Consider the following 72,089-nt stretch of genomic DNA (forward strand, 5'->3'; position numbering starts at 1 on the left):
TGCTCAATCAAAAGTATGGTTTAACTCTGTTAGCTGAATGCTCAGATCAGAAAGAAGTTTCACAGAATGCTTCTGTGTAGTTTATATTTGAATATATTACTTTTTCCACTACTACGCTCTTAGCGCTCCAAATGTCCAGTTGCATTTTCTACAGAAAGACTGTTCAGATCTGCTCAATCAAAAGTATTGTTTAACTCTTTTAGCTGAATGCACAGATCAGAATGAAGTTTCACCGAATGATTCTGTGTAGTTTATATTTGAAGACATTCCTTTTTCCACTATTACCCTCTTAGCGCTCCGAATCTCCACTTGCATTTTCTACAAAAAGAGTGTTTCATAACTGCTCAATCAAAAATATGTTTTATCTCTTTTAACTGAATTTACAGATCAGAAATAAGTTTCACAGAATGCATCTGTGTAGTTTTTATTTGAAGATATTCTTTTTCCCAATGTAGGCCTCTTAGCGCTTAGCATGTCCATTTGCAGTTTCTACATAAAGAGTGTTTCAGCACGGCTCAATCAAAAGTAAGGTTCAACTCTGTTAGTTGAATGCACAGAACAGAAAGAATTTTCACAGAATGCTACTGTGTAGTTTATATTTGAATATATTCCTTTTTCCACTATTACCCTCTTAGCGCTCCGAATGTCCACTTGCATTTTCTACAGAAAGAGTGTTCAGAACTGCGCAATCAAAAGTATGGTTTAACTCTGTTTGCTTAATGAACATATCAGAAATAAGTTTCACACAATGCTTCTGTGTAGTTTTTATTTGAAGATATTATTTTTCCCAATAGAGGCCTCTTAGCGCTCAGAATGTCCAATTGCAGTTTCTACAGAAAGAGTGTTTCAGAAAGGCTCAATCAAAAGTAAGGTTCAATTCTGTTAGTTGAATGCACAGAACAGAAAGAAGTTTCATACAATGCTTCTGTGTAGTTTATATTTGAACATATTCTTTTTTCCACTATTACCCACTTAGCGCTACGAATGTCCAGTTGCATTTTCTACAGAGTGTTTCAAAACTGCTCAATCAAAAGTATGGTTTAACTCTGTTAGCTGAATGCTCATATCAGAAAGAAGTTTCACAGAATGCTTCTGTGTAGTTTATATTTGAATATATTCCTTTTTCCACTACTACTCTCTTAGCGCTCCAAATGTCCAGTTGCATTTTCTACAGAAAGAGTGTTCAGATCTGCTCAATCAAAAGTATGGTTTAACTCTGTTAGCTGAATGCACACATCAGAAAGAAGTTTCACAGAATGATTCTGTGTAGTTTATATTTGGAGACATTCCTTTTTCCACTATTACCCTCTTGGCGCTCCGAATCTCCACTTGTATTTTCTACAGAAAGAGTGTTTCAGAACGGCTCAATCAAAACTAAGGTTCAACTCTTTTAGTTGAACAAACAGAACAGAAAGAAGTTTCACACAATTCTTCTGTGTAGTTTTTATTTGTAGACATTCTTTTTCCCAATATAGGCCTCTTTGCGCTCAGAATGTCCAATTGCAGTTTCTACAGAAAGAGTGTTTCAGAACGGCTCAATCAAATGTAAGGTTCAACTTTCTTAGATGAATGCACAGAACAGAAAGAAGTTTCACAGAATGCTTCTGTGTGGTATTTAGTTGAAGATACTACTTTTTGGACTATTACCCACTTAGCGCTCCGAATATCCACTGGCAGTTTCTACACAAAGAGTGTTTCAGAACTGCTCCTTCAAAAGTAAGGCTCAACTCTGTTAGTTGAATGCGGAGAACAGAAAGGGGTTTCAGAGAATGCTTCTGTGTAGTTTTTAATTGGAGATATTCCTTTTTCCTCTATTACAATCTTAGCGCTCCGAATGTCCACTTGCATTTTCTACAAAAAGAGTGTTTCACAACTGCTCAATCAAAAATATGGTTTAGCTCTGTTAACTGAATATACAGATCAGAAATAAGTTTCACAGAATGCATCTGTGTAGTTTTTATTTGAAGATATTCTTTTTCCCAATGTAGGCCTCTTAGCGCTTAGAATGTCCAATTGCAGTTTCTACAGAAAGAGTGTTTCAGAATGGCTCAATCAAAAGTAAGGTTCAACACTGTTAGTTGAATGCACAGAAGAGAAAGAAGTTTCACAGAATGCTACTGTGTAGTTTATATTTGAATATATCACTTTTTCCACTATTACCCTCTTAGCGCTCCGAATGTCCACTTGCATTTTCTACAGAAAGAGTGTTCTGAACTGCGCAATCAAAAGTATGGTTTAACTCTGTTAGCTGAATGCACATATCAGAAATAAGTTTCAAACAATGCTTCTGTGTAATTTTTATTTGAAGATATTATTTTTCCCAATATAGGCCTCTTAGCGCTCAGAATGTCCAATTGCAGTTTCTACAGAAAGAGTGTTTCAGAACGGCTCAATCAAATATAAGGTTCAACTCTCTTAGTTGAATGCACAGAACAGAAAGAGGTTTCACTGAATGCTTCTGTGTAGTATTTAGTTGAAGATACTCCTTTTTGGACTATTACACACTTAGCGCTCCGAATATCCACTGGCAGTTTCTACACAAAGAGTGTTTCAGAACTGCTCCTTCAAAAGTAAGGCTCAACTCTGTTAGTTGAATTCGGAGAACAGAAAGGGGTTTCAGAGAATGCTTCTGTGTAGTTTTTAATTGGAGATATCCCTTTTTCCTCTATTACAATCTTAGTGCTCCGAATGTCCACTTGCATTTTCTACAAAAAGATTGTTTCATAACTGCTCAATCAAAAATATGGTTTAGCTCTGTTAACTGAATTTACAGATCAGAAATAAGTTTCACAGAATGCATCTGTGTAGTTTTTATTTGAAGATATTCTTTTTCCCAGTGTAAGCCTCTTAGCGCATAGAATGTCCAATTGCAGTTTCTACAAAAAGAATGTTTCAGAACGGCTCAATCAAAAGTAAGGTTCAACTCTGTTAGTTGAATGCACAGAACAGAAAGAAGTTTCACAGAATGCTACTGTGTAGTTTATATTTGAATATATTCCTTTTTCCACTATTACCCTCTTAGCGCTCCGAATGTCCACTAGCATTTTCTACAGAAAGAGTGTTCGGAACTGCGCAATCAAAAGCATGGTTTAACTCTGTTAGCTAAATCCACACATCAGAAATAAGTTTCACACAATGCTTCTGTGTAGTTTTTATTTGAAGATATTTTTTTTCCCAATATAGGCCTCTTAGCGCTCAGAATGTCCAATTGCAGTTTCTACAGAAAGAGTGTTCCAGAACGGCTCAATCAGAAGTAAGGTTCAACTCTGTTAGCTGAATGCACAGAACAGAAGGATGTTTCATACAATGCTTCTGTGTAGTTTATATTTGAACATATTCTTTTTTCCACTATTACCCACTTAGCGCTACGAATGTCCAGTTGCATTTTCTACAGACAGAGTGTTTCAAAACTGCTCAATCAAAAGTATGGTTTAACTCTGTTAGCTGAATGCTCAGATCAGAAAGAAGTTTCACAGAATGCTTCTGTGTAGTTTATATTTGAATATATTCCTTTTTCCACTACTACCCTCTTAGCGCTCCAAATGTCCAGTTGCATTTTCTACAGAAAGAGTGTTCAGATCTGCTCTATCAAAAGTATGGTTTAACTCTGTTAGCTGAATGCACAGATCAGAAAGAAGTTTCACAGAATGATTCTGTGTAGTTTATATTTGAAGACATTCCTTTTTCCACTATTACCCTCTTAGCGCTCCGAATCTCCACTTGCATTTTCTACAGAAAGAGTGTTTCAGAACGGCTCAATCAAAACTAAGGTTCAAATCTTTTAGTTGAATGAACAGAACAGAAAGAAGTTTCACAGAATGCTTCTGTGTAGTTTTTATTTGTAGATATTCTTTTTCCCAATATAGGCCTCTTAGCGCTCAGAATGTCCAATTGCAGTTTCTACAGAAAGAGTGTTTCAGAACGGCTCAATCAAAAGTAAGGTTCAACCCTGGTAGTTGAATGCACAGAACAGAAGGAAGTTTCACAGAATGCTTCTGTGTAGTTTATATTTGAATATATTCCTTTTTCCACTATTACCCTCTTAGCGCTCCGAATGTCCACTTGCATTTTCTACAGAAAGAGTGTTCTGAACTGCGCAATCAAAAGTATGGTTTAACTCTGTTAGCTGAATGCACATATCAGAAATAAGTTTCAAACAATGCTTCTGTGTAGTTTTTATTTGAAGATATTATTTTTCCCAATATAGGCCTCTTAGCGCTCAGAATGTCCAATTGCAGTTTCTACAGAAAGAGTGTTTCAGAACGGCTCAATCAAATGTAAGGTTCAACTTTCTTAGTTGAATGCACAGAACAGAAAGAAGTTTCACAGAATGCTTCTGTGTGGTATTTAGTTGAAGATACTACTTTTTGTACTATTACCCACTTAGCGCTCCAAATATCCACTGGCAGTTTCTACACAAAGATTGTTTCAGAACTGCTCCTTCAAAAGTAAGGCTCAACTCTGTTAGTTGAATGCGGAGAACAGAAAGGGGTTTCAGAGAATGCTTCTGTGTAGTTTTTAATTGGAGATATTCCTTTTTCCTCTATTACAATCTTAGCGCTCCGAATGTCCACTTGCATTTTCTACAAAAAGAGTGTTTCACAACTGCTCAATCAAAAATATGGTTTAGCTCTGTTAACTGAATTTACAGATCAGAAATAAGTTTCACAGAATGCATCTGTGTAGTTTTTATTTGAAGATATTCTTTTTCCCAATGTAGGCCTCTTAGTGCTTAGAATGTCCAATTGCAGTTTCTACAGAAAGAGTGTTTCAGAACGGCTCAATCAAAAGTAAGGTTCAACACTGTTAGTTGAATGCACAGAAGAGAAAGAAGTTTCACAGAATGCTACTGTGTAGTTTATATTTGAATATATCCCTTTTTCCACTATTACCCTCTTAGCGCTCCGAATGTCCACTTGCATTTTCTACAGAAAGAGTGTTCTGAACTGCGCAATCCAAAGTATGGTTTAACTCTGTTAGCTGAATGCACATATCAGAAATAAGTTTCAAACAATGCTTCTGTGTAATTTTTATTTGAAGATATTATTTTTCCCAATATAGGCCTCTTAGCGCTCAGAATATCCAATTGCAGTTTCTACAGAAAGAGTGTTTCAGAACGGCTGAATCAAATGTAAGGTTCAACTCTCTTAGTTGAATGCACAGAACAGAAAGAAGTTTCACTGAATGCCTCTGTGTAGTATTTAGTTGAAGATACTCCTTTTTGGACTATTAAACACTTAGCGCTCCAAATATCCACTGGCAGATTCTACACAAAGAGTGTTTCAGAACTGCTCCTTCAAAAGTAAGGCTCAACTCTGTTAGTTGAATGCGGAGAACAGAAAGGGGTTTCAGAGAATGCTTCTGTGTAGTTTTTAAGTGGAGATATCCCTTTTTCCTCTATTACAATCTTAGTGCTCCGAATGTCCACTTGCATTTTCTACAAAAAGATGGTTTCATAACTGCTCAATCAAAAATATGGTTTAGCTCTGTTTACTGAATTTACAGATCAGAAATAAGTTTCACAGAATGCATCTGTGTAGTTTTTATTTGAAGATATTCTTTTTCCCAATGTAGGCCTCTTAGCGCTCAGAATGTCCAATTGCAGTTTCTACAGAAAGAGTGTTTCAGAAAGGCTCAATCAAAAGTAAGGTTCAACTCTGTTAGTTGAATGCACAGAACAGAAAGAAGTTTCATACAATGCTTCTGTGTAGTTTATATTTGAACATATTCTTTTTTCCACTATTACCCACTTAGCGCTACGAATGTCCAGTTGCATTTTCTACAGAGTGTTTCAAAACTGCTCAATCAAAAGTATGGTTTAACTCTGTTAGCTGAATGCTCAGATCAGAAAGAAGTTTCACAGAATGCTTCTGTGTAGTTTATATTTGAATATATTCCTTTTTCCACTACTACTCTCTTAGCGCTCCAAATGTCCAGTTGCATTTTCTACAGAAAGAGTGTTCAGATCTGCTCAATCAAAAGTATGGTTTAACTCTGTTAGCTGAATGCACACATCAGAAAGAAGTTTCACAGAATGATTCTGTGTAGTTTATATTTGGAGACATTCCTTTTTCCACTATTACCCTCTTGGCGCTCCGAATCTCCACTTGTATTTTCTACAGAAAGAGTGTTTCAGAACGGCTCAATCAAAACTAAGGTTCAACTCTTTTAGTTGAACAAACAGAACAGAAAGAAGTTTCACACAATTCTTCTGTGTAGTTTTTATTTGTAGACATTCTTTTTCCCAATATAGGCCTCTTTGCGCTCAGAATGTCCAATTGCAGTTTCTACAGAAAGAGTGTTTCAGAACGGCTCAATCAAATGTAAGGTTCAACTTTCTTAGATGAATGCACAGAACAGAAAGAAGTTTCACAGAATGCTTCTGTGTGGTATTTAGTTGAAGATACTACTTTTTGGACTATTACCCACTTAGCGCTCCGAATATCCACTGGCAGTATCTACACAAAGAGTGTTTCAGAACTGCTCCTTCAAAAGTAAGGCTCAACTCTGTTAGTTGAATGCGGAGAACAGAAAGGGGTTTCAGAGAATGCTTCTGTGTAGTTTTTAATTGGAGATATTCCTTTTTCCTCTATTACAATCTTAGCGCTCCGAATGTCCACTTGCATTTTCTACAAAAAGAGTGTTTCACAACTGCTCAATCAAAAATATGGTTTAGCTCTGTTAACTGAATATACAGATCAGAAATAAGTTTCACAGAATGCATCTGTGTAGTTTTTATTTGAAGATATTCTTTTTCCCAATGTAGGCCTCTTAGCGCTTAGAATGTCCAATTGCAGTTTCTACAGAAAGAGTGTTTCAGAACGGCTCAATCAAAAGTAAGGTTCAACACTGTTAGTTGAATGCACAGAAGAGAAAGAAGTTTCACAGAATGCTACTGTGTAGTTTATATTTGAATATATCACTTTTTCCACTATTACCCTCTTAGCGCTCCGAATGTCCACTTGCATTTTCTACAGAAAGAGTGTTCTGAACTGCGCAATCAAAAGTATGGTTTAACTCTGTTAGCTGAATGCACATATCAGAAATAAGTTTCAAACAATGCTTCTGTGTAATTTTTATTTGAAGATATTATTTTTCCCAATATAGGTCTCTTAGCGCTCAGAATGTCCAATTGCAGTTTCTACAGAAAGAGTGTTTCAGAACGGCTCAATCAAATATAAGGTTCAACTCTCTTAGTTGAATGCACAGAACAGAAAGAGGTTTCACTGAATGCTTCTGTGTAGTATTTAGTTGAAGATACTCCTTTTTGGACTATTACACACTTAGCGCTCCGAATATCCACTGGCAGTTTCTACACAAAGAGTGTTTCAGAACTGCTCCTTGAAAAGTAAGGCTCAACTCTGTTAGTTGAATTCGGAGAACAGAAAGGGGTTTCAGAGAATGCTTCTGTGTAGTTTTTAATTGGAGATATCCCTTTTTCCTCTATTACAATCTTAGTGCTCCGAATGTCCACTTGCATTTTCTACAAAAAGATTGTTTCATAACTGCTCAATCAAAAATATGGTTTAGCTCTGTTAACTGAATTTACAGATCAGAAATAAGTTTCACAGAATGCATCTGTGTAGTTTTTATTTGAAGATATTCTTTTTCCCAGTGTAAGCCTCTTAGCGCATAGAATGTCCAATTGCAGTTTCTACATAAAGAATGTTTCAGAACGGCTCAATCAAAAGTAAGGTTCAATTCTGTTAGTTGAATGCACAGAACAGAAAGAAGTTTCACAGAATGCTACTGTGTAGTTTATATTTGAATATATTCCTTTTTCCACTATTACCCTCTTAGCGCTCCGAATGTCCACTAGCATTTTCTACAGAAAGAGTGTTCGGAACTGCGCAATCAAAAGCATGGTTTAACTCTGTTAGCTAAATCCACACATCAGAAATAAGTTTCACACAATGCTTCTGTGTAGTTTTTATTTGAAGATATTTTTTTTCCCAATATAGGCCTCTTAGCGCTCAGAATGTCCAATTGCAGTTTCTACAGAAAGAGTGTTCCAGAACGGCTCAATCAGAAGTAAGGTTCAACTCTGTTAGCTGAATGCACAGAACAGAAGGATGTTTCATACAATGCTTCTGTGTAGTTTATATTTGAACATATTCTTTTTTCCACTATTACCCACTTAGCGCTACGAATGTCCAGTTGCATTTTCTACAGACAGAGTGTTTCAAAACTGCTCAATCAAAGGTATGGTTTAACTCTGTTAGCTGAATGCTCAGATCAGAAAGAAGTTTCACAGAATGCTTCTGTGTAGTTTATATTTGAATATATTCCTTTTTCCACTACTACCCTCTTAGCGCTCCAAATGTCCAGTTGCATTTTCTACAGAAAGAGTGTTCAGATCTGCTCTATCAAAAGTATGGTTTAACTCTGTTAGCTGAATGCACAGATCAGAAAGAAGTTTCACAGAATGATTCTGTGTAGTTTATATTTGAAGACATTCCTTTTTCCACTATTACCTTCTTAGCGCTCCGAATCTCCACTTGCATTTTCTACAGAAAGAGTGTTTCAGAACGGCTCAATCAAAACTAAGGTTCAAATCTTTTAGTTGAATGAACAGAACAGAAAGAAGTTTCACAGAATGCTTCTGTGTAGTTTTTATTTGTAGATATTCTTTTTCCCAATAAAGGCCTCTTAGCGCTCAGAATGTCCAATTGCAGTTTCTACAGAAAGAGTGTTTCAGAACGGCTCAATCAAAAGTAAGGTTCAACCCTGGTAGTTGAATGCACAGAACAGAAGGAAGTTTCACAGAATGCTTCTGTGTAGTTTATATTTGAATATATTCCTTTTTCCACTATTACCCTCTTAGCGCTCCGAATGTCCACTTGCATTTTCTACAGAAAGAGTGTTCTGAACTGCGCAATCAAAAGTATGGTTTAACTCTGTTAGCTGAATGCACATATCAGAAATAAGTTTCAAACAATGCTTCTGTGTAGTTTTTATTTGAAGATATTATTTTTCCCAATATAGGCCTCTTAGCGCTCAGAATGTCCAATTGCAGTTTCTACAGAAAGAGTGTTTCAGAACGGCTCAATCAAATGTAAGGTTCAACTTTCTTAGTTGAATGCACAGAACAGAAAGAAGTTTCACAGAATGCTTCTGTGTGGTATTTAGTTGAAGATACTACTTTTTGTACTATTACCCACTTAGCGCTCCGAATATCCACTGGCAGTTTCTACACAAAGATTGTTTCAGAACTGCTCCTTCAAAAGTAAGGCTCAACTCTGTTAGTTGAATGCGGAGAACAGAAAGGGGTTTCAGAGAATGCTTCTGTGTAGTTTTTAATTGGAGATATTCCTTTTTCCTCTATTACAATCTTAGCGCTCCGAATGTCCACTTGCATTTTCTACAAAAAGAGTGTTTCACAACTGCTCAATCAAAAATATGGTTTAGCTCTGTTAACTGAATTTACAGATCAGAAATAAGTTTCACAGAATGCATCTGTGTAGTTTTTATTTGAAGATATTCTTTTTCCCAATGTAGGCCTCTTAGTGCTTAGAATGTCCAATTGCAGTTTCTACAGAAAGAGTGTTTCAGAACGGCTCAATCAAAAGTAAGGTTCAACACTGTTAGTTGAATGCACAGAAGAGAAAGAAGTTTCACAGAATGCTACTGTGTAGTTTATATTTGAATATATCCCTTTTCCCACTATTACCCTCTTAGCGCTCCGAATGTCCACTTGCATTTTCTACAGAAAGAGTGTTCTGAACTGCGCAATCCAAAGTATGGTTTAACTCTGTTAGCTGAATGCACATATCAGAAATAAGTTTCAAACAATGCTTCTGTGTAATTTTTATTTGAAGATATTATTTTTCCCAATATAGGCCTCTTAGCGCTCAGAATATCCAATTGCAGTTTCTACAGAAAGAGTGTTTCAGAACGGCTGAATCAAATGTAAGGTTCAACTCTCTTAGTTGAATGCACAGAACAGAAAGAAGTTTCACTGAATGCCTCTGTGTAGTATTTAGTTGAAGATACTCCTTTTTGGACTATTAAACACTTAGCGCTCCAAATATCCACTGGCAGATTCTACACAAAGAGTGTTTCAGAACTGCTCCTTCAAAAGTAAGGCTCAACTCTGTTAGTTGAATGCGGAGAACAGAAAGGGGTTTCAGAGAATGCTTCTGTGTAGTTTTTAAGTGGAGATATCCCTTTTTCCTCTATTACAATCTTAGTGCTCCGAATGTCCACTTGCATTTTCTACAAAAAGATGGTTTCATAACTGCTCAATCAAAAATATGGTTTAGCTCTGTTTACTGAATTTACAGATCAGAAATAAGTTTCACAGAATGCATCTGTGTAGTTTTTATTTGAAGATATTCTTTTTCCCAATGTAGGCCTCTTAGCGCTTAGAATGTCCAATTGCAGTTTCTACAGAAAGAGTGTTTCAGAACGGCTCAATCAAAAGTAAGGTTCAACTCTTTTAGTTGAATGCACAGAACAGAAAGAAGTTTCACAGAATGCTACTGTGTAGTTTATATTTGAATATATCCCTTTTTCCACAATTACCCTCTTAGCGCTCCGAATGTCCACTTGCATTTTCTACAGAAAGAGTGTTCTGAACTGCGCAATCAAAAGTATGGTTTAACTCTGTTAGCTGAATGCACATATCAGAAATAAGTTTCAAACAATGCTTCTGTGTAGTTTTTATTTGAAGATATTATTTTTCTCAATATAGGCCTCTTAGCGCTCAGAATGTCCAATTGCAGTTTCTACAGAAAGAGTGTTTCAGAACGGCTCAATCAAATGTAAGGTTCAACTTTCTTAGATGAATGCACAGAACAGAAAGAAGTTTCACAGAATGCTTCTGTGTGGTATTTAGTTGAAGATACTACTTTTTGGACTATTACCCACTTAGCGCTCCGAATATCCACTGGCAGTTTCTACACAAAGAGTGTTTCAGAAATGCTCCTTCAAAAGTAAGGCTCAACTCTGTTAGTTGAATGCGGAGAACAGAAAGTGGTTTCAGAGAATGCTTCTGTGTAGTTTTTAATTGGAGATATTCCTTTTTCCTCTATTACAATCTTAGCGCTCCGAATGTCCACTTGCATTTTCTACAAAAAGTGTGTTTCACAACTGCTCAATCAAAAATATGGTTTAGCTCTGTTAACTGAATATACAGATCAGAAATAAGTTTCACAGAATGCATCTGTGTAGTTTTTATTTGAAGATATTCTTTTTCCCAGTGTAAGCCTCTTAGCGCTTAGAATGTCCAATTGCAGTTTCTACAAAAAGAATGTTTCAGAACGGCTCAATCAAAAGTAAGGTTCAACTCTGTTAGTTGAATGCACAGAACAGAAAGAAGTTTCACAGAATGCTACTGTGTAGTTTATATTTGAATATATTCCTTTTTCCACTATTACCCTCTTAGCGCTCCGAATGTCCACTAGCATTTTCTACAGAAAGAGTGTTCGGAACTGCGCAATCAAAAGCATGGTTTAACTCTGTTAGCTAAATCCACACATCAGAAATAAGTTTCACACAATGCTTCTGTGTAGTTTTTATTTGAAGATATTTTTTTTCCCAATATAGGCCTCTTAGCGCTCAGAATGTCCAATTGCAGTTTCTACAGAAAGAGTGTTCCAGAACGGCTCAATCAGAAGTAAGGTTCAACTCTGTTAGCTGAATGCACAGAACAGAAGGATGTTTCATACAATGCTTCTGTGTAGTTTATATTTGAACATATTCTTTTTTCCACTATTACCCACTTAGCGCTACGAATGTCCAGTTGCATTTTCTACAGACAGAGTGTTTCAAAACTGCTCAATCAAAAGTATGGTTTAACTCTGTTAGCTGAATGCTCAGATCAGAAAGAAGTTTCACAGAATGCTTCTGTGTAGTTTATATTTGAATATATTCCTTTTTCCACTACTACCCTCTTAGCGCTCCAAATGTCCAGTTGCATTTTCTACAGAAAGAGTGTTCAGATCTGCTCTATCAAAAGTATGGTTTAACTCTGTTAGCTGAATGCACAGATCAGAAAGAAGTTTCACAGAATGATTCTGTGTAGTTTATATTTGGAGACATTCCTTTTTCCACTATTACCCTCTTAGCGCTCCGAATCTACACTTGCATTTTCTACAGAAAGAGTGTTTCAGAACGGCTCAATCAAAACTAAGGTTCAAATCTTTTAGTTGAATGAACAGAACAGAAAGAAGTTTCACAGAATGCTTCAGTGTAGTTTTTATTTGTAGATATTCTTTTTCCCAATATAGGCCTCTTAGCGCTCAGAATGTCCAATTGCAGTTTCTACAGAAAGAGTGTTTCAGAACGGCTCAATCAAAAGTAAGGTTCAACCCTGGTAGTTGAATGCACAGAACAGAAGGAAGTTTCACAGAATGCTTCTGTGTAGTTTATATTTGAATATATTCCTTTTTCCACTATTACCCTCTTAGCGCTCCGAATGTCCACTTGCATTTTCTACAGAAAGAGTGTTCTGAACTGCGCAATCAAAAGTATGGTTTAACTCTGTTAGCTGAATGCACATATCAGAAATAAGTTTCAAACAATGCTTCTGTGTAATTTTTATTTGAAGATATTATTTTTCCCAATATAGGCCTCTTAGCGCTCAGAATGTCCAATTGCAGTTTCTACAGAAAGAGTGTTTCAGAACGGCTCAATCAAATGTAAGGTTCAACTTTCTTAGTTGAATGCACAGAACAGAAAGAAGTTTCACAGAATGCTTCTGTGTGGTATTTAGTTGAAGATACTACTTTTTGTACTATTACCCACTTAGCGCTCCGAATATCCACTGGCAGTTTCTACACAAAGATTGTTTCAGAACTGCTCCTTCAAAAGTAAGGCTCAACTCTGTTAGTTGAATGCGGAGAACAGAAAGGGGTTTCAGAGAATGCTTCTGTGTAGTTTTTAATTGGAGATATTCCTTTTTCCTCTATTACAATCTTAGCGCTCCGAATGTCCACTTGCATTTTCTACAAAAAGAGTGTTTCACAACTGCTCAATCAAAAATATGGTTTAGCTCTGTTAACTGAATTTACAGATCAGAAATAAGTTTCACAGAATGCATCTGTGTAGTTTTTATTTGAAGATATTCTTTTTCCCAATGTAGGCCTCTTAGTGCTTAGAATGTCCAATTGCAGTTTCTACAGAAAGAGTGTTTCAGAACGGCTCAATCAAAAGTAAGGTTCAACACTGTTAGTTGAATGCACAGAAGAGAAAGAAGTTTCACAGAATGCTACTGTGTAGTTTATATTTGAATATATCCCTTTTTCCACTATTACCCTCTTAGCGCTCCGAATGTCCACTTGCATTTTCTACAGAAAGAGTGTTCTGAACTGCGCAATCCAAAGTATGGTTTAACTCTGTTAGCTGAATGCACATATCAGAAATAAGTTTCAAACAATGCTTCTGTGTAATTTTTATTTGAAGATATTATTTTTCCCAATATAGGCCTCTTAGCGCTCAGAATATCCAATTGCAGTTTCTACAGAAAGAGTGTTTCAGAACGGCTGAATCAAATGTAAGGTTCAACCCTCTTAGTTGAATGCACAGAACAGAAAGAAGTTTCACTGAATGCCTCTGTGTAGTATTTAGTTGAAGATACTCCTTTTTGGACTATTACACACTTAGCGCTCCAAATATCCACAGGCAGATTCTACACAAAGAGTGTTTCAGAACTGCTCCTTCAAAAGTAAGGCTCAACTCTGTTAGTTGAATGCGGAGAACAGAAAGGGGTTTCAGAGAATGCTTCTGTGTAGTTTTTAAGTGGAGATATCCCTTTTTCCTCTATTACAATCTTAGTGCTCCGAATGTCCACTTGCATTTTCTACAAAAAGATTGTTTCATAACTGCTCAATCAAAAATATGGTTTAGCTCTGTTTACTGAATTTACAGATCAGAAATAAGTTTCACAGAATGCATCTGTGTAGTTTTTATTTGAAGATATTCTTTTTCCCAATGTAGGCCTCTTAGCGCTTAGAATGTCCAATTGCAGTTTCTACAGAAAGAGTGTTTCAGAACGGCTCAATCAAAAGTAAGGTTCAACCCTTTTAGTTGAATGCACAGAACAGAAAGAAGTTTCACAGAATGCTACTGTGTAGTTTATATTTGAATATATCCCTTTTTCCACAATTACCCTCTTAGCGCTCCGAATGTCCACTTGCATTTTCTACAGAAAGAGTGTTCAGAACTGCGCAATCAAAAGTATGGTTTAACTCTGTTAGCTGAATGCTCAGATCAGAAAGAAGTTTCACAGAATGCTTCTGTGTTGTTTATATTTGAATATATTCCTTTTTCCACTACTACCCTCTTAGCGCTCCAAATGTCCAGTTGCATTTTCTACAGAAAGAGTGTTCAGATCTGCTCAATCAAAAGTATGGTTTAACTCTGTTAGCTGAATGCACAGATCAGAAAGTACTTTCACAGAATGATTCTGTGTAGTTTATATTTGAAGACATTCCTTTTTCCACTATTACCCTCTTAGCGCTCCGAATCTCCACTTGCATTTTCTACAGAAAGAGTGTTTCAGAACGGCTCAATCAAAACAAAGGTTCAACACTTTTAGTTGAATGAACAGAACAGAAAGAAGTTTCACAGAATGCTTCTGTGTAGTTTTTATTTGTAGATATTCTTTTTCCCAATATAGGCCTCTTAGCGCTCAGAATGTCCAATTGCAGTTTCTACAGAAAGAGTGTTTCAGAACGGCTCAATCAAAAGTAAGGTTCAACCCCGGTATTTGAATGCACAGAACAGAAAGACGTTTCACAGAATGCTTCTGTGTAGTTTATATTTGTATATATTCCATTTCCAATATTACCCTCTTAGCGCTCCGAATGTCCACTTGCATTTTCTACAAAAGAGTGTTCTGAACTGCGCAATCAAAAGTATGGTTTAACTCTGTTTGCTGAATGCACATATCAGAAATAAGTTTCAAACAATGCTTCTGTGTAGTTTTTATTTGAAGATATTATTTTTCCCAATATAGGCCTCTTCGCGCTCAGAATGTCCAATTGCAGTTTCTACAGAAAGAGTGTTTCAGAACGGCTCAATCAAATGTAAGGTTCAACTCTCTTAGTTGAATGCACAGAACAGAAAGAAGTTTCACAGAATGCTTCTGTGTAGTGTTTAGTTGAAGATACTCCTTTTTGGACTATTACCCACTTAGCGCTCCGAATATCCACTGGCAGTTTCTACAAAAACAGTGTTTCAGAACTGCTCCTTCAAAAGTAAGGTTCAACTCTGTTAGTTGAATGCGGAGAACATAGGGGGTTTCAGAGAATGCTTCTGTGTAGTTTTTAATTGGAGATATTCCTTTTTCCTCTATTACAATCTTAGCGCTCCGACTGTCCACTTGCATTTTCAACAAAAAGAGTATTTCATAACTGCCCAATCAAAAATATGGTTAAGCTCTGTTAACTGAATTTACAGATCATAAATAAGTTTCACAGAATGCATCTGTTTAGTTTTTATTTGAAGATATTCTTATTCCCAATGTAGGCCTCTTAGCGCTTAGAATGTCCAATTGCAGTTTCTACAAAAAGAGTGTTTCAGAATGGCTCAATCAAAAGTAAGGTTCAACTCTGTTAGTTGAATGCACAGAACAGAAAGTAGTTTCACAGAATGCTACTGTGTAGGTTATATTTGAATATATTCCTTTTTCCACTATTACCCTCTTAGCGCTCCGAATGTCCACTTGCATTTTCTACAGAAATAGTGTTCGGAACTGCGCCATCAAAAGTATGGTTTAACTCTGTTAGCTGAATGCACATATCAGAAATAAGTTTCACACAATGCTTCTGTGTAGTTTTTATTTGAAGATATTATTTTTCCCAATATAGGCCTCTTAGCGCTCAGAATGTCCAATTGCAGTTTCTACAGAAAGAGTGTTTCAGAACGGCTCAATCAAAAGTAAGGTTCAACTCTTTTAGTTGAATGAACAGAACAGTATGAAGTTTCACAGAATGCTTCTGTGTAGTTTTTATTTGTAGATATTCTTTTTCCCTATATAGGCCTCTTAGCGCTCAGAATGTCCAATTGCAGTTTCTACAGAAAGAGTGTTTCAGAACGGCTCAATCAAAAGTCAGGTTCAACTCTGTTAGTTGAATGCACAGAACAGAAAGAAGTTTCATACAATGCTTCTGTGTAGTTTATATTTGAACATATTCTTTTTTCCACTATTACCCACTTATCGCTACGAATGTCCAGTTGCATTTTCTACAGACAGAGTGTTTCAAAACTGCTCAATCAAAAGTATGGTTTAACTCTGTTAGCTTAATGCTCAGATCAGAAAGAATTTTCACAGAATGCTTCTGTGTAGTTTATATTTGAATATATTACTTTTTCCACTACTACCCTCTTAGCTCTCCAAATGTCCAGTTGCATTTTCTATAGAAAGAGTGTTCAGATCTGCTCAATCAAAAGTATGGTTTAACTCTGTTAGCTGAATGCACAGCTCAGAAATAAGTATCACAGAATGCTTCTGTTTAGTTTTTATTTGTAGATATTCTTTTTCCCAATATAGGCCTCTTAGCGCTCAGAATGTCCAATTGCAGTTTCTACAGAAAGAGTGTTTCAGAACGGCTCAATCAAAACTAAGGTACAACTCTTTTTGTTGAATGAACAGAACAGAAAGAAGTTTCACAGAATGCTTCTGTGTACTTTTTATTTGTAGATATTCATTTTCCCAATATAGGCCTCTTAGCGCTCAGAATGTCCATTTGCAGTTTCTACAGAAAGAGTGTTTCAGAACGGCTCAATCATAAGTAAGGTTCAACCCTGGAAATTGAATGCATAGAACAGAAAGATGTTTCACAGAATGCTTCTGTGTAGTTTATATTTGAATATATTCCTTTTTCCACTATTACCCTCTTAGCGCTCCGAATGTCCACTTGCATTTTCTACAGAAAGATTGTTCTGAACTGCGCAATCAAAAGTATGGTTTAACTCTGTTAGCTGAATGCACATATCAGAAATAAGTTTCAAACAATGCTTCTGTGTAGTTTTTATTTGAAGATATTATTTTTCCCAATATAGGCCTCTTAGCGCTCAGAATGTCCAATTGCAGTTTCTACAGAAAGAGTGTTTCAGAACGGCTCAATCAAATGTAAGGTTCAACTCTCTTAGTTGAATGCACAGAACAGAAAGAAGTTTCACAGAATGCTTCTGTGTAGTATTTAGTTGAAAATACTCCTTTTTGGACTATTACCCACTTAGCGTTCCGAATATCCACTGGCAGTTTCTACACAAAGAGTGTTTCAGAACTGCTCCTTCAAAAGTAAGGCTCAACTCTGTTAGTTGAATGCGGAGAACAGAAAGGGGTTTCAAGAATGCTTCTGTGTAGTTTTTAATTGGAGATATTCCTTTTTCCTCTATTACAATCTTAGCGCTCCGAATGTCCACTTGCATTTTCTACAAAAAGAGTGCTTCATAACTGCACAATCAAAAATATGGTTTAGCTCTTTTAACTGAATTTACAGATCAGAAATAAGTTTCACAGAATGCATCTGTGTAGTTTTTTTTTGAAGATATTCTTTTTCCCAATGTAGTCCTCTTAGCCCTTAGAATTTAAAATTGCAGTTTCTACAGAAAGAGTGTTTAAGTACGGCTCAATCAAAAGTAAGGTTCAACTCTGTTAGTTGAATGCACAGAACAGAAAGAAGTTTCACAGAATTCTACTGTGTAGTTTATATTTGAATATATTCCTTTTTCCACTATTACCCTCTTAGCGCTCCGAATGTCAACTTGCATTTTCTACAGAAAGAGTGTTCGGAACTGCGCAATCAAAAGTATGGTTTAACTCTGTTAAGTGAATGCACATATCAGAAATAAGTCTCACACAATGCTTCTGTGTAGTTTTTATTTGAAGATATTATTTTTCCCAATATAGGCCTCTTAGCGCTCAGAATGTCCAATTGCATTTTCTACAGAAAGAGTGTTTCAGAAAGGCTCAATCAAAAGTAAGGTTCAACTCTGTTAGTTGAATGCACAGAACAGAAAGAAGTTTCATACAATGGTTCTGTGTAGTTTATATTTGAACATATTCTTTTTTCCACTATTACCCACTTAGCGCTACGAATGTCCAGTTGCATTTTCTACAGACAGAGTGTTTCAAAACTGCTCAATCAAAAGTATGGTTTAACTCTGTTAGCTGAATGCTCAGATCAGAAAGAAGTTTCACAGAATGCTTCTGTGTAGTTTATATTTGAATATATTCCTTTTCCACTACTACCCTCTTAGCGCTCCAAATATCCAGTTGCATTTTCTACAGAAAGAGTGTTCAGATCTGCTCAATCAAAAGTATGGTTTAACTCTGTTAGCTGAATGCACAGATCAGAAATAAGTTTCACCGAATGATTCTGTGTAGTTTATATTTGAAGACATTACTTTTTCCACTATTACCCTCTTAGCGCTCCGAATCTCCACTTGCATTTTCTACAGAAAGAGTATTTCAGAACGGCTCAATCAAAACTAAGGTTCAACTCTTTTAGTTGAATGAACAGAACAAAAAGAAGTTTCACAGAATGCTTCTGTGTAGTTTTTATTTGTAGATATTCTCTTTCCCAATATAGGCCTCTTAGCGCTCAGAATGTCCAATTGCAGTTTCTACAGAAAGAGTGTTTCAGAACGGCTCAATCAAAACTAAGGTTCAACTCTTTTAGTTGAATGAACAGAACAGAAAGAAGTTTCACAGAATGCTACTGTGTAGTTTATATTTGAATATATTCCTTTTTCCAATCTTACCCTCATAGAGCTTCGAATGTCCACTTGCATTTTCCACAGAAAGAGTGTTCTGAACTGCGCAATCAAAAGTATGGTTTCACTCTGTTAGCTGAATGCACATATCAGAAATAAGTTTAAAACAATGCTTCTGTGTAGTTTTTATTTGAAGATATTATTTTTCCCAATATAGGCCTCTTAGCACTCAGAATGTCCAATTCCAGTTTCTACAGAAAGAGTGTTTCAGAACGGCTCAATGAAATGTAAGGTTCAACTCTCTTAGTTGAATGCACAGAACAGAAAAAAGTTTCACAGAATGCTTCTGTGTAGTATTTAGTTGAAGATACTCCTTTTTGGACTATTACCCACTTAGCGGTCCGAATATCCACTGGCAGTTTCTACACAAAGAGTGTTTCAGAACTGCTCCTTCGAAAGTAAGGCTCAACTCACTTAGTTGAATGCGGAGGACAGAAAGGGGTTTCAGAGAATGCTTCTGTGTAGTTTTTAATTGGAGATATTCCTTTTTCCTCTATTACAATCTTAGCGCTCCGAATGTCCACTTGCATTTTCTACAAAAAGGGTGTTTCACAACTGCTCAATCAAAAATATGGTTTAGCTCTGTTAACTGAATTTACAGATCAGAAATAAGTTTCACAGAATGCATCTGTGTAGTTTTTATTTGAAGATATTCTTTTCCCCAATGTTGGCCTCTTAGCGCTTAGAATGTCCAATTGCAGTTTCTACAAAAAGAGTGTTTCAGAACGGCTCAATCAAAAGTAAGGTTCAACTCTGTTAGTTGAATGCACAGAACAGAAAGAAGTTTCACAGAATGCTACTGTGTAGTTTATATTTGAATATATTCCTTTTTCCACTATTACCCTCTTAGCGCTCCGAATGTCCACTTGCATTTTCTACAGAAAGAATGTTCGGAACTGCGCAATCAAAAGTATGGTTTAACTCTGTTAGCTGAATGCACACATCAGAAATAAGTTTCACACAATGCTTCTGTGTAGTTTTTTTTTGAAGATATTTTTTTTCCCAATATAGGCCTCTTGGCGCTCAGAATGTCCAATTGCAGTTTCTACAGAAAGAGTGTTCCCGAACGGCTCAATCAAAAGTAAGGTTCAACTCTGGTAGCTGAATGCACAGATCAGAAAGATGTTTTATACAATGCTTCTGTGTAGTTTATATTTGAACATATTCTTTTTTCCACTATTACCCACTTAGCGCTACGAATGTCCATTTGCATTTTCTACAGACAGAGTGTTTCAAAACTGCTCAATCAAAAGTATGGTTTAACTCTGTTAGCTGAATGCTCAGATCAGAAAGAAGTTTCACAGAATGCTTCTGTGTAGTTTATATTTGAATATATTCCTTTTTCCACTACTACCCTCTTAGCGCTCCAAATGTCCAGTTGCATTTTCTACAGAAAGAGTGTTCAGATCTGCTCTATCAAAAGTATGGTTTAACTGTGTTAGCTGAATGCACAGATCAGAAAGAAGTTTCACAGAATGATTCTGTGTAGTTTATATTTGAAGACATTCCTTTTTCCACTATTACCCTCTTAGCGCTCCGAATCTCCATTGCATTTTCTACAGAAAGAGTGTTTCAGAACGGCTCAATCAAAACTAAGGTTCAAATCTTTTAGATGAATGAACAGAACAGAAAAAGTTTCACAGAATGCTTCTGTGTAGTTTTTATTTGTAGATATTCTTTTTCCCAATATAGGCCTCTTAGCGCTCAGAATGTCCAATTGCAGTTTCTACAGAAAGAGTGTTTCAGAACGGCTCAATCAAAAGTAAGGTTCAACCCTGGTAGTTGAATGCACAGAACAGAAGTAAGTTTCACAGAATGCTTCTGTGTAGTTTATATTTGAATATATTCCTTTTTCCACTATTACCCTCTTAGCGCTCCGAATGTCCACTTGCATTTTCTACAGAAACAGTGTTCTGAACTGCGCAATCAAAAGTATGGTTTAACTCTGTTAGCTGAATGCACATATCAGAAATAAGTTTCAAACAATGCTTCTGTGTAGTTTTTATTTGAAGATATTATTTTTCCCAATATAGGCCTCTTAGCGCTCAGAATGTCCAATTGCAGTTTCTACAGAAAGAGTGTTTCAGAACGGCTCAATCAAATATAAGGTTCAACTTTCTTAGTTGAATGCACAGAACAGAAAGAAGTTTCACAGAATGCTTCTGTGTAGTATTTAGTTGAAGATACTACTTTTTGTACTATTACCCACTTAGCGCTCCGAATATCCACTGGCAGTTTCTACACAAAGATTGTTTCAGAACTGCTCCTTCAAAAGTAAGGCTCAACTCTGTTAGTTGAATGCGGAGAACAGAAAGGGGTTTCAGAGAATGCTTCTGTGTAGTTTTTAATTGGAGATATTCCTTTTTCCTCTATTACAATTTTAGCGCTCCGAATGTCCACTTGCATTTTCTACAAAAAGAGTGTTTCACAACTGCTCAATCAAAAATATGGTTTAGCTCTGTTAACTGAATTTACAGATCAGAAATAAGTTTCACAGAACGCATCTGTGTAGTTTTTATTTGAAGATATTCTTTTTCCCAATGTAGGCCTCTTAGCGCTTAGAATGTCCAATTGCAGTTTCTACAGAAAGAGTGTTTCAGAACGGCTTAATCAAAAGTAAGGTTCAACACTGTTAGTTGAATGCACAGAAGAGAAAGAAGTTTCACAGAATGCTACTGTGTAGTTTATATTTGAATATATCCCTTTTTCCACTACTACCCTCTTAGCGCTCCGAATGTCCACTTGCATTTTCTACAGAAAGAGTGTTCTGAACTGCGCAATCAAAAGTATGGTTTAACTCTGTTAGCTGAATGCACATATCAGAAATAAGTTTCAAACAATGCTTCTGTGTAATTTTTATTTGAAGATATTATTTTTCCCAATATAGGCCTCTTAGCGCTCAGAATGTCCAATTGCAGTTTCTACAGAAAGAGTGTTTCAGAACGGCTCAATCAAATATAAGGTTCAACTCTCTTAGTTGAATGCACAGAACAGAAAGAGGTTTCACTGAATGCTTCTGTGTAGTATTTAGTTGAAGATACTTCTTTTTGGACTATTAAACACTTAGCGCTCCGAATATCCACTGGCAGTTTCTACACAAAGAGTGTTTCAGAACTGCTCCTTCGAAAGTAAGGCTCAACTCTCTTAGTTGAATGCGGAGAACAGAAAGGGGTTTCAGAGAATGCTTCTGTGTAGTTTTTAATTGGAGATATTCTTTTTTCCTCTATTACAATCTTAGCGCTCCGAATGTCCACTTGCATTTTCTACAAAAAGAGTGTTTCATAACTGCTCAATCAAAAATATGGTTTAGCTCTGTTATCTGAATTTACAGATCAGAAATAAGTTTCACAGAATGCATCTGTGTAGTTTTTATTTCAAGATATTATTTTTCCCAATGTAGGCCTCTTAGCGCTTAGAATGTCCAATTGCAGTTTCTACAGAAAGAGTGTTTCAGAACGGCTCAATCAAAAGTAAGGTTCAACTCTTTCAGTTGAATGCACAGAACAGAAAGAAGTTTCATACAATGCTTCTGTGTAGTTTATATTTGAACATATTCTTTTTTCCAATATTACCCTCTTAGCGCTCCGAATGTCCACTTGCATTTTCTACAGAAAGAGTGTTCTGAACTGCGCAATCAAAAGTACGGTTTAACTCTGTTAGCTGAATGCACATATCAGAAATAAGTTTCAAACAATGCTTCTGTGTAATTTTTATTTGAAGATATTATTTTTCCCAATATAGGCCTCTTAGCGCTCAGAATGTCCAATTGCAGTTTCTACACAAAGAGTGTTTCAGAACGGCTGAATCAAATGTAAGGTTCAACTCTCTTAGTTGAATGCACAGAACAGAAAGAAGTTTCACTGAATGCTTCTGTGTAGTATTTAGTTGAAGATACTCCTTTTTGGACTATTACACACTTAGCGCTCCGAATATCCACTAGCAGTCTCTACACAAAGAGTGTTTCAGAACTGCTCCTTCAAAAGTAAGGCTCAACTCTGTTATTTGAATGCGGAGAACTGAGGGGGTTTCAGAGAATGCTTCTGTGTAGTTTTCAATTGGAGATATTCCTTTTTCCTCTATTACAATCTTAGCGCTCCGAATGTCCACTTGCATTTTCAACAAAAAGAGTATTTCATAACTGCTCAATTAAAAATATGATTTAGCTCTGTTAACTGAATTTACAGATCAGAAATAAGTTTCACAGAATGCATCTGTGTAGTTTTTATTTGAAGATATTCTTTTTCCCAGTGTAGGCCTCTTAGCGTTTAGAATGTCCAATTGCAGTTTCTACAGAAAGAGTGTTTCAGAACGGCTCAATCAAATATACGGTTCAACTCTCTTAGTTGAATGCACAGAACAGAAAGAGGTTTCACTGAATGCTTCTGTGTAGTATTTAGTTGAAGATACTTCTTTTTGGACTATTAAACACTTAGCGCTCCGAATATCCACTGGCAGTTTCTACACAAAGAGTGTTTCAGAACTGCTCCTTCGAAAGTAAGGCTCAACTCTCTTAGTTGAATGCGGAGAACAGAAAGGGGTTTCAGAGAATGCTTCTGTGTAGTTTTTAATTGGAGATATTCTTTTTTCCTCTATTACAATCTTAGCGCTCCGAATGTCCACTTGCATTTTCTACAAAAAGAGTGTTTCATAACTGCTCAATCAAAAATATGGTTTAGCTCTGTTATCTGAATTTACAGATCAGAAATAAGTTTCACAGAATGCATCTGTGTAGTTTTTATTTGAAGATATTATTTTTCCCAATGTAGGCCTCTTAGCGCTTAGAATGTCCAATTGCAGTTTCTACAGAAAGAGTGTTTCAGAACGGCTCAATCAAAAGTAAGGTTCAACTCTTTCAGTTGAATGCACAGAACAGAAAGAAGTTTCATACAATGCTTCTGTGTAGTTTATATTTGAACATATTCTTTTTTCCAATATTACCCTCTTAGCGCTCCGAATGTCCACTTGCATTTTCTACAGAAAGAGTGTTCTGAACTGCGCAATCAAAAGTACGGTTTAACTCTGTTAGCTGAATGCACATATCAGAAATAAGTTTCAAACAATGCTTCTGTGTAATTTTTATTTGAAGATATTATTTTTCCCAATATAGGCCTCTTAGCGCTCAGAATGTCCAATTGCAGTTTCTACACAAAGAGTGTTTCAGAACGGCTGAATCAAATGTAAGGTTCAACTCTCTTAGTTGAATGCACAGAACAGAAAGAAGTTTCACTGAATGCTTCTGTGTAGTATTTAGTTGAAGATACTCCTTTTTGGACTATTACACACTTAGCGCTCCGAATATCCACTAGCAGTCTCTACACAAAGAGTGTTTCAGAACTGCTCCTTCAAAAGTAAGGCTCAACTCTGTTATTTGAATGCGGAGAACTGAGGGGGTTTCAGAGAATGCTTCTGTGTAGTTTTTAATTGGAGATATTCCTTTTTCCTCTATTACAATCTTAGCGCTCCGAATGTCCACTTGCATTTTCAACAAAAAGAGTATTTCATAACTGCTCAATTAAAAATATGATTTAGCTCTGTTAACTGAATTTACAGATCAGAAATAAGTTTCACAGAATGCATCTGTGTAGTTTTTATTTGAAGATATTCTTTTTCCCAGTGTAGGCCTCTTAGCGTTTAGAATGTCCAATTGCAGTTTCTACAAAAAGAGTGTTTCAGAACGGCTCAATCAAAAGTAAGGTTCAACTCTGTTAGTTGAATGCACAGAACAGAAAGAAGTTTCACAGAATGCTACTGTGTAGTTTATATTTGAATATATTCCTTTTTCCACTATTACCCTCTTAGTGCTCCAAATGTCCACTTGCATTTTCTACAGAAAGAATGTTCGGAACTGCGCAATCAAAAGTATGGTTTAACTCTGTTAGCTGAATGCAAACATCAGAAATAAGTTTCACACAATGCTTCTGTGTAGTTTTTATTTGAAGATATTTTTTTTCCCAATATAGGCCTCTTGGCGCTCAGAATGTCCAATTGCAGTTTCTACAGAAAGAGTGTTCCCGAACGGCTCAATCAAAAGTAAGGTTCAACTCTGTTAGCTGAATGCACAGAACAGAAAGATGTTTCATACAATGCTTCTGTGTAGTTTATATTTGAACATATTCTTTTTTCCACTATTACCCACTTAGCGCTACGAATGTCCAGTTGCATTTTCTACAGACAGAGTGTTTCAAAACTGCTCAATCAAAAGTATGGTTTAACTCTGTTAGCTGAATGCTCAGATCAGAAAGAAGTTTCACAGAATGCTTCTGTGTAGTTTATATTTGAATATATTCCTTTTTCCACTACTACCCTCTTAGCGCTCCAAATGTCCAGTTGCATTTTCTACAGAAAGAGTGTTCAGATCTGCTCTATCAAAAGTATGGTTTAATTCTGTTAGTTGAATGCACAGATCAGAAAGAAGTTTCACAGAATGATTCTGTGTAGTTTATATTTGAAGACATTCCTTTTTCCACTATTACCCTCTTAGCGCTCCGAATCTCCACTTGCATTTTCTACAGAAAGAGTGTTTCAGAACGGCTCAATCAAAACTAAGGTTCAAATCTTTTAGATGAATGAACAGAACAGAAAGAAGTTTCACAGAATGCTTCTGTGTAGTTTTTATTTGTAGATATTCTTTTTCCCAATATATGCCTCTTAGCGCTCAGAATGTCCAATTGCAGTTTCTACAGAAAGAGTGTTTCAGAGCGGCTCAATCAAAAGTAAGGTTCAACCCTGGTAGTTGAATGCACAGAACAGAAGGAAGTTTCACAGAATGCTTCTGTGTAGTTTATATTTGAATATATTCCTTTTTCCACTATTACCCTCTTAGCGCTCCGAATGTCCACTTGCATTTTCTACAGAAAGAGTGTTCTGAACTGCGCAATCAAAAGTATGGTTTAACTCTGTTAGCTGAATGCACATATCAGAAATAAGTTTCAAACAATGCTTCTGTGTAGTTTTTATTTGAAGACATTATTTTTCCCAATATAGGCCTCTTAGCACTCAGAATGTCCAATTCCAGTTTCTACAGAAAGAGTGTTTCGGAACGGCTCAATGAAATGTAAGGTTCAACTCTCTTAGTTGAATGCACTGAACAGAAAGAAGTTTCACAGAATGCTTCTGTGTAGTATTTAGTTGAAGATACTCCTTTTTGGACTATTACCCACTTAGCGCTCCGAATATCCACTGGCAGTTTCTACACAAAGAGTGTTTCAGAACTGCTCCTTCGAAAGTAAGGCTCAACTCTCTTAGTTGAATGCGGAGAACAGAAAGGGGTTTCAGAGAATGCTTCTGTGTAGTTTTTAATTGGAGATATTCCTTTTTCCTCTATTACAATCTTAGCGCTCCGAATGTCCACTTGCATTTTCTACAAAAAGAGTGTTTCATAACTGCTCAATCAAAAATATGGTTTAGCTCTGTTATCTGAATTTACAGATCAGAAATAAGTTTCACAGAATGCATCTGTGTAGTTTTTATTTGAAGATATTATTTTTCCCAATGTAGGCCTCTTAGCGCTTAGAATGTCCAATTGCAGTTTCTACAGAAAGAGTGTTTCAGAACGGCTCAATCAAAAGTAAGGTTCAACTCTTTTAGTTCAATGCACAGAACAGAAAGAAGTTTCATACAATGCTTCTGTTTAGTTTATATTTGAACATATTCTTTTTTCCAATATTACCCACTTAGCGCTACGAATGACCAGTTGCATTTTCTACAGACAGAGTGTTTCAAAACTGCTCAATCAAAAGTATGGTTTAACTCTGTTAGCTGAATGCTCAGATTAGAAAGAAGTTTCACAGAATGCTTCTGTGTAGTTTATATTTGAATATATTCCTTTTTCCACTACTACCCTCTTAGCGCTCCAAATGTCCAGTTGCATTTTCTACAGAAAGAATGTTGAGATCTGCTGAATCAAAAGTATGGTTTAACTCTGTTAGCTTAATGCACAGATCAGAAAGAAGATTCACAGAATCATTCTGTGCAGTTTATATTTGAAGACATTCCATTTTCCACTATTACCCTCTTAGCGCTCCTAATCTCCACTTGCATTTTCTTCAGAAAGAGTGTTTCAGAACGGCTCAATCAAATCTAAGTTTCAAATCTGTTAGTTGAATGCACAGAACAGAATGTAGTTTCACAGATTGCTTCTGTGTAGTTTGTATTTGAAGATATTCCTTTTTCCACTGTTTCCCTCTTAGAGCTCAGAATGTCCACTTGCATTTTCTACAGAAAGTGTGTTCAGAACTGCTCTATCAAAAGTATGATTTAACTCTGTTAGGTGAATGCACAGATCAGAAATAAGTTTCACAGAATTCTTCTGTGTAGTTTATATATGAAGATATTCCATTTTCCACTATTACCCACTTAGCTCTCTGAATGTCCAGTTGCATTTTCTACAGAAAGAGTGTTTCATAACTGCTCAATCAAAAATATGTTTTATCTCTGTTAACTGAATTTACAGATCAGAAATAAGTTTCACAGAATGCATCTGTGTAGTTTTTATTTGAAGATATTCTTTTTCCCAATGTAGGCCTCTTAGCGCTTAGCATGTCCAATTGCATTTTCTACAGAAAGAGTGTTCAGAACGGCTCAATCAAAACTAAGGTTCAAATCTTTTAGATGAATGAACAGAACAGAAAGAAGTTTCACAGAATGCTTCTGTGTAGTTTTTATTTGTAGATATTCTTTTTCCCAATATAGGCCTCTTAGCGCTCAGAATGTCCAATTGCAGTTTCTACAGAAAGAGTGTTTCAGAACGGCTCAATCAAAAGTAAGGTTCAACCCTGGTAGTTGAATGCACAGAACAGAAGGACGTTTCACAGAATGCTTCTGTGTAGTTTATATTTGAATATATTCCTTTTTCCACTATTACCCTCTTAGCGCTCCGAATGTCCACTTGCATTTTCTACAGAAAGAGTGTTCTGAACTGCGCAATCAAAAGTATGGTTTTACTCTGGTAGCAGAATGCACATATCAGAAATAAGTTTCAAACAATGCTTCTGTGTAGTTTTTATTTGAAGATATTATTTTTCCCAATATAGGCCTCTTAGCGCTCAGAATGTCCAATAGCAGTTTCTACAGAAAGAGTGTTTCAGAACGGCTCAATCAAATGTAAGGTTCAACTTTCTTAGTTGAATGCGCAGAACAGAAAGAAGTTTCACAGAATGCTTCTGTGTAGTATTTAGTTGAAGATACTACTTTTTGGACTATTACCCACTTAGCGCTCCGAATATCCACTGGCAGTTTCTACACAAAGAGTGTTTCAGAACTGCTCCTTCAAAAGTAAGGCTCAACTCTGTTAGTTGAATGCGGAGAACAGAAAGGGGTTTCAGAGAATGCTTCTGTGTAGTTTTTAATTGGAGATATTCCTTTTTCCTCTATTACAATCTTAGCGCTCCGAATGTCCACTTGCATTTTCTACAAAAAGAGTGTTTCACAACTGCACAATCAAAAATATGGTTTAGCTCTGCTAACTGAATTTACAGATCAGAAATAAGTTTCACAGAATGCATCTGTGTAGTTTTTATTTGAAGATATTCTTTTTCCCAATGTAGGCCTCTTAGCGCTTAGAATGTCCAATTGCAGTTTCTACAGAAAGAGTGTTTCAGAACGGCTCAATCAAAAGTAAGGTTCAACACTGTTAGTTGAATGCACAGAAGAGAAAGAAGTTTCACAGAATGCTACTGTGTAGTTTATATTTGAATATATCCCTTTTTCCACTATTACCCTCTTAGCGCTCCGAATGTCCACTTGCATTTTCTACAGAAAGAGTGTTCTGAACTGCGCAATCAAAAGTATGGTTTAACTCTGTTAGCTGAATGCACATATCAGAAATAAGTTTCAAACAATGCTTCTGTGTAATTTTTATTTGAAGATATTATTTTTCCCAATATAGGCCTCTTAGCGCTCAGAATGTCCAATTGCAGTTTCTACAGAAAGAGTGTTTCAGAACGGCTCAATCAAATATAAGGTTCAACTCTCTTAGTTGAATGCACAGAACAGAAAGAAGTTTCACTGAATGCTTCTGTGTAGTATTTAGTTGAAGATACTCCTTTTTGGACTATTACACACTTAGCGCTCCGAATATCCACTGGCAGTTTCTACACAAAGAGTGTTTCAGAACTGCTCCTTCAAAAGTAAGGCTCAACTCTGTTAGTTGAATTCGGAGAACAGAAAGGGGTTTCAGAGAATGCTTCTGTGTAGTTTTTAATTGGAGATATCCCTTTTTCCTCTATTACAATCTTAGTGCTCCGAATGTCCACTTGCATTTTCTACAAAAAGATTGTTTCATAACTGCTCAATCAAAAATATGGTTTAGCTCTGTTTTCTGAATTTACAGATCAGAAATAAGTTTCACAGAATGCATCTGTGTAGTTTTTATTTGAAGATATTCTTTTTCCCAGTGTAGGCCTCTTAGCGCTTAGAATGTCCAATTGCAGTTACTACAAAAAGAATGTTTCAGAACGGCTCAATCAAAAGTAAGGTTCAACTCTGTTAGTTGAATGCACAGAACAGAAAGAACTTTCACAGAATGCTACTGTGTAGTTTATATTTGAATATATTCCTTTTTCCACTATTACCCTCTTAGCGCTCCGAATGTCCACTTGCATTTTCTACAGAAAGAGTGTTCGGAACTGCGCAATCAAAAGTATGTTTTAACTCTGTTAGCTGAATGCACACATCAGAAATAAGTTTCACACAATGCTTCTGTGTAGTTTTTAATTGAAGATACTATTTTTCCCAATATAGGCCTCTTAGCGCTCAGAATGTCCAATTGCAGTTTCTACAGAAAGAGTGTTCCAGAACGGCTCAATCAAAAGTAAGGTTCAACTCTGTTAGCTGAATGCACAGAACAGAAAGATGTTTCATACAATGCTTCTGTGTAGTTTATATTTGAACATATTCTTTTTTCCACTATTACCCAATTAGCGCTACGAATGTCCAGTTGCATTTTCTACAGACAGAGTGTTTCAAACCTGCTCAATCAAAAGTATGGTTTAACTCTGTTAGCTGAATGCTCAGATCAGAAAGAAGTTTCACAGAATGCTTCTGTGTAGTTTATATTTGAATATATTCCTTTTTCCACTACTACCCTCTTAGCGCTCCAAATGTCCAGTTGCATTTTCTACAGAAAGAGTGTTCAGATCTGCTCTATCAAAAGTATGGTTTAACTCTGTTAGCTGAATGCACAGATGAGAAAGAAGTTTCACAGAATGATTCTTTGTAGTTTATATTTGAAGACATTCCTTTTTCCACTATTACCCTCTTAGCGCTCCGAATCTCCACTTGCATTTTCTACAGAAAGAGTGTTTCAGAACGGCTCAATCAAAACTAAGGTTCAAATCTTTTAGTTGAATGAACAGAACAGAAAGAAGTTTCACAGAATGCTTCTGTGTAGTTTTTATTTGTAGATATTCTTTTTCCCAATATAGGCCTCTTAGCGCTCAGAATGTCCAATTGCAGTTCCTACAGAAAGAGTGTTTCAGAACGGCTCAATCAAAAGTTAGGTTCAACCCTGGTAGTTGAATGCACAGAACAGAAGGAAGTTTCACAGAATGCTTCTGTGTAGTTTATATTTGAATATATTCCTTTTTCCACTATTACCCTCTTAGCGCTCCGAATGTCCACTTGCATTTTCTACAGAAAGAGTGTTCTGAACTGCGCAATCAAAAGTATGGTTTAACTCTGGTAGCAGAATGCACATATCAGAAATAAGTTTCAAACAATGCTTCTGTGTAGTTTTAATTTGAAGATATTATTTTTCCCAATATAGGCCTCTTAGCGCTCAGAATGTCCAATAGCACTTTCTACAGAAAGAGTGTTTCAGAACGGCTCAATCAAATGTAAGGTTCAACTTTCTTAGTTGAATGCACAGAACAGAAAGAAGTTTCACAGAATGCTTCTGTGTAGTATTTAGTTGAAGATACTACTTTTTGGACTATTACCCACTTAGCGCTCCGAATATCCACTGGCAGTTTCTACACAAAGAGTGTTTCAGAACTGCTCCTTCAAAAGTAAGTCTCAACACTGTTAGTTGAATGCGGAGAACAGAAAGGGGTTTCAGAGAATGCTTCTGTGTAGTTTTTAATTGGAGATATTCCTTTTTCCTCTATTACAATCTTAGCGCTCCGAATGTCCACTTGCATTTTCTACAAAAAGAGTGTTTCACAACTGCTCAATCAAAAATATGGTTTAGCTCTGTTAACTGAATTTACAGATCAGAAATAAGTTTCACAGAATGCATCTGTGTAGTTTTTATTTGAAGATATTATTTTTCCCAATGTAGGCCTCTTAGCGCTTAGAATGTCCAATTGCAGTTTCTACAGAAAGAGTGTTTCAGAACGGCTCAATCAAAAGTAAGGTTCAACTCTGTTAGTTGAATGCACAGAACAGAAAGAAGTTTCATACAATGCTTCTGTGTAGTTTATATTTGAACATATTCTTTTTTCCAATATTACCCACTTAGCGCTACGAATGACCAGTTGCATTTTCTACAGACAGAGTGTTTCAAAACTGCTCAATCAAAAGTATGGTTTAACTCTGTTAGCTGAATGCTCAGATCAGAAAGAAGTTTCACAGAATGCTTCTGTGTAGTTTATATTTGAATATATTCCTTTTTCCACTACTACTCTCTTAGCGCTCCAAATGTCCAGTTGCATTTTCTACAGAAAGAGTGTTCAGATCTGCTCAATCAAAAGTATGGTTTAACTCTGTTAGCTTAATGCACAGATCAGAAAGAAGTTTCACAGAATCATTCTGTGCAGTTTATATTTGAAGACATTCCATTTTCCACTATTACCCTCTTAGCGCTCCGAATCTCCACTTGCATTTTCTACAGAAAGAGTGTTTCAGAACGGCTCAATCAAATCTAAGTTTCAAATCTGTTAGTTGAATGCACAGAACAGAATGTAGTTTCACAGATTGCTTCTGTGTAGTTTGTATTTGAACATATTCCTTTTTCCACTGTTACCCTCTTAGAGCTCAGAATGTCCACTTGCATTTTCTACAGAAAGTGTGTTGAGAACTGCTCTATCAAAAGTATGATTTAACTCTGTTAGGTGAATGCACAGATCAGAAATAAGTTTCACAGAATTCTTCTGTGTAGTTTATATATGAAGATATTCCATTTTCCACTATTACCCACTTAGCTCTCTGAATGTCCAGTTGCATTTTCTACAGAAAGAGTGTTTCAGAACTGCTCAATCAAAAGTATGGTTTAGCTCTGTTAGCTGAATGCACAGATCAGAAAGATGTTTCACAGAATGCTGCTGTGTAGTGTTTATATGGAGATATTATTTTTACCAATATAGGCCTCTTAGCTCACAGAATGTCCAATTGCAGTTTCTACAGAAAGAGTGTTTCAGAAAGGCTCAATCAAAAGTAAGGTTCAACTCTGTTAGTTGAATGAACAGAACAGAAAGAAGTTTCAGAGAATGATTCTGTGTAGTTTATATTTGAAGATATTCCTTTTTCCACTATTACCTTCTAAGCGCTCCGAATGTCCACTTGCATTTTCTACAGAAAGAGTGTTTCCGAACTGCTCAATCAAAAGTATGGTTTAACTCTGTTAGCTGAATGCACAGATCAGTACGAAGTTTCACAGAATGTTTCTCTGTAGTTTTCATTTGAAGATAGTCCTTTCTCATATATAGGCCTCTTAGCGCTCCGAATATCCAATTGCAGTTTTTACAGAAAGAGTGTTTCAGAACGGCTCAATGAAAAGTAGGGTTCAACTCTTTTAGTTGAATTCACAGAACAGAAAGAAGTTTCACAGAATGCTTCTGTGTAGTATTTATTTGAAGGTATTCCTTTTTCCACTATTAACCTCTTAGCGCTCCAAATGTCCAGTTGCATTTTCTACAGAAGGAGTGTTCAGAACTGCTCAAACATAAGTGTGGTTTAACCCTGTTAGGTGAATGCACAGATCAGAAAGAAGTTTCACAGAATTCTTCTGTGTAGTTTATATTTGAAGATATTCCATTTTTCACTATTACCCACTTAGCGCTCTGAATCTCCAGTTGCATTATCTACAGAAAGATTGTTTCAGAACTGCTCAATCAAAAGAATGGTTTAACTGTGTTAGCTGAATTCACAGAACAGAAAGAAGTTTCACAGAATGCTGCGGTGTAATGTTTATATGAAGATATTCTTTTTACCAATATAGGCCTCTTAGCGCTCAGAATGTCCAATTGCAGTTTCTACAGAAAGGGTGTTTCAGAAAAGCTCAATCAAAAGTAAGGTTCAACTATGTTAGTTGAATGCACAGAACAAAAAGAAGTTTCACAGAATGCTTCTGTGTAGTTTATATTTGAATATATTTCTTTTTCCAATACTACCCTCTTAGCGCTCCAAATGTCCAGTTGCATTTTCTACTGAAAGAGTGTTCAGAACTGCTCAATCAAATGTATGATTTAACTCTCTTAGCTGAATGCACAGATTAGAAAGAAGTTGCACAGAATGCTTCTGTGTAGTTTTTATTTGAAGATATTCTTTTTCCCAATATAGGCCTCTAGCGCTCAGATTGTCCAATTGCAGTTTCTACACAAAGAGTGTTTCAGAACTGCTCCTTCAAAAGTAGGGCTCAACTCTGTTATTTGAATGCACAGAACAGAAAGTAGTTTCACAGAATGCTTCTCTGTAACTCATATTTGACGATATTACTTTTTCCAGTATTACCCACTTAGAGCTCCGAATGTCCACTTGCATTTTCTACAGAAAGAGTGTTCAGAACTGCTCAATCAAAAGTATGGTTTAACTCTGTTAGTTGAATGCACAGATCAGAAAGAAGTTTCACAGAATTCTTCTGTGTAGTTTTTATTTGAAGATATTCCTTTTTCCAATATAGGTCTCTTAGCGCTCAGAATGTCCAATTGCAGTATCTGCAGAAAGAGAGTTTCAGAACTGCTCAATCAAAAGTAAGGTTCAATACTGTTAGTTGAATGCACGGAACAGAAAGAAGTTTCAGAGAATGCTTCTGTGTAGTTTATATTTGAAGATATTCCTTTTTTCACTATTACCCTCTTAGCGCTCCGAATCACCACTTGCATTTTCTACAGAAAGAGTGTTTCAGAACGGCTCAATCAAAAGTAAGGTTCAACTCTTTTAGTTGAATGAACAGAACAGAAAGAAGTTTCACAGAATGCTTCTGTGTAGTATTTAGTTATAGATATTCCTTTTTCAACTATTACCCTCTTAGCGTTCCGAATGTCCACTGGCAGTTTCTACACAATGAGTGTTTCAGAACAGCTCCTTCAAAGTAAGGCTCAAATCTGTTAGTTGAATGCAGAGAACAGAAAAGAGTTTCAGAGAATGCTTCTGTGTAGTTTTAATTTGGGGATATTCCTTTTTCCACTAATACAATCTTAGCGCTCCGAATGTCCACTTGCATTTTCTACAGAAAGAGTGTCTCATAAATTCTCAATCAAAAGTATCGTTTAACTCTGTTAGCTGAATGCACAGATCAGAAATAAGTTTCACAGAATGCTTCTGAGTAGTTTTTATTTGGAGATATTCTTTTTCCCAATATAGGCCACTTAGCGCTCAGAATGTCCAATTGCAGTTTCTACAGAATGAGTGTTTCAGAAGGCTCAATCAAAAGTAAGGTTCAACTCTGTTAGTTGAATGCACAGAACAGAAAGAAGTTTCACAGAATGCTTCTGTGTAGTTTATATTTGAATGTATTCCTTTTTCCAATATTACCATCTTAGCGCTCCGAATGTCCACTTGCATTTTCTACAGAAAGAGGGTTTCAGAACGGTTCCATCAAAAGTAAGGTTCAACTCTGTTACTTGAATGCACAGAACAGCAAGAAGTTTCACAGAATGCTTCTGTGTAGTTTATATTTGAATATATTCCTTTTTCCAGTATTACCCTCTTAGTGCTCCGAATGTCCACTTGCATTTTCTACAGAAAGAGTGTTCAGAACGGCTCAATCAAAAGTATGGTTTTACTCTGTTATTTGAATGCACATATCAGAAATAAGTTTCACAGAATCCTTCCGTGTAGTATTTTGTTGAAGATATTCCTTTTTCGACTATTATCCTCTTAGCTCTCCGAATGTCCAATTTCAGTTTCTACACAAAGAGTGTTTCAGAACTGCTCCTTCAAAAGTAGGGCTCAACTCTGTTAGTTGAATGCAGAGAACAGAAAGGAGTTACACAGAATGCCTCTGTGTAGTTTATATTTGAATATATTCCCTTTTTCAGTATTACCCTCTTAGCGCTCCGAATGTCCACTTGCATTTTCTACAGAAAGAGTGTTCAGAACTGCTCAATCAAAAGTATGGTTTAACTCTGTTAGCTGAATGCACAGATCAGAAAGAATTTTCACAGAATGCTTCTGTGTACTTTTTATTTGAAGACATTCCTTTCTCCAATATAGGAGTCTTAGCGCTCAGTATGTCCAATTGCAGTATCTACAGAAAGAGTGTTTCTGAACTGCTCAATCAAATGTAAGGTTCAACTCTGTTAGTTGAATGAACGGAACAGAAAGAAGTTTCATAGAATGCTTCTGTGTAGTTTATATTTGAAGATGTTCCTTTTTCCACTATTACCTTCTAAGCGCTCCGAATGTCCACTTGCATTTTCTACAGAAAGAGTGTTTCCGAACTGCTCAATCAAAAGTATGGTTTAATTCTGTTAGCTGAATGCACAGATCAGTACGAAGTTTCACGGAATGCTTCTGTGTAGTTTTTATTTGAAGATAGTCCTTTTTCCAATATAGGCCTCTTAGCGCTCCGAATATCCAATTGCAGTTTCTACAGAAAGAGTGTTTCAGAATGGCTCAATCAAAAGTAGGGTTCAACTCTTTTAGTTGAATGCACAGAACAGAAAGTAGTTTCACAGAATGCTTCTGTGTAGTATTTATTTGAATATATTCCTTTTTCCACTATTACCCTCTTAGCGCTCCGAATGTCCACTTGCAGTTTCTACAGAAAGAGTGTTTCAGGACTGCTCCTTCAAAAATAAGGCTCAACCCTGTTAGTTGAAAGCAGAGAACAGAAACAAGTTTCAGAGAATGCCTCTGTGTAGTTTTTATTTGAAGATATTCCTTTTTCCACAATTACCATCTTAGCGCACCGAATGACCACTTGCATTTTCTACAGAAAGAGTGTTTCAGAACTGCTAAATCAAAAGTATCGTTTAACTCTGTTAGCTGAATGCACAGATAAGAAAGAAGTTTCACAGAATGCATCTGTTTAGTTTTTATTTTAAGATATTCTTTATCCCAATATAGGCATCATAGCGCTCAGTATGTTAAATTGCAGTTTCTACAGAAAGAGTGTTTCAGAACGGCTCAATCAAAAGTAAGGTTCAACTCTGTTAGTTGAATGCACAGAACAAAAAGAAGTTTCACAGAATGCTTCTCAGTAGTTTATATTTGAATATATTCCTTTTTCCACTATTACCCTCTTAGCGCTCCGAATGTCCACTTGTATTTTCTACATAAAGAGTGTTCAGAATGGCTCAATCAAAAATATGGTTTTACTCTGTTAGTAAAATGCACATATCAGAAATAAGTTTCAGAGAAGGCTTCTGTGTAGTATTTAGTTGAAGATATATCTTTTTTGAATATTAACCTCTTAGCGCTCCGAATGTCCACTGGCAGTTTCTACACAAAGAGTTTTTCAGAACTGCTCCTTCAAAAGTAATGCTCAACACTGTAAGTTGAATGCAGAGAACAGAAAGAAGTTTCACAGAATGCTTCTGTGTAGTTTATATTTGAATATATTCCTTTTTTCAGTATTACCCTCTTAGCGCTCCGAATGTCCACCTGCATTTTCTACAAAAAGAGTGTTCAGAACTGCTCAATCAAAAGTATGGTTTATCTCTGTTAGCTGAATGCACATACCAGTACGAAGTTTCACAGAATGCTGCTGTGTAGTTTTTATTTGAAGATAGTCCTTTTTCAAATATAGGCCTCTTAGCGCTCCGAATATCCAATTGCAGTTTCTACAGAAAGAGTGTTTCAGAACGGCAAAATGAAAAGTAGGGTTCAACACTTTTTGTTGAATTCACAGAACAGAAAGTAGTTTCACAGATTGCTTCTGTGTAGTATTTATTTGAAGGTATTCCTTTTTCCACTATTACCCTAGTAGCGCTCGGAATGTCCACTTGCAGTTTCTACAGAAAGTGTGTTTCAGGGCTGCTCCTTCAAAAATAAGGCTCAGCTCTGTTTGTTGAATGCAGAGAACAGAAAGAAGTTTCAGAGAATGCCTCTGTGTAGTTTTTATTTGAAGATATTACTTTTTCCACAATTACCAACTTAGTGCACCGAATGTCCACTTGCATTTTCTACAGAAAGAGTGTTTTAGAACTGCTAAATCAAATGTATCATTTAATTCTGTTAGCTGAATGCACAGATCAGAAAGTAGTTTCAGAGAATGCATCTCTGTAGTTTTTATTTGAAGATATTATTTTTCTCAATATAGGACTCTTAGCGTTCAGAAATCCAATTACACTTTCTACAGAAAGAGTGTTTCAGAACTGCTCAATCAATATTAAGGTTCAACTCTGTTAGATGAATGCACAGAACAGAATGTAGTTTCACAGAATGCTTCTGTGTAGTTTATATTTGAATATATTACATTTTCCACTATTACCCACTTAGTGCTCTGAATGTCCAGTTGCATTTTCTACAGAAAGAGTGTTTCAGAACTGCTCAATCAAAAGTATGGTTTAACTCTGTTAGCTGAATGCACAGATCAGAAAGAAGCTTCACAGAATGCTGCTGTGTAGTGTTTATATGAAGATATTCTTTTTACCAATATAATCCTCTTAGATCTCCGAATGTCCACTTACATTTTCTACAGAAAGTGTGTTCAGAACTGCTCTATCAAAAGTATGGTTTAACTGTGTTAGGTGAATGCACAGATCAGAAATAAGTTTCACAGAATTCTTCTGTGTAGTTTATATTTGAAGATATTCCATTTTCCACTATTACCCACTTAGCGCTCTGAATGTCCAGTTGCATTTTCTACAGAAAGAGTGTTTCAGAACTGCTCAATCAAAAGTATGGTTTAACTCTGTTAGCTGAATGCACAGATCAGAAAGAGGTTTCACAGAATGCTGCTGTGTAGTGTTTATATGAAGATATTCTTTTTACCAATATAGGCCTCTTAGCGCTCAGAATGTCCAATTGCATTTTCTACAGAAAGAGTGTTTCAGAAAGGCTCAATCAAAAGTACGGTTCAACTATGTTAGTTGAATGCACAGAACAGAAACAAGTTTCACAGAATGCTTCTGTGTAGTTTATATTTGAATATATTCCTTTTTGCACTACTACCCTCTTAGCGCTCCAAATGTCCAGTTGTATTTTCTACAGAAAGAGTGTTCAGAACTGATCAATCAAATGTATGATTTAACTCTGTTAGCTGAATGCACAGATCAGAAAAAGTGTCACAGAATGCTTCTGTGTAGTTTTTATTTGAAGATATTCTTTTTCCCAATATAGGCCTCTTATCGCTCAGATTGTCCAATTGAATTTTCTACAGAAAGAGTGTTTCAGAATGGCTCTATCAAAAGTAAGGTTCAACTCTGTTATTTGAATGCACAGAACAGAAAGTAGTTTCACAGAATGCTTGTCTGTAGTTCTTATTTGACGATATTACTTTTTCCACTATTACCCTCTTAGAGCTCCGAATGTCCACTTGCATTTTCTACAGAAAGAGTGTTCAGAACTGCTCAATCAAAAGTATGGTTTAACTGTTAGTTGAATGCACAGATCAGAAAGAAGTTTCACAGAATTCTTTTGTGTAGTTTTTATTTGAAGATATTCCTTTTTCCAATATAGGACTCTTAGCGTTCAGAATTTCCAATTGCAGTATCTACAGAAAGAGAGTTTCAGAACTGGTCAATCAAAAGTAAGGTTCAATATTGTTAGTTGAATGCAAGGAACAGAAAGAAGTTCTACAGAATGCTTCTGTGTAGTTTATATTTGAAGATATTCCTTTTTCCTCTATTACCCTCTTAGCGCTCCGAATCACCACTTGCATTTTCTACAGAAAGAGTGTTTCAGAACGGCTCAATCAAAAGTAAGGTTCAACTCTTTTAGTTGAATGCACAGAAAAGAAAGAAGTTTCACAGAATGCTTCTGTTTAGTATTTAGTTGAAGATATTCCTTTTTCGACTATTACCCTCTTAGCGTTCCGAATGTCCACTGGCAGTTTCTACACAAAGAGTGTTTCAGAACAGCTCCTTCAAAAGTAAGGCTCAACTCTGTTAGTTTAATGCAGAGAACAGAAAGGAGTTTCAGAGAATGCTTCTGTGTAGTTTTTATTTGGGGATATTCCTTTTTCCACTATTACAATCTTAGCGCTCCTAATGTCCACTTGCATTTCCTACAGAAACAGTGTTTAATAACTGCTCAATCAAAAGTATGGTTTAACTCTGTTAGCTGAATGCACAGATCAGAAATAAGTTTCACAGAATTCTTCTGAGTAGTTTTTATTTGGAGATATTCTTTTTCCCAATATAGGCCACTTAGCGCTCAGAATGTCCAATTGCAGTTTCTACAGAATGAGTGTTTCAGGACGGCTCAATCAAAAGTAAGGTTCAACTCTGTTAGTTGAATGCACAGAACAGAAAGAAGTTTCACAGAATTCTTCTGTGTAGTTTATATTTGAATATATTCCTTTTTCCTGTATTACCTTCTTAGTGCTCCGAATGTCCACTTGCATTTTCTTCAGAAAGAGTGTTCATAATGGCTCAATCAAAAGTATGGTTTTACTCTGTTAGTTGAATGCACATATCAGAAATAAGTTTCACAGAATGCTTCTGTGTAGTATTTAGCTGAAGATATTCCTTTTTCGACTTTTATCCTCTTAGCTCTCCGAATGTCCAATTTCAGTTTCTACACAAAGAGTGTTTCGGAACTGCTCCTTCAAAAGTAAGGCTCAACTCTGTTAGTTGAATGCAGAGAACAGAAAGAAGTTGCAGAGAACAGAAAGAAATTTCACAGAATGCTTCTGTTTACTTTATATTTGAATATATTCCTTTTTCCACTACTACCCTCTTAGCGCTGCAAATGTCCAGTTGCATTTTCTACAGAAAGAATGTTCAGAACTGCTCAATCAAAAGTACAGTTTAACTCTGTTAGCTGAATGCACAGATCAGAAAGATGTTTCACAGAATGATTCTGTGTAGTTTATATTTGAAGATATTCCTTTCTGTTCTCTGCATTAAAATCAATCAAAAAATTATATTGAAATTGAAATACTGAATTTTATACTAAAGACAAGGCATACAACTGAAAATGAAATTTTCCAGGTGAAAATTTCCAAATCATAAATATGTAGGGACAAAAAACTTTATTTATAAAGAAAAAGATAATTCTAATTAATTGATGATTCAAAGGTTTACAACTTTAAAAGTAAATATTATCTTTGAAGTAAAGTCCTTTTAAATTATTTATGCCGCCAAAATTTTAGTAATTGTATATGTATATCATGTAAACTTTTTCGAGAAAGATGGAATTGGAAATGTTAGAGTATTATGCGGAAAAAATCACCTAAAGGAAAAAATTATCTCCTCATGAAATATTACTTTAGCCACTTTGACAGGTGTAGGTAAAAGAACAGTTAATGCACATCAATATGATTAGGAGATGCGCGCTTAGAAATACGTTATCATTGAAAAGAGAATTGTATTATCAGGTTTGCAGGGGCCCTTCTTATCCTTCATATTTATGTAACTTTGTCATCTATAGAAAGATTATAAGAATTTTAAAAATAGCTGATAGTTAAGAAACATCACCATAACACTGTGCTGAATGCATAATAAAACATTTCCCTTCTCTCTAAAAGCCTTTTAAAATTATGTACCATAATCAGTATGGCCAGCAGAGGGTCATTTCCATGTTCAAGTTCCTCTGTTTCTCGAGGGTGAGAATCCTTCTATAGTCTTCTGAGGGTGACACTGTAGTGTTTTCTTAGCCTGATTATTTTTATCTATTTTTTCCGATCCTTTCCTTTGTATATTTACATTTTACATATTGAAAGTTATTTTTTCAAATATTTTATATGCAAATTTACAAAGTACAACGACTGTACATTAAAATAACTTCTTTATGCCATATGGAAGATTAAATATAATTTTACAATATCTAATATTGATTGTTTAGTTTCTAATCATTGATACTTGACATGATTTTTCCCAGCATACCTCAAAATATTCTTCAAAATCCTGCGAATTAATTCCTGTAACACTTCTGAGGTGTATTAATAAGCTAGAGATGTAAAGAAGATTTGCAGAGAAAATTAGGTTCCCAAATTAGAAATTTTGTCCCACTATCGACTAGAAACCTCTTGAAATGATCAAAAACAATAATAATGCATGTCATAGAGGAAAACCAATAAGGCTGCTGCAGCATGACTACCTCTGTGACCTCATACAAGTTACGTGTGGGTCCCTACTTCTGTGACCTCAGACAAGTTACGTGTGGGTCCGCACTTATTTTCTTCATCTCTAATAAATATTTGACAAATCTCATTTTCAAAAGTCTTTTAAGGCCTATCCACCTTTATTTTTCAGATGGAGTTTTGCTCTCATTGCCCAGGCTGCAGTGCAATGTCATGGTCTCGGCTCACACAACCTCCGACTCCCGGGTTCATGTGATTCTCCTGCCTCCACCTCCTGAGTAGCTGGGATTACAGGTGCGCAACACAACGCCCAGCTAATTTTTTGTATTTTTAGTAGAGATGGGGTTTCACCATGTTGGTCAGGCTGGTCTTGAACTCCCGACCTCAGGTGATCTGCACGCCTCGGCCTCTCAAAGTGCTGGGATTACAGGCATGAGCAACCGCGGCCTGTGAGGGCTTTCTACTTTTAAGATGTCAGGACGTATAGCCTGGGAGGTAAATGGTAGTATACATATAAATATATATATATATATATATGTATATATATATACACACACACACTGTATATATATACATATATACGGTATATTATACTATATATACATATATACTGAATATTATACTCTATATATACATATCTACTGTATATTATATATATATATATACACATACACACATACACACATACACACATGAGACAGAGAGAAGAGATAGACAATTTCATGTGAAAATATAAACTGTTAACATAATATTTTGCTTCTCTGAGGAATATTTAGCATTGTTCTCAATCTTCTCTGCAGAATTTAAGCATTTTTCTCAGAACTCACCAGATAGAATGAGGGAGGGGCCATATGATACGAGCCAGAGATGAAGGGAGAACAATAGAGAGGGTGCTTTGGGAAAAATAGTACAGTAAGGCTAGGGAATACTTCTCTCCAACAAAAAGACCAAGGTCACAGCTGTATCTCTTCAGAAGCCAAACTTTCTTTTAAAATGTCAATTTCCATCTATTTCTTGCTTCACAGACATTCCATTCATTGCTGGATTTCAAATAAAGCCTTTCCATGTGCAACCTTTCTATAGAAAAAGAGAAATATGGGGGACAGTACAGTCTAAGAAGTGATTAAGAATATCTAGTGGACTTTCCCAGACTGTAAATCTTTACATATATCTGAGCCTAATGAGGTGATTTATTGTGCTATAATGCACAGTGAACTATACAGATGCTTCTTTTTGATCATGCTGCAGAATGGAACTAAATACTAAATACCAAATAGCACTCCCATGATTCTTATACATGTCATTCATATGGCATATTTATGCTTTTTTATATAGCAATTCTTATTCTTAGCTCTTAGGCAATTACGGAATCTTTTTGTCATTTTAATAATCATGCTCCATTTGAGTTATGCAAGGTAGAAATTCTAAGTAGAAAATCTTGTTTTTATTGAAAGTTTTTAGTAAACATTTTGGAAAAAGTCTGTTTTTTGATGCTACTTCTGCACGCTTTCTCAACATGATATTACTTGGTATTGTCCTTATTAACCATAGTACACCATATTCTGCAAATGTTAGAGAGGGTTAAAAATCAGTCATGTATAAGTAAAGCTAATGAAATAGAAAGGAAACCATATTTAGGAAATGGAAGGCAGAAGCAAATGTATTAACCGTGAGTTAGAAACGGTTTAGTCTTTGGAATGAAGCAGCAAGAGTTTAAAAATCTGGTTTGTGATTCACTAGCTTTGTGACCTTGGAGAATTACTTCAGATTTCTGAGTATCAGTTTAGTAGGTGATATCAATTGCAACTTCGCAGAAATATCACAAGTATTAAATAAAGGACTTAGTATCTGGGAGAGCATAGAAAATTACTAATAGTTACATTTTTGTTAATATTACCGTTATTATTATCATACGTATAGTATTTTCTTTCACTGACAATGCATTTAGGACATAAGGAGAACTATAGAACAGTGCTTCTCCAACTTAAATGCAGAGCATGAATCACCTGGAGTTTTGTCAAAATGCGAATTCTGACTCAGTAGCCCTGCAAACTAAGGAAATCTTGATAATGCTGGTGCTGCTAGTTCACCAACAGACCACACGTTTTGCAACAGCTATATAGAATGTCCTGTTTCTTTTTTTAATCACAAAACATGGCAAGCTCTAAAATAAAGCAGAATAACAGATTTAAATGTTAATACTCATGTCCTCAATTTATAATTTCTCCCTCCCTAACAATGGTATAATTCTGATTAAAAATTAGCAAAGAAAAAAATGGAAATTAATCTTCCTATGTTTATTCTTTTAACAAATTCTGTGTGATTACTACTGGGTTACTTGCTGTAGGAAATAGAAAAATTGCTTTGACATAGATCCTCAAGAATCTGTCCCACTACAAGCTTATTTTTGTAGGAAGCTAAAAGATTTATATAAATAACCGTAATTAAAGAGACAAATGAAGAAGTGCAATGAAAGACGTAGGGAAAGTGCTAGAGGAGTTCGGGGTGGAGGAAAATTATCCTATAATAATATCTATGCGTAACATTATGCTATCTTCCCTAACCAGCGCTTGACCAGATTGTCACAGTGAACTTTGGTCCTTTCTTATATCTTAGTTTTGGTTCCCACATCCTTCTGTTTGGGGAAGTTCTTGTTTTCCTCATGTAATGACAACAACACTTAAACAATGTATACTAGATAAAAGGAACTATATTGCTTTATTTACATAGTTAATTTAATTTGTACAATGAACTATGAAGTAATCAGCATTATTTCCTTCATTTTACATATGAGAAAATGGAGAATCAGCGACATTGAATCATCTCAAGTTTCTAAAATATCCACTCTCACCAGGCTGTTTACCCTGTTTTTGTCTGTATGCTGCTATAACAAAATGCCACAGATTGAGTAATTCATAAAAAACAGAAATGTATTTCTCACAGTTCTGGGGCTGAGAAGTCCGAAATCAAGGCAGTGGAGATTTGGCAGTTGGTCCCGAGGTGGCACCTTCTTGCTTCGTCTTCACGTGACAAAAGTGGGCAAAAACGGACAATGTAACGACATGGCAGAAGAGACTGAGGAGCCCGGCATTCCTCTAAAGCATCTTTTACGAGGACGTTTATCTCATTCATGAGGGTGGATCCTTCTTCATTTAATCACTTAACCAAAAGCCCCATCTCTTGATGTCATTGTCCTGGGATTTTAGTTTCAACATACAAACTTTGGATGGGCACATAGGTTCAAATCAGAGCACCCTCCAAATTATAATGCCTCTCTCATGCCTGTTCTCCTTGAAGTACCCTCTGGTTTTGCTCTCTTCATTCTTGCCATCACAGTTAACCCTTCAGTTCCATTTCTTTAAGTAATCTCTAAATTTGTAAGATGGTTCCATCTTTTTTTTTTTGTATATGGCAGTCTCTCAAACATATTTGTCATATGAACTAAGCAGGTAAATATGTAAATGCCAGCTAAATTTTAGTGAATGATATAATGGCCTAAAGTTGTATCTACCCTTCAGCCAAATATATTTACTTTTAGTAGCAATCTCCTGTCATATACAAAGTCACGACTCTAGGGGTAAACATTTTAGCCTGTGGGTAAGATGTAAAGCAGTGGTATGTTATAGTGACAACTCACTGTCATAGCACTGGGACATGCTCCTCTATCTGCTACAAATTGAATCAACAAAATATATATGATTTTGTCAGATTTAAATGTATGCTCCTGTTAGTAAAATAAAAGTATGGGAAAACTTTACGGAGTAGATTTAATAGAAATGTTTTCCTGAGTTATCTGCCTTCTTTATTTTTATGTTATGCTTTAAGTCTATGGTCAATGTATAGAGCTATGATTGATGTGCTTTTCCAATTCTGTTCAGATCAGACAGGTTAATTTTCTTCTTTTAAATCTTCTTGAATTTTGTCTAACACTTTTTGTTCCAATTTCTTACTAGATTATACTCCCTTCCCTAACTGCTTCATGATTACTTATACACAAACAATATTATGATATTGACACATTGAATTCATTTTAGGTGATGATTTTGGTCATAAACATGAGCAGGTTGTGAAGTGTTTCAGCCATCCCAGGGCATGGCTGTGAGTCCCTTGTCTAATGTTTCAAAAAAATCTTGAATTTGTGATGATGCTGTGATGGTCCCTCAGATATTCTTACACACATCTTTGCCCCTTGTTCCCTCTAACTTTCCTCTTCTGATAAAAAAGCAAACACTGCCAAGCTCAAATGGAATTACATTTGGATGCAAGTGTCACTATGCAATGGTTGCCAATAAAAGTACACAAGGAATTTCATTATGGTGAATTAAAGGCAAACAGACTTCAGAGAAATGAGCACGAACATGAAAATGGCGCATGGTACGCGGATCTCACTGGAAAGTCATTCGGTACACAATGTTTTCACTAGAAAAATCCATTAGCTTTAGCTAGAAATTGAAATTACTTTGTAGGAAATCAGAATAAAATATGTGAAAACATTATATTCTGTGCAAGATTAATACCACGCCTGGTGTTGAAAGGTTTGTGGTCTTGCTTCGACGATGCTAAAAGGTCAGAAACCACAAAGATGCATATGTGTTGTCGTTTGCACAGTTACTAATTTTTCTCATTATTTCCATAATGCGATGTGCTGTTTCAACAGAGAAACCCTCTGGAGAGTGGCTTGCACTGTTTTCAGGCAGCTCTTTTGCTTTCATGTTTTGGCCTTGGCCAGGGAATTCAGACAGACTTTTCAGTTATTTTAGACAAGAATGTATTCATTGATTGTTTTAAATAATAATAAATAGATTTTAAAATTACTGTACATTACTGCACTTTAAACGCCATGAGGTCAAGGACTCTAAAGTCTGGACATCATTGTATACCCTACATCTTGCACAAGGTTTAGAAAAAATGGCATGGACACCTATTTTTTGAATCAATAAATGAATACATAAAAGAATTCCAAACTCTAGTCCAAGGTTTTAGATTAATAATGTATTAAAATGCGTAAAATTTATAGACAAAACTCTTCTTATTTAGAAGTTTATTCTTTAGTTGGAGAGATAAAATATATGCACATAAAAGCTTAAGGAAAAATAATAAGGGTTTTGAAGTACTTACTATGTGAAAAATTTAGCATAAATCTTACATCCATTTATTTAACACATTTTATACGTTGCATTATTTATATATAGTGCTGATTGGTAGAATTCATATGTGAACGGAACTATAAAAATTTTGAGGATAAGCACTAGAAACACAGAATAAATAGAGTGTTAACATGCAAAACACAGAAATACTTAAATTGACTAGGTGAAAGAAAAGATTTCTGGTTCCATGTACACTGATTATTGAGGGATGAGTATGACATTATTATGCCAGAATCAATAAATATTTTAAATAGGGAGAAAACTATAATTATATATCTTTGTGTTCAACAGGAGTAGCAGTACTGATAAAGTAGAAGTTTGTTATCCCTTTTTTATAGTCTTTTAAAGTTGTTTATAAATAAAATCTACTCTTAGTTAATTAATGGTTGATGTTCATTGAAGTGTTTTCAAATTTTTGACCTCTGAATTGCCTTGTACATATGGAGAAATAAAGCTTGCCTAGCATAATTTCTTGAGTGGAGAATGAATGATCTGGATAGATTTGTTGACAATATGTCTGTACTTATTTTATTAATTCTTTAATCTTCATGAAGAAAAATATAAAAGTCATATTCTAGTATTTTATACCATGGAAAAAATGTCTTATCCTTTTCCTAAGGAAAAATACATCATGACACAAAAGTAAAGTTAATTAAATTACTTACTTTATTAATTAACTGTCTATTATTTCTATGGGTTGAAATAAATTTGATACTCAATGCTATTTAATCTAATTCTAAAAGCTTGAATGAGTAATGATTTTTTCATGTAAGGTTAGTTGAAATAAATTATCACTGATTTTCAGATTTAATATTAATTAGCTATTGCATATTCTTAATGGGAAATAAGTGTTTAAAAAGCCCTTTTTGGTTGCGAAAAGACCACGCCCATTGTAGACTTCTTAGAATACATCACATCTGGCCTCCTTTTTAGAGTGGGGAATTCAACTCATAAGTGGCTGGACATTGATTCTGAACATTTTGAACATTATTTGCCTGTCTTCACTCATACTGGTTGCTGTTCTTTTATAAGTAATCACCATGTTTAGCATGCACTTGAACTATTGTTACTTAGGGTGCTTGACTATTTACAAGTCTCACTAGGATTCTAGGTATTCATTAGTCTCGTGGTGTGTATTTGCTGATGGTCCTATTATCTTTGTTGGTTCAGTTACACAGTACCATCCAAGATGCTGCAACACATTATACACAGGCTATGGGTTGTGGGAGCTACAGATTTCAGTTATTATTTAGGCTCAGAAACTTAGAATCTCTGCAAGGTTGGACATGATCCTTAGTCTTGTTTTAAGACCGTCTTGTTTTAAAAGTTAAACCCAAATTCTTAAAATATAGAATAGGGGTGCTAGTAGTGCTCACAGAATTGTAGTAAAGATCAGCTGGGAAAGAAGAGCCTATTAAACAGAGCCTGGTATTTAATAAGTATCAGCTGCCTTCAATTAGGAATCTGTGTTGTCATGATTAGAAGATTGCTGGTTTATTTTACAGATCTCTAAGTATAGCCAAAATATGTCAAAATAACCACCAGAAAGAATCATATACCGTCCCTTGAACATTTCATCCCTAGAATCTAGCCAGATTAGCATCTCTATACTGGCAATACTGTTAACACAGATTGTGCTCAAACCCCTCATTGACTTTTCAGCACCTGTAAATTACTGGAGATTTAGGAAGAAGTCTGGGGTTATGGCTTAGTTAAGCTGAGTGGCCAGAAAGTGTGAGATGCTGGATGCCTCCTCCAGTTCATTTCTCCAGCGGCCGCACCAGGCGTATCCATAGCTCCGCTCCCGGGAGCTCGTCTCCGGCGTGGGGTGTGTGCGCACCCCTGGCCGGGCGGAGCCTGGAGCCTGTTCATTAGCAGCGCGGGCAGCTCGTGCGCCCGCAGGAGGGAGGCGGAAGCACAGCCCTGAGCCGCCAGCAGCAGGAGGGAGCGCGGCGGCTGCAGGCAGGGGAGGGAGAGGAAAGAACGGAGGGACGGTTCCCGGACAGAGCGGGAGGAATCGGGGAGCGGCCAGTCCAGGGGGAGCTGCTCCGCTGCGCTGCGCTCGTTATTCACAGGACGCGGCGGCGCTTCCCGGGGCCGCTTCCCGGTCCCCTGGGTGGAGGCTGCCATCTAAACCTGACTCCAGGTGAGTTCCCCAAAGAGGCGAAGCGAGGGGTCTCGAACCAGAGACTTGGAACTGGCGAGGCTGCTCGGCTCCCCAAGCGCTGCTGCCTTGACATTTCCCGATTCACGGGAGGTTTTGGGGGCGGCTGCACAGGCTGGAGGGGCGGATGGGCGGTTGCGATCCTCAGCCGGCGTGGGGGCGTTCGGGAGGAATTAGCTTCAGTGAACGGGGTTTTAGGAGATGTCCGCAAGGCACGCGCTATGTACGCATTTCTAGATGAGCTTTTGAGACAGAAATTTGGCTTCCCGGATGCCCGTTTTGGCCTTCTGTCCTTCCTTTTGCTTGCCTCATGCCCAATTTTCCAAGCCGAGGAAAGGACTGGAAGGGCGTGGAAGTAGGAGGTCTGGGCACAGCATTCGGCAGGGCAGCCCTGGTCTCCAAGTTTGGGGGTGGGGGGTGGGACTCTTTTCCTTTCAGCCTAATTTACCAGGGGAAAACCCGCAGAGCACCTTGAGGTGCCTTTGCTCCGCACCCTCCATAAGCTTATTAGAGGGAACTTGAGGCTCGCTAGACAACCTGTGACAGGTGACGGCAATTTAGCTTAAAAGCCATGTTGGTTCACTTCGTCTCCTCTTTATCCTTTGTTGCAAAATTGATACCTTTTTGGATTTCTTTAACAGCACAAAGTTTAAGTGGCCGGCTGACAGGAAATATTTCTTTTGAAAATGCTATGAGAAAAGTGATGAGTTAACGTTGAGAGAAAGGCAACTTTATTTTCTCGGAAGAACTTTGGGGAAAGAGATTGATAGGGAAATTCTGGGCATGAAATTATGGACATTTCCCACAGAACTTCCTTCATTTATTTATTTTTTTACATTTCCTTCATTTTTTTTTTAATCGTGTGTGTGTGTATCAGAGAGACAAAATTCGTTGGAGGTATTAGGACTTTATTTGGTTTAGAAGTTTCTTTCTTACTAATAGCACTAATTTGTGATCTTCATGATTATAAGAATTTACTAAGTGTTTTGCTTTTAGGTGTTTTGGGTCTGTTTTTTAAAAAAATTCAATACTTACTTTGTGGGCCTTGCTGAATACCTCTCAATAAAATCGGTGGTCATACAGTTAGTGACATGACCCCTGTGGATTTAATAGCAGGTAAGTATACAAATGATAAGTTTAGGAAATAAATGTCAGAATCAACATTTAGGTGTGAAATTGAAATATCTTTCAAATATTTACCAAACTCTCTTATAGGATCCAATGTCATTTTATGGTCAAGAAAGCTTAAAGGTTTCTCAGATTGAGATATATGTATCTACTTTGTTAATCCAAATGTAATGTTTTATTTTGTTCTTTAATGACTGTTTGAATTCAACAAATAAAACTTGCATATTTAATGTAAGGTTCTTTCACATATATTACTTCTCCAATTTTTAATATAAATTTAAGGAGAAAAGCAATATTCCATTTTGTAGATGAAGAGACTGTGTCACAGAAGTATTACTTTACCTAGATTTCTGTAATTATTATGTTATAAACTTAGAAATTACATATTATTCTGGAACATATAAAATATATGAATGTTATAAACCATAAGAATTCAGACCTATGCTATTTAACTTCAAGTTTAGTTCTTTACCCAAACAATTGCATGACTACATTGAGACTACTGAAGTAATTATATATGAACACGCTATACGAAAAAATACTTAAAACATTTCTTATTTTTGTCGTTTCTCTTTGATATAAAATATACTATAATTTAATGGAGTTATATTCCATATTTAGATGCTCCTAACTTCCAAATAACACCTAAACTCCTAAAAACTGACCTGTGTCCTTCTTAATAGAAGTGGCTTGACCGGGAGACCCAATTTTTACTAAGAATATTCTTGGGATAATTTATGTCTTATAATCAAGATAAAGACAGGCCACATTTAGTTGTATTTTTAAACCACTTAGTGTGAAGTTGCAACGCAGACATAACTTGCTTTCAGGCTACACTGCCAGCTTTGCAGTGAATAGTCTTTAAGATTCCGTGGAAACATTGGCAGATATAGCTAATGTCTATCTGATGTAGGATTTATGAGAAAAGGAGAGGTAGAAACTGAATGCTCTTATATTTCATATGTGACCACATTCATAAAACTTTATTGATAAGTACTTTGTTGTCTGACACGGGCTGATACAAATAGGCTTCTTCAAGAGTTGAGGAAGAAAACTAAATCCCTATAATACAGCCTTTTTCCTCCTTTTCTTTCTTAAGCGGTAATAGTTGATCCTAGCTTTTGTGTGTCTATGCATGCTCAATACAGTTAGGGGTATAAGGAGAAGTTAAGCAAGAATATTGAATGCTAGCTAGGAAAGTTTTTGGAGTCTCAAATACTTTGGAACGATTTTTCACATTATATACATAAAATTCCTAGTTACATTTGGGAACTAAGTATATTATACACAACTTTGCATCTGATTACAGGATTCCCTGTACATTTATAGCTCAGGTATTCTGGAAAGAGTCAAGATAATTAGTTTTATGGCTCTTGCCCGTGTGACCTGTTTCTTTCTGGTCCTGATATTAAAAGGATGACTTAAATTTTCTGGAATGTCAAAATTTTCTCTTCCCTTGGATCCTACAAAATACTTCAAGCAGTGTATGTGTGATACTCGCTGTCATTCCAACATTTCCAATCCTCCTGAGAATGCTAAACAATGCCCTAGATTTCTTCCTTTGTAATTCTTTCAGATAGAGGGTTAGCTGAGTTAGGAAGAAAGGAGAGAGGGAGAGAAGAAGAGAGATGACATTTTATCCCTCAGGAAAGAACAAGACCAATTGTATTCCTAATTTAGAAATATTATTCTACAAACATTCCTGAACAAGAGGGCTTTGCATATACATTAAAGCAGAATACCTAGTCAACTTCTAGTTATGCCATGTAGTGAAATGGAAGTAAGATGAGCAGGCCGAGATCATTTTTGTTGGAGAACTGAGACCACATGAAATAGGTAACAGAGTTACCCCAACTGGGGGGCAAGAGGACTTGAAAGTTTCCTCCATAAATTTGCAGTTAGTACAGGGCTGCTCCAGTGATCAGAGTCATGAATGCCCTAGAGTGTCTGTATAACCCTGTACACAGGCTGAGACAGCTCTAACGGCCCAGAAAAGCCTCTGGACAGAATCACTGCACCCTTGGACATTGTCCGACCGCATGTATGAGAATAGTGAGTGCTGAGGAGTTGTGGGTAGCTCGGTACAACTCTTGCTAAAGGAGTGTCATCAACATTCATTGCTGAAAGTGAATTTTTTCATTCACATATGTGATGCCTATTAGGTCATGATTTCTTGGATACCAATTTGTACAAGATATGAATTAATTTTTGAACATCCTTTCTTAAAAGTACCATGTTCATATAGTTGCTCATTTTAATATGAGTAGTTCAGATGGGACATAATAGAGTAAGGAAATGATTGAACATCCTAAGATCTAGTGTATATACCTTTGTTCATGATGAGATTCATCCCCTGTCCCCCTTTGTAGTGACACTGATGGCATAAGGAGTATTAGATGAAATTTAATGCAGAAAACAATGGGATATATGAATGGTAGATATGGTTGACAACCACCATTTTCACTGAAGTTGTTTCAAAGCAAAGAAATTTGGGATAAATTCATTTTATTTGCTCCTGAAGGGTAATTAGGAATAAGTAGGAATTGTGAAGAGGCTGTAGTGTTGACATTAAGAGAAGTTTTTGATTCTTAAAATAGGATATATTACACAAGAGTGAACAAACAGAAGATACTGAACAAATATTCTGTCATAAGTAAGTGATGGATTATTCGGACTTGTTGAACTATGTTTTTAAATGTATTATTTAAATATTTAAATATTATTAAAACCTTAAATAATATTTAAATATTATAAAAGTTGTAGAAAATTATGTTTTCAATACAAATATACACTTATAAGCTATATTGTAGATATGGGAGTAAACAATGCAATTTTTTTTAACTGAGTGAAAAATTTAGTTTTTTAAAATTCCAAATGGAGCTAACAGCTTAGTGTGATACATATTTTGAATTTCAAAATTTGTAACCAAATAGGACAAATGTGTTGAACTGTACTTTTCTTGAAGAACCGTGATAAGAATGAGCGGTGAAAAAATTACAGCATACTTACCAGGGATCAAATACTTGCTTAGGGTTAATAAGAAAAATCTCAGCAAACGCTAGAAATGAGGTACACGATCTATCAGAGACCCATGATTAAAGTGGTATCTTGTTAGGTATATGAGCTTGAAAAGAAATGGCATAGCTTCACTTTACCCCAGTTGCTTCTTTTGTAAAACGGGGAGACTAAGAGTGTGGTAACTCAAAATCCTTTGTTAATGATTTTCTTCTTAGAACAGTGCCAGGTCCAATTAGGATTAGATTGCTATTTTTATTATTGATATTTGCCCTAGTTCTGCCTTTTATTGACTGTGTGAAATTGGTGAAGATCCCTTTCTGAAGCTTTGTTTCTTACCTACAAGCTGGGAATAGAATACTTGCTATGAAGAGTGGTTGTTAGTACATTAGAAAGGCTGGATATTTGTTGATATAAGGGGCTCAGCGCATGGTAGAAATTTGATAGCATTTTTTTCTTGCCCTCCCATGTATTACTGTGGAGACATCCCACATATTATGTCCAAGTTTTTATTTTCCCCTCAAATGCAATGTCAAGCACAAAACATTCCCATCTCCCAATTCTCTTCTGATGTTCTACAACCATTAAAGTATAGAAAACTAGAATGAGTGTTTTTATAACTTTTGCTGTACTTAAGCATGTGGAGAGAAGAGCGCTAGATCACAGGACACACTTTGATAGGAAAAGGGAAATATTTACACTGCAAACAACTTTCTCCTCATGCTTAACAGTTTTATGCTGTCATTCTGTCAGCACCAAGTGAGATTTTTCTATTTAAATAGTTTTCTATTTGTGGTATGATAATTCATGTATGGACCTCATGTAACTAACATAAATATAATGGATGGTTGAGAAGTGGTTTATTTTTACCAAGAGGAAAAAATGTGTACACGATTTTTTAAAATATTGCTTTGAAAATATTTAAAATTAATTTTGATTCAGTTGGTGGAAGATAGCGTCACAAACTCACTGCTAGTGGTATTCTTGAGAAGTAATGTTTGAATTTTCTAGGTATTGTCCCCAGACTGGCTTAAAAGAATTTAATTTTAGATGTAAATTTTCTGCTTAACATGGAAGATTTTCCCTGAAAATATTAGCTTCATCAGATACATAGTTGCTTAGGGGTAGCTGCATGGAATTATGGGAAGAGTGAAATAGAAAAAAATTTTCATGTCTAAGTTATACATACTGGTGTAATCATATTGATTGGATGATAATGATAATTACAGCAATAATGTGATTGAAAGGGTAAGCAAGTAACATATACTACAGTTACTAATATAATCCTGTGATTGAGTTTACCACTTCGTTTCTCTTTCCTGGAAACCCTTAAGTTTGTCACTATTGCACTTTATTTCCTTTGCTTATTGTAGTGGTGTATTAGTTGTATTACTGCTGCTATAACAAATTACGACACATTTACATAACTTAACACATATTTATTGTCTTGCAGTTTCAAAGGTCAGAAGTCCAAAATCACTTTAATATGGCTAAGTCAATGTGTCTGCAGTGTGGGTTCCTTCTGGAGGTGCTGAGGGGAGAATCCATTCTCTTGCATTTTCTGCTTCTGGTGGCACCTGTCTTCATTGTCTTTTCCCCATTCCTCCATTTTCAAGGTGCGTTGCTTTTGTTTCTGTTTCTGTCTCCGCGCTGTCTCCTCCTTTAACTTTGAGTCCTTCTCTCCACTTCATCTAAGGACTCCTGTGATTACTTTGGACTCACGTGGATGATCTGGGATAATCACCTTGTCTCCAGATCCTTAAATGAATCGTATCTACAAGTCCTTTGGCTGTGTAAGGCAGCACATTCCCAGGGCCGGGAGATTAGGTGAAGAACATCTTTTGGGACTATTATGCAGCCTATCACAAGTGGTAATATCACTTTTATGCCTTGAGACCCTGAAATTAATGTACTTGCTTACGCATGGAAAAACAATGTATCTGTGGGGGTAACAGTTTATTTTTGAACCATTAGAAGGTATTGATGGGGAAGTTTTCATCTGACAACAGATACTGATAAATTAAATACCCTTAGATTTGTCAAAACTAGCTTTAGTAAAATATAAGTAAAAGTATTTGCACTGCTAGGGTCAAAAATATTAATTAAACCCATTATTTATCAAGGCCAAGTCCTGGATTAGTTAGGTTTAAATTAACCTAGAACATTATCTTCCATAGTGCTTAATTGTGAAGCTTAGTTCTTGTTGACAAAAGCTCATCCATATAAGAAAGCATCGAAAGGTTGGTGTTTTTTTAACCTTTGCAGAATATAACTTTTCAAAGGGATGTTAGACAGTAGTTCCATCACAATTGATGCAGTTCACAGACATTCTTTGTGAATATTTTATCTCATGAGTTATATCTATGACACTAATCATAGACTTCTAGAAGAAATTTAGCAATGGTCATGTCAGCCTTTCAAATCTTTCTGTAACCTAGAAGAGGATCATTGCATAAGATAGATTCATTTTCCCCTTTATTCCATTGTTGCCAGAGAGAACTTGAAATGCCCTGTTCAAATTAATTTAATGCAAATGAATTCTTGCTGCCTCACAAGTAGTTTGTCCTTCATTTTTCTTAAAATTAGATTGAAAATGGATGTGACCTGCTTTACTGGTTGTTGTGCAGGAAGCGTTGTCCTTCCTGAAAGCTCCCTCAGTTGTCAAAATGAAGCCATTAAGAGTAAAGTAAATTATATTATCTGATCATAGTATCACAATTGACCTTAAAACAATAAATTTTATAATCAGTGCAAATTGCTGAATAGTGTTTGCAGTTGTAGAAATTTCAAAGGAAACCCTGGTGGAGATACAAAGCTGCTATAATCATTTTTAAAATCTTTGTTTTTCTTTTACTTTGGAACAGTAGTGCAGTAAGTACTTTTGCCTTATTGTTCTCTCTGCCTTCCAGAAACCCTCATTCAAATATTCTAAGTTTTTAAGTCTTTTTCATTTCTTTTAATATTGTAACATTTAACAATGTCAAAGAAAGTATAATTTTTCTGGAAATCAAGCTAAAAATAAAGAGAAGCCGATGTAAATGAACATCAAATTAACAAGATTGATTAGGAAAAGTAATTTTTGAAAAGGGCCCAAAATCCCTTTGCACATAAATGCAAAAGAATTTAGTGAAAGAAGGTGAAACTGGAGTAAAGAACTCTACGGATGCGTAAGTAACTCTTAATAAGAATGAGTAACATACATGCATATCTTTAGCTCCCAGTTTCAGAGATACAGTAGTTGTACAACAAATGGTCCTTTCCTGCTCTTAAGGAAGCCTCTCCTCCTCCAGCCATGCCATTCCTCAGAGCAAGCTCTTCCACTGAGTTTTCAGCAACCATAAGTAAGAAGGATGGTACGATAGGCTGCGTGTACATATGGCCCTCATTAGCAGGCCAACTGTTCCTTTTGCCCACCCACATCACTGGGGACATATGGCGTTACTTTGACTGTTGAAACAAGTGTGTGTGGACATATCTTGGTATGAGTAGAAGACTGTTGATTGTCTTTCTCTTGTCGCTCGTGCAACCGTCTCCTTGTGGAGATCGTATTATCCATAACACTAGATTTGAGGATGATAAATGACGTTGTTATTATTAACTGAATTTGCCTCTCTAGTTTGATCACCAAACCAGCGAATGTTTGCTTATGGAACATGTAAAGCTTATAGAAGACGGAAAGCTTACAGAAAGAAATGATGGCTTTTCTAAGCATAAGAGTCAGGTCTTTTTCAATCAAAAACTAACTCATTCAAAAATTCAAGAGTTCTGTAAAACCAGAACAGCAGAGGTTTCAGAAATGCTATTGAGATCATTTATTATAAAATAGCCATTAATGAAATGTAATAGTGAGTCTGTTGTTGTGACTATGTGGAGAAATGAATGAGAAAATATAAGATAGGCTGGAATGAAGAGAGTCATCGGATCCCAACATAATTCATTTTGTATAGTTCACAGTATTGTAACTTTAAAAAAATTATGAATTTTTTCAGTACTGTGAATTCTGAATTTGCAATATGAGGCTTTTCAATCCTTGCAACAAGTGTGTATTTTTCAGTGGTTCTAGAATTATCGGGGCTTTCGAGCTGCTTCTGATAAGAAGGCAAGGCTACAGGACTCGTGTTGAGGTTGGATTTGCACAGGACTTTAGATAACATACATCGATGATGTAGAGAGAAGAGCGGGTGATGTTGCTGTGGATTATAGTGGAAAGGCACCTTTTGCTCCCTCTGCTGACCTCTTTGTGTATTCAGCTGTGTAGCATATTTCTTGTATAATTACATAGTAATTTCACACACTACATTAAGAAAATCTGAACAATTTTTACTAAACTCATGTTTTCTAAATATTAAGTAAATAAAACCAATATTTGGCTAGGTAACATTTATAAAAACAGGATTTCTAGATAGATGATGATAAATTTTCATCTATATCTATAGAGCTGATAAATTTTCAAAACCCTTTGAATATCACTTGTACTACAAAGTCTCGTTTCAGTTTCAGTGCCATGGCACATTGATTAATCACCACTAAAGCGGTACATGAAATATTTGGCAATATAGGTATTTGGTAATGGTGATTGATGCACAGAATACGGCACCATTATTATGCACTGGCCTTGAGAACTTTAGTTTTCATCTTCGATCACCTGATAGAGAACAAACTAACAGCTTTTTTCTTTCACCTTGCTGGAGAATAAACTAACAACTTCAAATTATCTGATCCATCCAAAAACTTATTTCCGTGAAACTCACTGATTTATTTATTATTTCGTGGGGATCACTATTATTTGCTGTAGTAAAATATCAAATGATCGATGTTTTATACCAACATGGCAGCTCACATGGTAGGCAACAGAATGAAAACAAACAGGTTTACTACCAAGAATTATACTATATTGCTTTTATTGACAGAAAAAGCATACAGATAATTTTATTCAGAGATTTTATGTGAATTATTTTGATAAGTGTACACATATATTTATAACTGACCTTTCTTTGTCAAGTGTGTGCCCACACACGTATTCATACTAAATCAATCTTAGAGATCTTATCCAAAGATTGAATTTCTTAAAGTGACTGTTCCAAATATGTATAATTTATGGCAAAAAAGTCACAAAATGGCAATACAAGGAGGCATAAAACTGAAGATAAAGGGGGAGATGATGGTTAAAAACACCTGTAAATGAATAATTGATTTTGATTTAAATTCTTTTTAGTTCTTAGCTGATGAAATGAATATAAATGAAATTATTTTGCAAAACACCTCTATTTGTTGTATATACATGTACGTATATGTGTTACAAATACAAAACTGATAGGATATTATTTAACATATATTCACACTCATAATGTGCATATATGTACATAATGAAAATGAGTGCTTGTTTTATATGTATGTATACACACACATACACATATTGCATACTTTCATTTTTTAAAATTTTACTTTAAGTTCTGGGATACATGTGCTGAACATGCAGGTTTGTTACATAGGTATACTTGTGCCATGGTAATTTGCTGCACCCATCAACCCGTCATCTAGGTTTTAAGCTCCACATGCATTAGCTATTTGTCCTAATGCTCTCCCTCCCCTTTCCCCACACCCACCTACAGACCCCAGTGTGTGATGTTCCTCTCCCTGTGTCAACATGTTCTCATTGTTCAGCACCCACTTATGAGTGAGAACATGCAGTGTTTGGTTTTCTGTTCCTGTGTTAGTTTGCTGAGGATGATGGTTTCCAGCTTCATCCATATCCCCGCAAAGGACGTGAACTCATCCTTTTTTATGGCTGTGTAGTATTCCATGGTGAATATGTGCCACATTTTCTTCATCCAGTCTATCATTGATGGGCATTATGTTGGTTCCAAGTCTTTGCTATTGTAAATAGTCCCATGATAAACATATATGTACATGTGTCTTTAGAGTAGAATGATGTATAATCCTTTGGTATATACCCAGTAATGGGATTGCTGGGTCAAATGGTATTTCTGGTTTTATATCCTTGAGGAATCACCACATTGTATTCCACAATGGTTGAACTATTTTACAAGCCCACCAACAGTGTAAAAGTGTTCCTATTTCTCTGCATCTTCTCCAGCATCTGCTGTTTCCAGAATTTTTAATGATCACCATTCTAACTGGTGTGAGATGGTATGTCATTGTGGTTTTGATTTGCATTTTTCTAATGAACAGTGATAATGAGCTTTTTTCATATGTTTATTGGCCATATACATATCTTCTTTTGAGGAGTGTCTGTTCATATCCTTTGCCCACTTTTTGATGGGGTTGTTTGTTTTTTTTTTCTTGTAAATTTGTTTAAGTTCCTTCTAGATTCTGGATATTAGACCTTTGTCAGATGGATAGATTGCAAAAATTTTCTCATATTTTGTAGGTTGCCTGTTCACTCTTGTGATAGTTTATTTTACTGAGCAGAAGCTCTTTAGTTTGATTAGATTCCATCTGTCAATTTTGGCTGTTGTTTCAAGTGCTGTTGGTGATTTAGTCATGAAGTCTTTGCCCACACCTATGTCCTGAATCATATTGCCTAGGTTTTCTTCTAGGGTTTTTATAGTTTTAGGTTTTACATTTATGTTTTTAATCCACCTTGAGTTAATTCTTTTATAAGGTATAATGAAGGGGTCTAGTTTCTCTTTTCTGCATATGGCTACCCAGTTTTCCCAGCGCCATTAATTACATAGGGAATCCTTTCCCCATTGCTTGCTTTTGTCAGGTTTGTTGAAGATCAGATTGTTGTAGATGTGTGGTGTTATTTCTGAGGCCTCTATTCTGTTTCATTGGTCTATATATCTGTTTTGGTATTAGCACCATGCTGTTTTGGTTACTTTAGCTTTGTAATATAGTTTGAAGTCAGGCAGCGTCATGCCTCCAGCTTTGTTCTTTTTGCTTAGGTTAGCCTTGGCTCCACAGGCTCTTTTTTGCTTCCGTATGAAATTTAACATAGTTTTTTTCTAGTTCTGTGAAGAAAGTCAATGGTAGCTTGATGGGAATAGCATTGAATCTATAAATTACTTTGGGCAATATGGCCATTTTCATGATATTGAGTCTTCCTATCCATGAGGATGGAGTGTTTCTCTATATGTTTGTGTCCTGTCATTTCCTTGAGCTCTGGTTTGTAGTTTTCTTTGAAGAGGTCCTTCACATCCCTTGTAGGTTGTATTCCTAGGTATTTTGTTTTCTTTATAGCAATTGTGAATGGGAGTTTACTAATGATTTGGCTCTCTGCTTGTCTGTTATTGGTATATAAGAATGATTGTGATTTTTGCACATTAATTTTATATCCTGAGACTTTGCCAAAGTTGCTTATCAGGTTAAGGAATTTTTGGGCTGAGGTGGTGGCGTTTTGTAAATATACAATCATGTCATCTGCAGACAGAGACAATTTGATTTCCTCTCTTCCTATTTGCATGCTTTTATTTCTTTCTCTTACTCGATTGCCCTGGCCAGAACTTCCAATACTATGTTGATAAGAGTGGGGAGAGAGGGCATCCTACTCTTGGGCCAGTTTTCAAAGGTAATGCTTCCAGCTTTTGGCCATTTAGCATGATATTAGCTATGCATTTGTCATAAATAGCTCTTATTTTTGTGAGATATGTTCCATCAATACCTAGTTTATTGAGAGTTTTTAGTATGAGGGGTGTTGAACTTTATTGAAGGCCTTTTCTGCATCTATTGAGATAATCATGTGGTTTTTGTCATTGGTTCTGTTTATGTGATGGATTATGTTTATTGATTTGCATATGTTGAACCAGCCTTGCATGCCAGGCATGAAGCCAACTTGATCGTGGTGGATAAGTTTTTGATGTGCTGCTGGATTCTCTTGCCAGTATTTTATTCAGGATTTTCGCATCGATGTTCATCAGTGATATTGGCCTGAAATTTTCTTTTTCTATTGGGTCTCCACCAGGTTTTGGAATCAGAGTGATGCTGGCCTCATAAAATGATTTAGGGAGGAGTCTTTCTTTTTCTATTGTTCAGAATAGTTTCAGAAGGAATGGTACCAGCTCCTCTTTGTACCTCTGGTAGAACTCGGCTGTGAAGACATCTGGTCCTGGGCTTTTTTTGGTTGGTAGGCTAGTAATTACTGAGTCAATTTCAGAACTTGTTATTGGTCTATTCAGGGATTTGACTTCTTCCTGCTTTAGTCTTGGGAGGGTGTATGTGTCCAGGACTTTATCCATTTCTTCTAGATTTTCTAGTTTATTTGTGTAGAGGTGTTTACAGTATTCTCTAATAATAGTTTGTATTTCTGTGGGATCAGTGGTGATATCCCCTTTATCGTTTTTTAATGTGTCTATTTGATCTTTCTCTCTTTTCTTCCTTGTTAGTCTGGCTACCGGTCTATCTATTTTGTTAATCTTTTCAAAAAACCCACTCCTAGATTCATTGATTTTTTTTTGAAGGTTTTTTTGTGTTTCTCTCCCATTCGGTTCTGCTGTGATCTTAGTTATTTCTTGTTTTATACTAGGTTTTTAATGTGTTTTCCATTGCTTCTTTTGATTGTGATGTTAGGGTGTCTATTTTAGATCTTTCCCACTTTCTAATGTGGACATTTAATGCTGTAAATTTCCCTCTAAACACTGTTTTAACTGTATCCCAGAAATTCTGATATGTTGTGTCTTTGTTCTCATTGGTTTCAAAGAACTTATTTATTTCTGCCTTAATTTTGCTATTTACCCAGTAGTCATTCATAAGCAGGTTGTTCAGTTTCCATGTAGTTGTGCAGTTTTGAGTGAGCTTCTTAATTCTGAGTTCTAATTTGATTACACTGTGGTTTGAGAGATTGTTTGTTATGATTTTCATTCTTTTGCATTTGCTGAGGAGTGTTTTACTTCCAATTATGTGGTTGATTTTAGAATAAGTGCTATGTGGTGCTGAGAAGAATGTATATTCTGTTGATTTGGGGTGGAGAGTTCTGTAGGTATCTATTAGGTCCACTTGGACCAGAGCTGAGTTCAAGTCTGAATATCCTTGTTAATTTCCTTTCTTGTTGATCTGTCTAATATTGATAGTGCGTTGTGAAAGTTTCCCACTATTATTGTGTGGGAGTCTAAGTCTCCTTGTAGGTCTCTAGGAACTCGTTTTATGAATCCTGGTGCTCCTGTATTTGGCATATATATATATTTAGGATACTTAGCTCTTCTTGTTGCATTGATCCCTTTACTACTATGTAATGCCCTTCTTTGTCCTTTTTTATCCTTGTTGGTTTAAAGTCTGTTTTATTAGAGACTAGGATTGCAACTCCTGCTTTTTTTTTCTTTCTTTCCATTTGCTTGGTAAATATTCCTCCATCCCTTTATTTTGAGCCTATGTGTGACCTTGCAAGTGAGATGTGTCTCCTGAATACAGCACACCTGTGGGTATTGACTCTTTATCCAATTTGCCAGTGTATGTCTTTTAATTGGGGCATTTAGCTCATTTATATTTACCGTTAATATTGTTATGTGTGAATTTGGTCCTGTCATCATGATGTTAGCTGGTTATTCTGCACATTAGTTGAAGCAGTTTCTTCCTAGTTTCATTGGTTTATATATTTTGGTGTGTTTTTGCAGAGGCTGGTACTGGTTTTTCCTTTCCATGTTTAGTGCTTCCTTTAGGAGCTCTTGGAAGGCAGGTCTGATGGTGACTAAATCTGTCAGCATCTGCTTGTCTGTAAAGGATTTTATTTCTCATTCACTTATGAAGCTTAGTTTGGCTGGTTATGAAATTCCATATGTACATCATGGAAACGAGTGCATGTGATACACACACACACACACGCACACACATTGCATACTTTCATTTTTGTGTCCATTTCTTTTCTGATTTTATCAGCAGCCAACTAAAGAAAATAGAAAAAAAAAATTGGTAATTCGATCTTTCATGTTCTGCATCTTCCAGCTTCACAACTTATAGTTTTCTATTTTTATTGTTATTGTGATCAGAATGAAAATGTATACAATAGAATCAGAATCAGGTCAGAATCAACAAAAATACTATAATGTTTGTACATGCTTTCGATGCAGTTTGTCTCTGCAAAGGGTGTGTGTGTTTCTATGCACATGTGCATGTACACAAGTGTGTAAATAAGTGTTTTATTCATGATGGAGAAAGGCTGGTCAAAATGATTCTGAATGAGATAGCACCACTACAGCAGATAATTAGGTCTCTAGCAATAAAACAAGTCATTAAACATGTTTCTAAGCATCTATTCAGTATCTGGCACAATGTTAAGTAGTGTAAATATAATCATTAGCAAAATTCAGCTTCTACCCTCAATGGTATATGTGTAGAACAAATTGGTAAAGCTGGAGTACATTTCAGGACCAAAAACAGTTTCTGTGTAGTTCCCACTTCATCAAGACCATGTTGGATACCTCTCATACACTTAAGCCATAGGGAAGCAATTATTCCATCCATCCTTTTACAGGGTAGTGGTGGGGAAGTAGAGCTGACTGTCATGCCTGAATTCACATAATTTCATAATTAAATAATTTCATGTTACATAATCTCGATAAACCTAAAATCCAATATATGATAAAGATAGTGTTTCAAATCAGTGGATAAGTGATAAACAGTTCATAAAATGGTGTTCAGATAATTGGCTATATGTATTTTATAGTTGCACAAAGGTATAATATGTCATTAATAAATATTAATTCCATAGTGGATGTCAAATACACTTTTCCAAAATATAAAGAAAAAATACCATAGACAAATATCACTTGCAACATTACGGTTAAAATTAAATATCCAAACATAGCCCTAACCAATAACAGAAAATTTAAAAAAAAATTTATGGATTGGAATTTGTTAAAATATAAAACTTTTCTTTTTCAGAGGATACAATGTATATGTGTAAAAAGCAAATATCAAATCAGCAACAAGTGCTTGCAGTTCACTTGACATATTTAAAATATGAGTAGTTCCAACAAATCATAAATAAATGATTAGTAGTCCAATAAAAAAAAGACAAAGTACATTGACAGGAAACTGTATGAAACTCATGAACACTAAATGTCTTAGATTCTCTATTGTTAAACAAAATGCAAAAACAATAGAGAACATTATGAATATGGAGTTAATATTTAACAAAATTATTTTATCCATGTTATAAGTAAATATTTACATCCAAAAACCCTTGTTTTCTCTGAAAGTTGTCACTTATGAGTCTATTTTGAAAATGTTTAAAGAATAGTAATTAATTAACTTTAATAAATAGGTACTCCTATTGAGGGAAAACAGACATTTCCATAATTTTTCTTCTGTTTCTAATCTAGTAGATGGTAGGAAAATAATGACAATTGCATATTCATACCTGGAGAATATGCATTCCATTTCTTTTAAACTTTTGCATTCTCAAAACTATGTTGATACCTCAAAGCATACCCTTTGCTGTTGAAAACAGCCTTTCAAGTATAAAGACACACACATCACTTTCCTTAAATCTTATATAAGGCAAGGGCCTAGATTCCTATCAGAAAATGTATTTCAAGAATGCTTTTTTAGTAGTTCCTGTGGCCTTATCTTATAGAGGAAGGTTTTTTTTTAAACATACACACAGTATTTGATGCACATTTTTATTGGAAAGAGCTTTTATTTCCTTAAATGTTTTGTTGTCTAAGTGTGAAAAGTATCCTGCAGTGGAATTTAGTGGCACAGATGCTTATTGTGATAGATGAGATGAACTTGCTTCCCTAAGCATGCATGGTCATGAAATGCATCTGGCTTCTGTACGTAAAAGTCAGTTATGTTCCCAAATGTGTCTCTGCATTTACACAGACGTTTAGGGGCAGACACCCTACTGTTCCCTCAAAAGGCGGCTCTGCTTAATTATGAAGTTCAAGTTAGACCAGAAGTTGGAAAATACTAAATTCCACATTGCAGACAGAGCCTGAGCAGGTGATGTCACCACTGCATTCTAAGGTGGCAAGTCCTCAGAGAAGTCACTTATCACCTTACCATGGAGAAAAATAACCGTGTCCAGAACACAAGAGGATGCTTTTAGGTAGCGTACAATCAAGTGTGCAAACCTGTGCAATACATACCAGATGAAATCCAGTTCAGAGGCTCAGGAAAACAAACAAATGAGGATATGCTTTAAAAAATAGGACTTAATATAAACAGTCGTGAGAGTAAAACTATTGCTAAGCACATAGGAAACATAAACCAGGCTTTCAGGAAGGAGTTTGGCACATGTGTGCACTGGTAGGAGGTGTAATGTGCAGAAATCCGGCCTTTTGTGGCATAGCAACTAAAGTTCCTTTTCTATTGTCCAGACAACCTTAAATATTCCTTTATGCAGTACTATTTTAGAAAGGCCATCTACTGTGCACAATGTGTTAGCATCAAGGACATGAAATTTATCTGGAATATACCAAAACTTTAATCAATAGACTAGGACCAAAGCTTTTAAAAACAGGTTTTCGTAGATAAATCATTATAAGTTATTATTTCCTCGCCATAGGTAAGGCATGATAGATAACTTTACTTTTTCTCAGTCACTTAGTGTGTAGGTAGAATAATGACCCTTAGCAGGATGACCTTTTGAATGTGTTGTTAGGCAGCATGGGAGCATTATGGTTAGAGGTGGAATTAAGATTGCTAATCACCTCACCTTAAACTGGAGCGATTATCCTGAATTATCTAGGTGGGCCCACTGTAGTCACAAAGAACCTTCAGACAGGAAGGCGGAGAGACCAGAGTGAGCAGAAGAGCTTGGGGAAACTGGAGCCGAGGCTGAAGTGATGTGCTGTGTCCAAGATGTGCAGAGGCCAAGAGCTCAGGGATACATGTGACCCCTCAAACCTGGTGAATTCTCTCCTGGAATCTCTAGACAAAATATACACTTGATGATACCTTGATTTTAGCACACTAAGACCCATTTTGGACTTCTGACCCCCAGAAGTATAAAGAAAAAAAATGTGTTGTTTTAAGCCTCTGAGTTTATGTTAATTTACTGTAACAGCAGTAAGAAACTAACACAGTAAGACGGCTTTTATTTTTATGTGATGTATAGAATTAAATTGGATATGCTAGGAAATATTGGAAATTTATTGATTTATTTTTTTGTCTGAGCTGGAGTCTGGCTCTGTCGCCCAGGCTGGAGTGCAGTGGCGCGATCTCGGCTCACTGCATGCTCTGCCTCCCGGGTTCCCGCCATTCTCCTGCCTCAGCCTCCCGAGTAGCTGGGACTACAGGCGCCGCCACCACGCCGGCTAATTTTCTGTATTTTTAGTAGAGACGGGGTTTCACCGTGGTCTCGATCTCCTGACCTCGTGATCCGCCCGCCTCGGCCTCCCAAAGTGCTGGGATTACAAGTGTGAGCCACCGCGCCCGGCCAGGAATTTATTTTCTTAATATAGTTCTTCATATTAGAATAATGAGAACCATCGAGTAATGAAGTGTTCTATTTTGTGAAGGATGATTATATAAACAGTACGAAGGTTAAAAACCGGGCGGGACCGGCTGGGCACAATGGCTCGTTCATGTAATCCCAGCACTTTGGGAGGCCGGGGCAGGTGGATCTCTTGAGCCCAGGAGTCTCAGATCAGCCTGGGCAACATGTGAAACCCCATCTCCACAAAAATACAAAAACCAGGCAGACGTGGTGGCGGCGCCTGTGGTCCCAGCCACTCAGGAGGCTGCGGTGGAAGGATCGGAGCCCGGCAGGTGCAGGCTGCGGTGGACCGTGATTATGCCACTGCGCTCCAGTCTGGGTGACAGAGTGAGACCTTGTCTCCATTAAATAAATAGATAAATAAATATATATATAAGTAAAAGAGGAGGGTGTCTTTTGAAGGCTATTAAAGTCGTCTAAGTGTCCTCTGATTATATGAGGCTGGAATGGTGCATGGAATGTTGTGTTGAATAACCTGATACAGTCTCTGAAACTATAGAAGCATTAGTAATTTTAGCCTGAGAGTGCTATAATCTGGGATAATTTGGTCCAATACTTCCAGAGAGGGTTGAAGTTTTGAGATAGCTGGAGTTATTTCAGTTGAAGACCTGAATATGAGGCAACTGGATACTCAATTACAATTCAATTTCTACTCTTTATATAAGGTAGAAATGGGTAACATGTGGGACACTGTGTTAAAAGTAATGCAGCCATAGTGTAGTGGTAGAAGCAGATGAAAAGTACTATAATAGTCGTATAGATGAGGTACTGGAAAGAAGCAGAGTTGAAAAATTGGAGATAAATGTCAGTTTTCCAGAGCCATGGGATGAAAACCAAACAGGATTACAACAGATTCAATTCACTCAAGATGTCTAACTTGGTAATAGGTCAGAAAACTCAATTTGTCGTATTTTCTTAAAAGTACACAAAAATGTTCCTTTTGATAAAACACGTGTAGTGCACCTTCGGATTTGATTTTTCTTTATGTTCTGTAAACTGCTCACAGTAAAACAGAAAAAAAGTCTGACAAATATGATGGTCCTTAAATCTTGTAGGAGTATGATGCTTCTCCAAAGAATAGAGGTTTTCCTAGGAAGGCCCTAAGCAAGGAATCAAGTTTCCTTTTGCAAGAAATAAAATTCTCAAAAGTTCCCTGCACCTTGGAAAGGCTCTGGTTGAAATTAATAGCACAACGTTATTTATTTAAATTTTAACTTTTAAGTTCAGGGGTACAAGTGTAGGTTTGTTACAGAGGTAAGCTTATGCCATGGGATTGGTTGTACAGTTTATTTCATCACCCAGATATTAAGCCTAATATCCATTAGTTGTTTTTCCTGATCCTCATAGCAAATATTACCCCCATAAAGTTTTATGGTTACTTTTTTCTTATCTTCTGATTAATGCCATTAGATTCACCAATTGAAATTATTTTTCAGTAGTTTAATTCCCTCTAGAAGGTTTAAAAAATGTTTCCGAATTTCCTAAGTCTTCTTTCTTTGTTAGTCTTCTAAAAAGCTATATTCAATAGAATTCATGTGCTTAGGTACAGTTTCACTAAAAGCGTATCTTCAACATTTGATCTGTTTAAAAGTTCTTAAGGTGTTAAGGAACATTAGGTATCAGAGTTTATGGCATTTGATTAATCTGAATAAATCTTGGCATCAAATTGAATTCAGCAAAAGTAACAGTGATAAATCAGAGAGCAATATTTGAAATGTCTCCAGGAAACATTTTAAAACAATTTTTAAGTTCACTAATTTGAGTCATTACACTTGGCCCTAATATGGTAGATTTTAAGTGAAGCTCAGTCGAACCTGGCAGATATCATATACAAACTTTTAATAGTCCTAACAATTCCTGTACCTCATTTGGATAAAGATTATTTCCAGAGCATCAGTGCTTTGACCAGAAAGGCATTTATTATTCTGTAACACTTTTCTTGAGAAATTAGCATGATTCATCATTTGAGTACGCTCTCTCAGATAAGATTCTAATATTTGGGTGTGAATAAAACTTCAGGGCATTGAAAACAGCTGGAAGATAGACAATAGGGCGATCATCCTCTCTTGTCATTCTCTATCAAGGTCCTCTTTAATTATTGGCCTAAACAGCTATAACTTTATGGTGAAAACAAACCGCTCGGATATAGCGTTAAAGGTTGAAATAATGAATTATACATAAATCGATTTAGTTCAGTTATATTCTGTTGAATTGGGAGAACATCGAATTTTTAAATTTCTCTGCATTTCTTGAAGTTAGGAATAAAAGCTGGGGTGGGGTCTCCTGAAATAATGAGGTCTAGAATAATTTCTGTTAAATTTACTTTTTAGTAGGATAAGTCTACTAAAATCAATATGAATGGAACCTTCAATGTACCACTGAAGATAATTAATCTTTGAGAGGTTAAGTAACCATTACAAGGTAATTTACCTAATTAGCAACTAAACCAACCAAATTTTAGATTTCTTAACTTTAAGACTATTGCTCACATAGTCACGTAAAGTATATCTTCCACATAGTCACAGGTAATCACAAGCTAACACGAGCAGTTAGCACAAAATAGATGTTCCACATAGAATGCAGAACAAAAAAAGACACTTTAAAAATCCTTTTCCCTTTTCCAAATTCATATTTAAAAAGTTTCTTGTGGAATTTCCCAAATGCCAGCATGGCCACATATAATACAGATTGATACTCAGACCTCTAATGAGAAACAGTTAGAATTATGCTAAACAAGGAACATTCTATATTGATTTCACAAATTCTCCTCTTTCCACTTATGGTTTCTCATAAAATGTAACATGTTTGTCTCGTGTGGAGTCTGTATAGAAAAAGTGTGATAACTGAAGATATAGACACACAGGTGTATGTATGTCTGTGTGTTCCTGTGTATTATAGCCTTTCTTTAATGGTTTTCTCTTTATATTTGTATATATATATATGTATATATATATATATATATACATATATATATATATATATACTTTAAGTTCTAGGACACATGTGCACAACGTGCAGGTTTGTTACATATGTATACATGTGCCATGTTGGTGTGCTGCACCCAGTAACTCATCATTTACATTAGGTATATCTCCAAATGCTGTCCCTCCCCCTCACCCCACCCCATGACAGGCCCCGGAGTGTGATGTTCCCCTTCCTGGGTCCATGTGTTCTCATTGTTCAATTCACACCTATGAGTGAGAACATGCAGCGTTTGGTTTTTTTTGTCCTTGTGATAGTTTGCTGAGAATTATGGTTTCCAGCTTCATCCATGTGTCTACAAAGGACATGAACTCATCCTTTTTTATGGCTGCATAGTATTCCATGGTGTATATGTGCCACATTTTCTTTTTTTTTTATTATACTTTAGGTTTTAGGGTACATATGCACAATGTGCAGGTTTGTTACATATGTATCCAGCCACATTTTCTTAATCCAGTCTATCATCGTTGGACGTTTGGGTTGGTTCCAAGTCTTTGCTATTGTGAATAGTGCCACAATAAACATACGTGTGCATGTGTCTTTATAGCAGCATGACTTATAATCCTTTGGGTATATATACATATATATATAAAAAAACTATATATATATATATTTTGGGGACGGAGTTTCTCTCTGTCACCCAGCTGGAGTGCAGTGGCGTGATCTCGGCTCACTGCAAGCTCCGCCTCCCGGGTTCACACCATTCTCCTGCCTCAGCCTCCAGAGTAGCTGGGACTACAGGTGCCCGCCACCATGCCCGGCTAATTTTTTGCATTTTTAGTACAGACGGGGTTTCACCGTGTTAGCCAGGATGGTCTCGATCTCCTGACCTCATGATCCACCCTCCTCGGCCTCCCAAAGTGCTGGGATTACAGGCATGAACCACCGCGCCAGGTCTCTATTTAAGTTAGCTCTGTCCAGGGCAAACCAGCATTTCAAAGATACAAACTGTTTTTGCAAAAAACAGGTATACACCTATCCATAGTGCAGACATTATGTCTACTTATTTCTCTCTAAATAGATCTTTCATTTTAACAAGTACTTCACCTTCACAAAATTTAGTTGAGTCAGTGAACTCTTATCCAGATGCTATATCTTGGCCAGATTATCAAGAATTAAGCCTCACAGATAGGCTGTTTCCATTTCCTTTAACAAAGTTTATCAGTCCTGAGTTACTTCTTGATTTCTTGCCAGTGGCATATAATGATGACTCAGCCAAGTCAGTTCCCAGAGTTGGACTCTTTTTTTTCTTATACACAGGAAACTTCTTTTCCAAGAATACTTGTTCCAGTTGCTCACAATCTTCATAGTTGATGATTATAGAATGATCTATGTACTTTCAGTGTACCTTCAAAAATGAGATCTGCAGCTGGATAAGACGTGTGTGTGTGTGTGTGTGTGTGTGTCTTAGTAGACTTAAACCGTTCATTGAATAAGAAGCCTAGTTGATAGTGTAAGGTGAGAGTTAGAAGAACAGGGAATTATTTGGTTTAAGGAATTGTGAAGAAATGTGCTATGCCATTAAAATTTTTCTCTACTTTTGTGTTAAATCTTAATTTTGTGCAGAATTTACTAAGCTGCAGGAAACTGTCAAAATTGACTCTTGCTAAGTTCCATATTGGTTTGTAATTATCTTAAAACAAAAGTTGGTTGATACTAAAGTGCAGTTTTTCCTCTAGCTTTCATAAATTGAGACAGGTCTTTTTCTCACCCTCCACATACCTATGGCTGGAAGCCGAGGTGGTTGTTCTTGGTTCCCGTTACAACTTCTAGACTGTTAATTTCTCCGCTCCTTGCAAATTAGACTGTTCCTTTGAAACTCAAACCCCTTGGAAATATCGGCCATGCCCCTTTGGTATTACCATCATCAACAGACCTCCCTCCTGGGCACTCTGGTCTTATTTTTTTTTTTTTTTGAGATGGAGTCTTGCTCTGTCACCCATGCTGGAGTGTAATGGTGTGATCTCGGCTCACTGCAACCTCCTCCTCCCGGTTTCAAGTGATTCTCCTGCCTCAGGTTCCTGAGTAACTGGGATTACAGGTGCATACCACCACACCCAGCTAATTTTTGTATTTTTGGTAGAGACGGGGTTTCGCCATGTTGGCCAGGCTGGTCTCGAACTCCTGACCTCAGGTGATATGCCTGCCTCAGCCCCCCAAAGTTCTGGGATTACAGGCATGATCCACTGCACCTGGCCTCTTGCCATTTATTTAAGGCTGTAGATCTTTTGCTCAATATCATCTTCAGGCAAGTTCAGCCATCATTTTAGTGGCTCAGCTTTCACGTGAAAGGACCAGTACAAACCTCGGTTCCCCGTTTTTTGACATCTTTATTTCCATTACTTTTTTTCTTTCCTCCACTTTATTGTCATCAAATCTGAAACATTTTCTATAAGGGTATATACCACCAGGATCTAGATGCAAATATTCTGCCTCCTGGACATCACTCCTTGCCAGCTCGTTGGCCCAGATGTCCTCATTCCTACAACCCTTCATTTTCACTGAGACTCTTCTTAGGACACAGCTGCTGCTGCTCCCTCACGATCCATCCGTACTCTCTTGCTTTCAGTTTCCACGTTTTCCTCCTCAAATGCCATAGTTCATTTTTAGCATTCCCTTGCAACTACCCTGAGCTTCATTTTCCCACAATTTATTTGTTTCTGTTTCTCTTCCCAAATTTTAAATATTGATGTTTCTAAGGGTTCTGTCCTAATTGCTCTTCTTTTCTCTCCACACACATACTCTCTCTAAGCTCTAAACACTACTAAACAGCTCATAATTTCCAGTCTTAGAGTTTGGCCCAGACCTTTATTCTGGGAGTTGATGATTTACATGACAATAGCACTCGAATAATTCAGAGGTAACATGTCCTGGTTTCCCACATGTCAGTAAGTGGCACTGCCAGCCATGCTAGACGCTTATAAGTCATTTTTGGCCCTTCCTCAATATTCTGACAATATCCAATTCAACATTCATTTAAAAAATATTTTGGTTCCAAATACATCTGTAATTTCCTCCACCTCTTTTGATTTCCAATGTCCCCAGCCTAGCCAGAGCCACATATTTTCTTACCTACGCTTATTTTCTTAGGTCATCCTTAGTTAACCTACTTTAATTCTTAATCTCCTACACCCTGTTAGCTACAGAGAAACCAAAGTGATCTCTTAACATGTCTTTCAGTTT

Source organism: Symphalangus syndactylus, chromosome 15, assembly GCF_028878055.3.
Source record: "Symphalangus syndactylus isolate Jambi chromosome 15, NHGRI_mSymSyn1-v2.1_pri, whole genome shotgun sequence".
Taxonomy (NCBI): Eukaryota; Metazoa; Chordata; class Mammalia; order Primates; family Hylobatidae; genus Symphalangus; species Symphalangus syndactylus.